General features: G+C 45.3%; 1 long non-coding RNA gene across 1 annotated transcript; it reads right to left on the reverse strand.

Moving 5' to 3' along the window:
• Positions 1-25,542: 25,542 nt before the first annotated feature.
• LOC123137042 (uncharacterized) lies at positions 25,543-38,351 on the reverse strand. Its single transcript, XR_006467665.1, has 4 exons — positions 37,965-38,351; positions 37,792-37,881; positions 37,599-37,703; positions 25,543-26,272 (listed from the first exon to the last, which is right to left on the reverse strand). It is a non-coding gene; the product is annotated as an uncharacterized lncRNA (long non-coding RNA).
• Between the last annotated feature and the right edge of the window lie 33,738 nt (positions 38,352-72,089).

Raw genomic sequence — 72,089 nt, forward strand, 5'->3', positions numbered from 1 at the left:
AGTTCTTCACAGTTGGCCTGGCTGCTGTGACCTGGGCCATTTGGCTGGCTCGTAATAGAGCTACCTTTGAGAAGAAGTTGATTAAATCTCCTTTTGAGATTGTGTTTTCGGCTTGTTCCTTTCTTTTGTATTGGGCAGGGCTTCAAAGCAAGGAAGATGCGGAGGAACTGCGCCAAGGTGCAGAGATGATTCGCTCAAGTATGACCAGGCTGATGGCGATGTGTGAGAAGGCCAGGCATGCGAAAGATGATGATGGAGAGGTGCTGACTTGGTGATGAGCTTGGTGACTCTACTTCACGGCTTGCCTGTTGGTCGTTATTTGGCTTTCTCAGCACTTTTTGCTCTTGTGTTTAGCTGATGGTCTTGGATTTGTAAACTGTATGGTGCTGTCAGGTTTTCGCCCCATAGTGCTCGTCTCGATGGCGGGCGGGCACGGTGGGTTTCCTGTCAGTGCTTTGAACTCGCTACCTCCTTTCCCTTCTCCCTAGCTACCTGGAACTGTTGTATTTCCGTTTAATGCAAATGGAAAGGGGTACGCCCGGTTCAAAAAAAACTTTTAACTTATCTTGTCTAAATTTTCGGCTTTGCCGCTTAAACCGTTCCGCATCCCACGACAATACTTATCTATTCACCCACGATTTTACACAATCGCCACCTCTCAGTACGTGGGTGACACATGTCAAGCGAATGAGAAGGGCCAGGGGCACGTTCGTCCGATTTCTTCGGGCATACAGTTTTTCACTCCCACTATAAATACCCCCTCCTCTTCCTCACTTTGTTTTCACTCTGCTCATTCTCACTCCCGCTCGAGCATCTCAAACCCTAGCACCGCTGCTACTTCATCGTTGCCGGTGAGGAAGAGCTTCACTGCCTCGACCTCATCGCCATCGTACTCGTGCCGGTTGCGGATTTCTTCACTCCGGCGCCGCCATAGTTGTCTTCCTCTACCGAGTTAGGGCGTGGAAGTTCTGAACTGACGAACTCCACATCTACACATCCCAGGTCGTCGTGTTCTTCATCAAGGGTAATTAAAAGTTACTTTTACTGCTCTCTTTGATTCAAATGTTTTCTTGAAAATCTTCAAAGGTGTTTATTCTTCAAATCTTCACACACTGAACACCTCACATGTCATCTGCTCTTGATTCATTTCTCTAAGCAATGATTTTCTTCAAGATTCCTCAATTGTGTGGATTTTCAATCTATACAACTCTGGAACCTAAGACAAAGAACGCTTAGTGAAATTCTTCAAGACTCGTCTGGTCAAATTCCTCAAACTTATTCTTTTTGAAAAACCTTGTGAGAACGCTTATGACCTCTCCAAATTCCTCGCAACTATACTCTGTTCACGGGTACTCATGACCGCTGCTAAATCACTAGGTTCTCATCAACTTAACTCATTTGCAGCGTTCCTCGAAGAAAAGTTGCACACCTCTTCAGAAACTTCAGTTGTTCATATTCCTCAGCTGAAGAAAATGGCTGACGGTAAGAAGCCACAGAAGGGTGGAAAGAGGCCTGAGGTCAACACAACATTTGAGATCCCTGATGATATTTATGCTGGATACTGCACACCCCCTGAGGAAGATAAAAATCAGCGCAAGGTGCGCATTCAAAAGATTGAGAGGAGATGGGCACGGGAATGGAGGGACTACAGATATGTCACTCCCAAGTATATGAAGAAATTCGCACTCAACCCTCCATGCCCAAGACCTCCATTGGCACCTGGCCAATTGGCAGATCCCACCAGCCTCAAGCGCGGTGAGGATTATCCTGATGAATGGGCAAAGCGCCAGGCCAAACTGGCCAAACAAGCAAAGAAAGTGGTGAGGAAATTTAATGAAGACTCTGCTGCTGCTACCGCTGCTAAGGCCTCTGCTAGCAAGCCGAAGAAGGCCATGGCTAAGAAGCCTACTCACAAGCCAAGTGCTTCACCCTCAATGCCCTCACGGCCAAGTTCCTCAGTAATGCCCTCACGGCCAGATTCTTCAAAGCCCTCATGGCCAATTCCTAAATCTGCTCCTCCTTCAAAGTCATCAGCTCCTCCAACAAAGTCCTCAGCTCTTCCCACTAAATCCTCTGCACCTGTGCATCTCGCCACGTGTGAAAGGACTACAGGCATCTCAATTTCCTCAGGAGCTTCTGCGAGTTCCTCAGCTGCACCAAATTCCTCAACTGGCCCCTCTCCGCTGAAGAAAAAGGCCACTGTTGGACGAGGCCTTCAACCAAGTCCTCACAAGAAGCAAGTCACCTTTCAAGTGCCTTCTGATGATGAGGCTGATGATGAAGAACTTGCCGAAATCATCAGAGACAGGCAGGCCAGGGCCTCTAGAGCCAAAGGTAGCAATGTGCCAATGTTACTGGATCCGAAGTTGATCCTAGATTTCATTGATCTATGGCACAAGGCCCAAATACGCCTTTGCCGGAGATGAACCTCACTCTTGGTCAAAGTCATGTGTTGACTGCCTTCATTGAAGAAGAAAAGTGGAAATCTGAAGAAGGAAGAAGACTGAAGAAAGCGCAGTACAAGAAGCAGCGCTACCTAAAGTACAATGTCCTCACTCTTACCCCTGATCAACTCGTTGCCTTGCAAGCTGAGATCAAGCAACTGAGTGATGAATTCAATCGCTACTATGCTGACTGGAAGGGCGCCAAGGTCCAGTTCGTCAAGCTGACGAAGACATTCACTTCAAGTGATGCTGCTCCTGTGCATATTGAAGTCACTCCGGCTGAAGCATCTGCTCAACCTATTGAAGAACATGCCAGCACCGTGATGACAATCAGGCTGCTGAAGAAAATGAAGAAGTCAGGGCAACTGCATCAGTTGTGCCTGAAGAAACTGAACCAAATTCCTCTGCTCCTCCTGTGCCTACACCAACTCCAATTCTTCCATTTGCATCAGATGCAAAGAAGACCAAGGCTGCAGACCATGCAGCTGTGAAGAAAAGGAAGGCATCAACTTCATCAGATTCTTCAGCTCTGAAGAAGATGAAGCCTTTGACAAGCTCAATTAACAACCCAATTGATGTTGTTCCTGTCTCATTCATGCCATCAAAGGACCTTGTTCTTTTTGGTGAAGATTATGTGATTCCAAGCAAATCCGATGAAGAGAATCCTTCTGCTGCTTCATCAGAGCAGTTGGATGAAGAAATTGAAGTGGATGCAATCCCTTCAACACCAGTTGTCTCCTCTCCTATGCCTCAGTTCACTGCTGAAGAGGCCGGCGTTGAAGAAATGGAAGATGAGGATGTGGACATTGGTTGTACCACACGTGTACTGAATGATGACTTTTGGGAAAGTCAGCACCCCAACCCTCCGATGTTCACTCCACTTTAAGCAATTCCTCAGTCCCCTGCTGCTACTGAAGTACAAATGGGATCTGAAGAACCTCATGCAACCCCATCTGTCCATGAAGAAATTCCAGCCACTAGTGCTGATGAAACTATAAATGAAGAATTGAAGACCCAGGTTGCAGCTGAAGAAGAACCTCCAATTCCTCAGCATGTGGATCCTGAGATTGTGATTCCTGAGGTGGTAATGCAATTGACTGATACTCCTCAGCCCAAGCCAAAGGATCCCTTCTCAAAGAAGCAGAAATTCAAGGCTGATGACTTCTTCAGCGAGCATGTTTTCTTCACTGAATTCAACCCTTATGACAATGCTCGTCTTAGAAGGAAGCGCTCCTGGACTGCCAGCCAGGCCAATTTCTATTCTTCACTGCTTTTCAACAAAGACAAAATCTTCGACCATGAGCATATTCCTCACATGGACATGGAATCAATGCCTTGCTTCTCTCAATTCCTCAGTATGCTTCATGATGCAGGACTGCTCAACTTTTGCTCTGACATAGTTGATTGGAATGAAGAGCTTATTCTTCAGTTCTACGCCACACTGCACATCACAGGTGATGCTGATGATATCAACACTTGGGTGTTGGACTGGATGACGGAAAACACTCATTACAAGGCACCGGCCTCTGAATTACTTCATGCCCTGCCAATCAGTCCTCCACCTGAAGGTGCTCGTTGTCTGTACCAAGAGCCTAAACTCACTGCTCATTACATGCAAGTGCTCATGAAGCCTCTGAAGCCTAGTCAAGCCCCAAGGACCAAATTCCTCGTGAAGGAATTGATGTATGTGCCAAGAACCATCTATCGCATTCTGACGAAGACTATGAGTCCTATCAAAGGCCATGACTCATCTGATGAGGAAATTGTTGGCATCATGAAGAATATGCTATTCAACATCATGCAATGGCATCCCTGTCAACTATCATGATTTCTTCATGCGGACTCTCGCAAATGTTGCACTTTCTCCGTTTGAGCTAAAGCCTTATGCTCCTTGGATCATGACATTCCTTAGAACAAGGTCTTCACTCAACTACAAAGCTGACTTTCAGAATCACCTCAGCTACTTGCCACCAATTGAAGTCCTCAAGCGGACATATTCCTCAGCTGATGAGAAGGGCAAGGCACCAGCTGTTGTCGATGAAGGCATTCGTCCATTGGATGGTCAGTTCCGCAAACCTGCATCTTATTCCGCCAATGATGACTCTGCCACTCATGATTCTGCTGCCAATGCATCCAAGCCAAATCCTCAAGCCACTGCTCCTCGTGTGATGAGTGGCCGTGAGCTGCTTCTTAGTCTTCACCAGAAGGTGGATTGAAACCACAAATGGGTTAAGCGTCAGTTTGGCTCTGTTCTTCACAACATGACTGCTACACATAATGCAGTGAAGAAAAACCATTACTACCTCCATGAAGTCTTCGATCGCACCTGGGCTATTCTGTCACATCTCTATGGTGAAGAAGATCTGAAGCAAATGGGTTTCAAGGGAGATTTTGACTAGTCTGCTCCTCCACCGAAGTTATACAAGAAGGTCAAGGTTCCTTCCTTGGTCGCCAGTTCATATTCTTCATCACACGACATGGACGAGTATGAAGACTTGGACGACACTGTGGCAGGCCCTACATCGACTCCAGACCCCAACAACACTGGCGCTCCTCCATCATCATGATATTCTTCAGGGGCGTTAGTACTCATTTTCAACCCTTTTGGTCATTCGATGACAAAGGGGGGGGGATTGGAGTTAGTCTTCAAGCGGGTCTATCTTATATGGGCGTTTGTTTTTTGCTAAGTTACAACTCTCTTCCTTTTGATGACTTTGCTGGATCGAGTTGTAAACTTAAACTCTATGGTGGCCTGATACTTTTGCTGAGTTCTTCTGCATGCTTATTCCTCATTAATGTTAATGCACGCATGCTGAATTACATCAGTCACCATATTTCATCATGCATTTCAAATTATTCATACTATATGTCAAATGCGTGTATGAATTACAAGATATAGGGGGAGATCTCCATGATTATACTCTTCAAGTGTGCATTGCTTCAAAAGCAAATTCCTCACTATACACATCTTTAGGGGGAGTTCTTCTATATCTTGCAATCAAATTCCTCAATATCAGTATTTAAACTTCATATGTTTATCCCCGTTGAAAACTTAACCTATATTGTCATCAATCACCAAAAAGGGGGAGATTGTAAGTGCATCTAGTGCCCCTTAGTGATTTTGGTGTATTGAAGACTTATAGGTTAAGGGACTGATGCATTTGTGAGTGTACACAGGTCTATAAGTCTATGAGGAGTTTGATATTTACAGAGAAAGTCGACCCCTAAAAATGAAGTTCTTCAGCTGAAGACTTTGGATTTCTGACGACTTTCTGAAGACTTTGAAAGTGAAGAAATTAGTGTGACCTTGAAGACTTGGCAATCATTCGAGGAACATGAAGCGTGAAGACTTTTGTTTTCGTAGTTTCATTTTCTCTTTCTTGAGTCATAGGAAACACCGTACTATTAAAGGGGGTCGAGGAAATACTAAGGAAAAAATTCCATGTGATGCTCAACTCAAAATCCTACACCTACCAATCCCTTCGAGTGAAGCCATTGGAAATCTCATATAGTTCAGTCAATTTCTTCAGTGACAGAGACGAAGTTCTTCTGGTTGCTGAGGAATTTGTTCTAACTGAGGAGTTAGGAATTCGCTAGTGCAGATTGCCTACACAGTGAGGAACATGATAGCCCTGAGGAATTTGAGAGTCAAAATTCTGACCGTTGTTGTGCTATGCACCAGCTGTCCCAAAATATCTACCCACCTAACGGTCATATCATTGAAGGGCATTTATGTCTTATCATGTCGAGCTGCTCCCTAGGCTATAAATAGCCGCCCCCTACAACCACTAGATGGATGGCTGCTCCGAGAGAAACTGACACTTGTCATTTGAGAGCATCCCATCCTCTGAGGACTTTGAGCGAAAATCATCAAGTGAGGAAAACCCAAACCCAACACACCTACAACCCAAAGTGATTGAGCATCACTGAAGAGATTGATCCAGCATGGATCCGACGCTTGTTACCTTTGAAGACTGTGCTTCTTCCAGACGGTTAGGCGTCATGGTCTAGAGCATCCAAGAGGAATTGTGGATCGCCGAGTGACCTAGTCTGTGAAGGTTTGGAAGTCACCTGAAGACTTACCAAGAGTTATTGGGCGAGGTCTGTGTGACCTTAGCTCAAGGAGAATACGGTGAGGACTGTGTGTCCTCAGGTTTAAATACCTAGCCGCTCCAACCAAACGTACAACTGAGACAGTAGTTGGAACTAGTCTACCAAATCATTGTCTTCACCAAGCTTACTGGTTCTATTTCCTCAACTCTTTCATTTCCTCATTTATGTTGTTGTTTGCTTGCTCATATCTGTTTGAAGACTTTGACTGAAGCCTTTCTCAATTTCCTCAGTTCAATTTCTTTAGTCTGTCCGTCTTCATCCTGTGTTATCCTGTGTTTATGCTTTTTGTACTCTGTGCTTGTCTTCATTTCATCATGATGACTATGCTAGTGTTCTGTTATGTTTACTTCTGAGTACTTATTCCGCTGCAAGTAGTTCTTCGCTAAGGAATTTCCTCACCAGCAAATTCCTCAGTGAAGAATTCATAAAAATCGCCTATTCACCCCCCCCCCCTCTAGTCGATATAACGCACTTTCATCTCCACCCTTTTGTCAATGCATTATATGAACTTTTTTTGCGGAGGAATGCATTATATGAACTAAACGGACAATCTTCACTGTTCAAACACATTGAATCACCAGCCAATGAACATCAATGCATTGTAATGACAGGTCCAATCGATTCTCAGTGTCGTTGGACCAAGGAGCTGGTTTTGATCTGTCAGGCCGACGCCCGTCGACGCACGTGGTGGTTAAAGTTTTGTCAGTCTCAACCACTCTGATCTACATCACTACCATTGAAGTCAAACCCCACCCCGGCCATCTAGCTATAGGCGTATGAGCCGCATGGAGTTGCCTTCTCAACCCAGCCGAAGGATGATGGCCGTACATGCATGCTCTGTCTGAAAGCCGTCAAGCCCGCACTGTTTGGGCCGACCCAGCCCAGTCGGACGAAACCTCATAATTGCAGTCTAACCCAATGCAGGACAGATGGCAAGAAACGACTAAGCTGGCTCGTCCATCTCAGGTGGAAGCAGCTGCTCATCGACTGAAGCTTGGCAAGTTTTTCTCAAAAAAATCGACTGTCGTCCAGGATCTCGCTGTTACCTAAATTGTTTTCGCCAAAAAATGCATATCGTCACGCATTGAGTTGTGATTGGCTACTCGGTGTTTGAAGCAAGAAACAAGCTGCTATGAAACTGCTAACCTTTCACCCCGTTGAGGGAGTCCTGGATTAAGGGGTCCTCGGACAGCCGGACTATATACTTTGGCCGGACTGTTGGACTATGAAGATACAAGATTGAAGACTTCGTCCCTTGTCCGGATGGGACTCTCCTTTGCAAGGAAGGCAAGCTTGGATATTTGGATATGTAGATTTCCTTCTCTATAACCGACTCTGTGTAACCCTAGCCCCCTCTGGTGTCTATATAAACCGGAGGGTTTAGTCCGTAGGACAACAACAATCATAATCATAGGCTAGCTTCTAGGGTTTAGCCTCTACGATCTCGTGGTAGATCAACCCTTTTAATACTCATATCATCAAGATCAATCAAGCAGGAAGTAGGGTATTACCTCCATCGAGAGGGCCCGAACCTGGGTAAAACATCGTGTCCCCTGCCTCCTGTTACCATAAGCCTTAGACGCACAGTTCAGGACCCCCTACCCGAGATCCGCCGGTTTTGACACCGACATTGGTGCTTTCATTGAGAGTTCCACTGTGTCGTCCCGATAAGGCTTGATGGCTCACCTCATTATCAAGGATAACATTACCTCCGGAGGATCCTTGGTTGTAGGCCAAACTCTCCAGCTGGGCGTTTTCGTCATGGCCACTCGTTCGGCTGTCGCACCGACGATGACATCGCAGGTCATCAAAAACAACCTCCGCGTCAGCCCAGAATTCACCGAGCAGATGGATCCAATGGAGCTCTCCTCCTTGAACGAGCTCTTGGATCACATCGCCACCCTGGGGGTCTTGGCGGATTATGATCGGATCGGGCTTAAACCCGACCTAAGGGAGATTAACTCTCCGCCGGTCACCCATCAGATAGTGGTGGTGGAGGAACAACGGCAATTCTTCCTCTATTTTGAGGATGAACTATGTCCAGATTCCTGGGCTCTCTGAGATGGATACCCGTTTACGGGAGAACGTGGCCCAGGCTCCGAACTTAGAATCGGACTGCGAGCCACAAATATTGGGCAATATCTTGAAGCCTGAGCTGCCAAGCTCAGGAGCTCCTTCGCCCCTGGGTTCCAGATTGGGTCAGGACGTGGACTTAATTTCACCCACCCACCCAGATGCAAATGATCTTTCCCATATCAGACAAGAGCCCCAAGAGACAGTACACCACTTCTGGGCCAGATTCCTCCTTGTAATGAGCAAGGTTAAGGACTGTCACGAGGAAGATGCAATCTCATTCTTTTGCAAAAATTGCACGGGCAAGGGAATTCTCAATGCCATAAGTCGCCGTGACATAGCACACTTTGCCGACCTGGCGGCCATAGTACAGAAGTACTGCGCGATGGAAAGCGCCTGGAAGACCCAAACAAAATTCTGGGATCATCCGGCCCTAACTAAAAACCCCTCGTCCGAACTAAAAGGGTGCGCTTTCGCAAGTCACCCAATAGAGTTGCAAAGAAGCCAAAGCCCTCTAAAGGGCGTGGAACCGTACTGGAGGGATGGCTCAATAGGCCATGCAAAACTCACAGCACACCGGACACCATACCAAGACACAGCCTTAGAGCATGTTGGATACTCCGGCAGGTGGCCAAGAGCGGCGAGGACCTTCTCATCGATAATACCACAGAGCACCATCCCGTAGAAAATAGCAATACAATACTGACCGTCTTCAAGACTTTCGCCTCAAACAACAGGCGCAAGCGAGCACTCCGCAGCCTCACCGAAGTCTGCCACGTCGCAGCAATAAACCCGTGGAACGATACGGCCATAACCTTCAACTCCAGCGACGAACCTTAATTCCGAACAGTTCGAACACCAGCTGCTTTGGTCCTTAGTCCAATAGTGGACGGATTCCGGCTTACTAAAGTGCTGATGGACGGCGGCAGCGAATTAAACCTCATCTATGAGGAAACTCTTAACAAGATGGAAATAGATAAGAGCCGCATTGAGCAAAGTAGCATGACCTTCAGGGGAATCATCCCTAGTCGGGAGGCACGATGCATAGGGAAAATCACATTGGATGTGGTATTTGGCATGTCGGAGAATTATAGGTCTGAAGAAATAACATTCCAAGTGGCCCCATTTAGCAGTGGATACCACGCCCTTTTGGGGCGAGACGCATTCACAAGCTTCCAAGCTATACCCCATTACGGGTACATGAAACTCAAGATGCCGGGGCCCAATGGGATCATCACTCTAGCCAGTGATCCGGACATAGCACTCCGTGCCGAAAATAAAACTACCGCACTAGCCTTGGAGGCACTATCCGAAGCCCTCGCGACCGAAGAGTTAACTGCGCTATGTTCCGTAGTGGACAGAGACGACGTGATACTCGACAAACAACCCAAGTCCACCTATTTCAAACCAGTAGACGAAATAGTCAAATTCCAGGTCCACCCAACGGACCCTTCAAAAACAACAACAATTGGGGCACAACTGAAACCCCACAATAGACGCTGCACTACGAGAGTTCCTGCGCGAGAATTGGGACATTTTCGCCTAGCATTCTTCAGACATGCCAGGTATCCCACGCAGGCTGGCCGAACATAGCCTAAACATACTGAAGGGATACAAGCCGGTCAAACAGACTCTTTGGCGCTTTTCAGACCCCAAGCGACAAACCATGGGAGAGGAGCTAGCCAAGCTACTTGAGGCCGATTTCATTAGAGAAATAAAACATCCGGACTGGCTAGTAAACCTGGTGATGGTACCAAAGAAGGACAAATCCTGGCGCCTATGCGTCGATTTCAAAGACCTTAATAAGGCGTGCTCTAAGGATCCCTTCCCCCTCCCCTGCATCGATCAAATTATCGATGCTACCGCAGGAGACGATTCATTGTGTTTCCTCGACGCATACTCCAGATACCATCAAATCATGATGGCGGAGTCCGATCAAGCCACAACGGCATTTATCACTCCATACGGTCCCTTCTGTTTTAACACCATGCCTTCCGGGCTCAAAAATGCTGGTGCAACCTATCAACACATGATCCAGACATGCCTAGAAACTCAAATCGGCAAAACAGTGGAGCCTTACATAGATGATGTGGTCATTAAAACCAGACACGTCGAATCATTAATAGATGACTGGAGGCTTACATTCTACAATCTCCGAACATACGATATCGAGCTCAACTCGGAGAAATGTGTTTTCGGCATACCAACCAGAAAACTCTTGGGCTTTATTGTCTCTAATAGAGGACTCAAAGAAAATCCGGCTAAAATCCAAGCTCTGTCACAGTTGGCTACCCCAACATACCTCAAGCAAATCCAGAAATTAACTGGATGCGTGGCCGCCCTAAGCCTCTTTATCTCCCGACTAGGAGAAAAGGCGCTACCTCTTTATCGCCTCCTTCGACGCACCGAACACTTCGAGTGGACGGATGCGGCTATGGCAGGGCTAGAGGAAATGAAAGCCCTCTTGGCCACCAATCCAATTCTGGCAGTGCCAAATGTCGGCGAACCCATGTTGCTATACATAGCTGCAACGCACCAGGTTGTAAGCGCAGTGCTCGTTGTCGAACAAGAGACAGATGGACATAAATTCCCATTACAAAAGCCGGTATACTACGTATCCACCGTCCTCACTCCATGTAAGTCACGGTACCCACATTATCAAAAGATAGCATACGCGGTCTTCATGGCATCCCAAAAACTACGACACTACTTCCAAGAGCGTTCAATCATGGTGGCCTCCGAAGTACCACTCAATGACATAATAAATAACCGCGATGCCACGGGCCAGATTGCAAAATGGGCTATCGAGCTCCTCCCGTTCGACATAACATACAAACCACGGCGGGCCTTTAAGTCACAAGTACTGGCTGACTTCGTCGCCGAATGGACAGAAGCCAAACTCCCTAAAGAGTACGGCGCGTACTCCAATTGGATCATGCACTTTGACGGCTCTAAAATGCTAGCTGGTCTAGGGGCTGGTGTCGTCCTGACGTCCCCCACCGGAGATACAGTCCAATATGCACTCCAAATACTTTACACAGATCCCAACAATGCAGCAGAGTATGAGGCTCTATTGCACGGTCTTCGAATGGCAGTCTCCATGGGCATTCAACGCCTTGAAGTACGTAGGGATTCAAATCTTGCAATATCTCAAATAAATGGAGACTTTGACGCCAAGGACCCGGAAATGGCGGTTTACCGTAATGCCGTTCTCAAAATGTTAGCTCGATTCGAGGGGCTCGAATTCCACCATGTGGCTCAAGAAAACAATCAAGCGGCGGATGTCCTTACCCGCATCGGCGCTAAACGTGACCCCGTCCCACCAAATATCTTTTTGGAAAGGCTGTTCAAGCCATCTTTGGTATGGGAAGGGGAGTCTGGCAATACTAATCCAGATCCGCATACAACCCCAGATCCCGAACAATCTGACGTAATCGGAGGCTCCGCCATCGAAATCACACCTTCGGCCCACGTGATCATGGCGGTCATCGCCCCATGGACAGAACCCTTCCTAGCTTACTTAAATAGGCAGGAACTCCTGGAGGACCAAAATGAGGCACGCTGCATTATGCGGCGCTCTAAAGCCTACAAAGTCCACGAGGGAGAGCTTTATAAGAAAAGCACAGCCGGAGTACTCCAAAGGTGCATCTCCGAAGAGGAAGGGCGGCAGCTCTTGGCTAAAATCCATGCCGGACTCGGCGGCCACCACGCCACAGCTCGGCCGCTTGTAAGCAAGGCCTTCCTTACAGGTTTCTACTATCCCACAGCCCGGGCAGATGCACAAGACCTTGTCCAACACTGCGTCGGTTGCCAGCTTTTTGCAAATCAAAGCCATATGCCGCCCACCGCCCTCCAAACAATCCCCATAACTTGGCCCTTTGCAGTCTGGGGGCTCGATATGGTTGGACCCCTTAAAGGAGGAAGCCATAAGAAGAAATACTTGTTGGTCATGGTCGATAAATTCACCAAATGGATAGAAGCCAAACCAGTTAAAACGGCTGAATCCGGACCAGTGATAGACTTTATATCCGGGGTCGTACACTGCTACGGTGTCCCCCATAGCATCATCACCGATAACGGCTCTAACTTTACAGACGATGAGGTGAAAACCTGGTGCAGGAAAATGGGCGTAAAACTTGATTACGCTTCCGTTTATCACCCCCAAACAAACGGTCAAGTCGAACGAGTGAACGATCTTATTATGAGCGGCATCAAACCCAGATTAGTGCGATCCTTGAAGGAATCAGATACGCACTGGGTCGAGGAGCTTGACTCCGTATTATGGGGTCTGCGGACCATGCCGAATCGCACAACCGGATACACTCCATTTTTTATGATGTACGGCCCAGAGGCAGTGTTACCCTGCGATATCATCCATGATTCACCTAGAGTTCGCATGTACGAAGAGAGAGAGGTCGAGCTGGATTGGCAGGACAACTTAGATGCCCTAGAGGAGGAGCGCGACGTCGCGAAAGCTCGTTTCACATTCTATCAACAGCAAGCTCGAAGGTATCAAAGCAGGGAGGTGCGGGCCAAAACTTATAATATTGGCGAACTCGTCCTACGCCTACCAGAGAAGAAAAAGGACAAGCTCAAGCCCAAATGGGAGGGGCCCTTTATCATTGACAAAGTTCTCACTGGAGGCGCGTACCGTCTGCGTGATGCATCAGACAATCGACTCGAGCCGAACCCATGGAACGCGGCCAGACTCCAAAGATTCTATGCCTAGTGCCAAACTCCGTGTTTGTCTCCTTACCTATGTCTTCCCTTCTAAATTATATCCTCTCTCTCTACTTTTGCATTTATAGCCTTTTAGACCTAAGTATGCTTTGACCGCACAATCTGGCCGCGCTTTGCGCACTCATCATACCTGGGGGCTTCTTATATAGAAGCTTATTTGTCTTCTGGGCTTCATGCCCACCACATATGCGTCACTTCCACGTATGTGCCCTTTTTTCACCACTATATGCATCGATATGACTTCAGTTTTGGCCAAGCTGGGTTGCCTGGCTCTTGTGTTTATGCCCTACGTTCCCGTTAATTCGGCTAGGGCATAAGGGGAGCACCTCTGCGATTGTTACTGTCGGTTCAACCGGATGTGTACCTCAGACTGGGTGAATCCGAAAGCTAGCGTTCTTAAGAGAATATTCGGTCGGTGAACAAAAGATGTATTTTTCCTATTACAAAACATGCCCCCATACGCTTATATCATGCGTAAATTTTCGCAGTTCGGACATGTACATCAATGCATGCACACCCAGAGAAAGGAACCCTTAACGGAACTATTCTCCCTGGAAGATGTTTCTTACTACCCATGTAATATAACATAACTAGTTGGGTACTTGTCTGTTCAAGCACTTATGACCCCTACACCTGGTTTCCACGCGTGCCCCGGTTTTTACATAACCGAGCAGGTATTTGGACACACTCCGAACTGTCAGGTCCAGAGGTTGAAGCGAAAAAGTCGGCCAAGACAAATAATTTACAATCCAGCTAGGGAGAAAATATGCCCTTCGAAGTACAATGTCACTTAGACTGACTGAATTATTCTTCTATACCATCCAACAGGGTGTCTAGCCTACAGTCCTGTTGGGAATACTTAGCTGCTAATGCTACTTGGTCATACACCAGATGTACAGGGATCTCCTTCCCATCCGACCCTATAGGTCAGACCTCGGCCATATGGTTCGGGTCAGCCTTGGTGTACCGCGTCTTCACCATCGCCCAGGCCTCCCTCGCGCCTTGTTGGAAGGCTGATATCTTCCATAATCGAAAGCGCTGCCGCGCTCCCTTGAGCAGCTCGATCAGCTCACCCATGCCTCCTAGAAGGGAGGCGGATGGCCACAAGGCTTGGGCAATGTCCCGCATCACCTGCCGAACTTGTTCGTGCAGTTGTGAGAGCTCTGGCAGAAGATCGCCTGCAGATCCAGGCATCTCCTCTTCAGGACGACCTGGCATCTCCTCTTCAGGACGACCTGGCATCATGCCTACATACATAATTCTATTAGCACGCTTCTCCGCCAAACTTTATAGTGGTTCGTCAGCACACTTACTGAATATGCTGCGTCGAAGCTTCTTATTCTCCTTCACGGAGTCAACAAGCTAGGCCCGAACATCCTTCAATTCGACGTCCAGTCGGACGTTCGCGTCCTGGAGAATATTTTTCTCCTTTATAACCTTGGTAAGCACACGCTGGCCAGCCTTCAGCTGTCGCCGAACATGTTGCTCATCCTCCGGTACGATCTCTGGATTGCCTCCAGGATTATCTGCAAGTTCTCTTGTTAGAATCGCATTCTTGTCGAATACTTAACTGATATATACCATGACATTATTCTTGTTTAAATGCAAATATTACCAGATGGGGCCTTCGTAGACTCCTCCATCACGGCGGTTGCGGCCCGTACTTGGGCCTTGCACTCCTCCAGCTCTTTGGATAGTTGGGTATTCTTCTCTGTCAGAACCTATGCACACGAGGATCCTTAAATCATTTGTGCCAATTGTTTCAAATATCGGGGGCTACCGATATATACACTTATCAAATTTACTTACCCGTATATCCTTCACGTACTGGTCCGTGGCCCTGGCTAGGCCACCTTGAGCAGCCCGGATGTACGCATCCCCTGAGTTGAAGGCGTCGAACGCCTCTTCAGAGAAATTAGGGTCGCGTAGTGCAGCCCGTCAGCGCCTATGATTTATGGCGCTCTCCACTTTGGAGTTGGTAGCGGAAAATCTATCCGCATCCTCTGTAGGAGGATCGTCCGTGTTGACCTCCGCCCTCGAGTCTGGCCTCGGAGTTCGGCTGGTGGAAGCGTCACCGGCAGGCTCTCCGGATACAGTCCGGCAAGCGCTCTTTCTATCAGAAGGCAGAGGACGTCATTATATTTTGACAATGATAACTTCGTGGAAGGTTTTTAAACATACCTTTGCAACGGCGTCTCGGTCCTGGCCACCTTTCTTTTAAGCCTACCCGGCTTCGGTGCCCCTTGTTGGCGAGTCACCGCAGGTTCAGCTTGGCACCCCGATGGCCTTCCCTGTAAGACGCGATACATGTGCGGTAGGTGAAGTATAAAGAGGGAATCCTTTTTGGAAGTCGGGACTGTGGCTTTACTTACCTGGGATACAGGGAGTAGGCCAGGATAATCGGCTATGATGGCCACCATCACACCATCGCAGCTCAGCTGGTAAAAGGTCCTGTCAACAAGCTCCACAAACGTATCCGGATCTTCTTCAAGTCCGGGGTCGAGAGCCCGGTTAGGGTCCTCTGGCTGTGGAGACGGGCTGTGAACATCCTTCATAGCCCTTCGCAGTTCCTGCTATGAATTGACGAACTAAACATATGTGCTAAAATGTGGGAAAGATTGGAATAAAAGATAGCGACTCACCCATCTTGGGGGGTTGTACATGGAGAATCCATCCCGTGGCTTGATATGGATGAACTCCTCCTCTTCTCCTTTGAACAAATCGGACAGTATCTTCGCTAGAGCAGCGGGAGAATCTGGTCCTTTACGGCCGCAGCGAGTGGCATCATCTTCTCCATTGAAGTGCCACATGGGTTTTCCCCAATATTGAAGTGGCTGCACTCCCCGCATTATACATATGGACATGACCTCAATAATTGTCAGTCCTAATTTGGCCAATGTATTTATCATGTCCATCGGGAAAAGGATCTCTCTGTTATCTTCCTCTTGGGGCTCCTAGGGCGCCAGCTGTGGTGTTTCTTTAGTGGGGCATTTACGAACTCCGGAAGGCCCTTTCGGACAGGGTCTGGAAGAGGGACGTCCTCCACGTAGAACCATGCCGAGGGCCAATCCTCGGATGTCTTCTTCGGGGTGCCAGATAGATATCCGGTCCTGGCGATGCGCCATATTTCGGCTCCGCCCACTTGATATACTGACCCCTCCTGAGTACGGGGTACAAGGCAGAATATCCTCTTCCATAGCTTGAAATGAGCTTCGCAGCCCAGAAAAAGCTCGCGGAAGGCAACATAGCCTGCGATGTGCAATATGGAGGTCGGGGTAAAGTTGTGCAGCCGGAGGCCGTAGAACTCCAGAAGCCCGCGGAGAAAAGGATGGATTGGAAATCCGAGCCCCCTCAACAAGTAGGGGACGAAGCACACCCGCTCTCCCTTGGATGGGTTTGGAGAGCTCTCTGCTTGCTCCCCGTCGTTATAGGTGGCTAGTCCAGCTCGGACGGGGACCATGTATGCAGGTGGGAGAAACCCCTTGGTCTGCAACTCTACTAATCAGCTGTGGGGAACAGAGCATCTCTCCCATTCGCCTGGCCTAGTGCTACGGGAGCGAGAGGAGGAACCGCGACGACCGGCCATGGTGGTATGGATTTTTTCGAGCACGCTCTGATCAAAACTCGCTGGGAGGGGATGGTGCGATTTGGATCTGAGAATCCTCGCCTCTTTTATAGAAGATTTACTCACATGGTTCGGGTGGCAAATGTAAAAATGCCTCCACCTCTCACATTCGCTCGACACGTGGAAATGGCCATCATTAAAAGCACAGAAGCCGAGGAGCGGCATTGATAAGAAGCCGGACACTGCTCATTACAACAATGCTCTGGGATTTGGAGAAGAACCCGCCTTGCAATGCCGAAGACAATCTGCACGCCGGACTCATCGTCATTGAAGCCTGGTTCAGGGACTACTGAGGGAGTCCTGGATTAAGGGGTCCTCGGACAGCCGGACTATTGGACTATGAAGATACAAGATTGAAGACTTCGTCCCGTGTCCGGATGAGACTCTCCTTTGCATGGAAGGCAAGCTTGGATATTCGGATATGTAGATTTCCTTCTCTGTAACCGACTCTATGTAATCCTAGCCCCCTCCGGTGTCTATATAAACCGGAGGGTTTAGTCCGTAGGACAACAACAATCATAATCATAGGCTAGCTTCTAGGGTTTAGCCTCTACTATCTCGTGGTAGTTCAACTCTTGTAATACTCATATCATCACGATCAATCAAGCAGGAAGTAGGGTATTACCTCCATCGAGAGGGCCCGAACCTGGGTAAAACATCGTGTCCCCTGCCTCCTGTTACCATAAGCCTTAGACGCACAGTTCCGGACCCCCTACCCGAGATCCGTCGGTTTTGACACCGACACCCGTCGTCGCCAATGAACTCCATTAGCTTGCAGAACGAGGGCTGCCCCGTTGTGTGGAGGCGGGGGAAGAAAGTGGTACTATGTTGCAGCCCTGCTGCCGGCGCACATGTTTCAACCACATTTTTCGTAACCTAAAAGCACACATTGTGCAGTCCCGACGACTGCGTCCATGTGCGCACCAGCTGGCCCTTGATCAGTGCCCTCGGGCTAGTAACCTGTGCACGTACAAGTAAAACGCAGGAACATATAATGCCCCCGCCACTCAACTGTTCTGCCATCGATGGACACCCAGAAGACAAAAAATTCAGTAAGTAAAGTAATAGAAACGGGATAGCCATCATAAAAGGGAAATCTCAATCAATACTTTTTTGGAAAGCGAGGTTGAGTTATATGAAATTAAGGCAAGAAAATGAAAAGACGTTCATGTTACCAATTTCGTCTCATCTGATCTTTTATTGGTTTTGTTTTTTCTCTCGTGCCCTTCTGGGCGGTACGGCTCACATTCGAGGAGACAGCACTGTTTCGTTCACGCGTCTTGAACCATGTATATACATATGTGCCGAGCTTGTACAACGTACTGTGGCAGGCACAATTTATAAGACACTTACGTATTTTTTTGAAACTATGATGATTTTTATAGCAAATTCGGAAACTATACATCCTAATGGAGAAAAATCAAAACTATCACCCCGTCGGCCTCCTGTTGGCCGAAAAGGGACTTTTCGGCCTACCGTTGGCCAAAGAGTCCCTCTTCAGCCCTCTACTTTTTAAAAAATTCATATCAAATAGGATTTTTAGTATTTTAATTTAATTCTTTTTGCATTAGATTAGAAATTTTATGAAGTTTCTGTAGATATCAGGTTTGACTAGATTTGAAACTTTGAATTTGAATTTTTATGAATTTTCTCAAATCACTAAATTGCCTATAATTTGAGCTAGGAGTATTCTTTTTAGATGATTCTTTTTGCTACTGGTTCTTTGTGACTTTGTTTATCAGTAGTAATTAATTGGTGAATTTTAGGATTATTTAAAATTAGGTTTTTACGACATTCTCTCCTTCCATTTTCTCCCGCCATTTTATTTCCCGCCATTCTCTCCCTCCATTTTCTTTCCCGCCATTCTCTCCCGCCATCTTCTTTCCCGCCATCTTCTTTCTCGCCATCTTCACTTCTCAACTTATAAAACGAGCCTCATGGTGTCCACGATCGTAGATAACATCGTCTGACACGGTCTGTGTCTCCTGCGTCGGTGCTGCTGGTGGAGTGTGAAGCACTGTCTGAGAGAAGTCATAAGTGTTGGCAGCTTCGTCATCATCATCGGAGAGTGTTTCACACTTATGACTTCTCTCACACAGTGTTTCACACTCCACATGAAGGCATCATCGTCATCCTTCATCGATGCAGCACTCCTTAGTGTGGCGGGAGAGAATGGCGGGAAAGAAAATGGTGGCAAAGAAAATGCAGGGAAAAGGATTATGGGAAAGCATTTTTTTCATGTATAAAACGGCAATGGTCGTACAGGATTTACAAGGCACTTTTAAATATAAACTCCTATGAAGCTCAAAACAAGTTTTCTAGTAGGATAAAAGAAATAAAATACAAAAAAAATACTACAAATAAAATAGCTACTTATAACTAAACAGAAACAAAAAGAATATGTCAAAAAAAACTAAAGAAATTTTTTAAAGCAATTAAAATTAAAAGAAATCGCATAAAACCTATAAAACACTAAAATAGAACTGTTTTCATAAAAACCTAATTTTAAATAATCCTAAAATTAACCAATTAATTACTACTGATAAACAAAGTCACAAAGAACCAGTAGCAAAAAGAATCATCTAAAAATAATACTCCTAGCTCAAATTATAGGCAATTTAGTGATTTGAGAAAATTCATAAAAATTCAAATTCAAAGTTTCAAATCTAGTCAAACCTGATATCTACAGAAACTTCATAAAATTTCTAATCTAATGCAAAAAGAATCAAATTAAAATACTAAAAATCCTATTTGATATGAATTTTTTAAAAAGTAGAGGGCTGAAGAGGGACTCTTTGGCCAACTGTTGGCCGAAAAGTACTTTTTGGCCAACGGTTGGCCGAAAAGGGCCAACAGGAGGCCGACGGGGCGATACTTTTGATTTTTCTCCATTAGGATGTATAGTTTCCGAATTTGCTATAAAAATCATCATAGTTTGAAAAAAAATCCAATTTATTGACCACCCACACTTACGTCAGAATAACGATCTTAGCGCTTCAACGAGCGACAGAGATAACATGCACCAAAGGAGCCGTGTGCAGAAAATCCGCTTCGCGGGCTAGGAGACTTCCTCAGTCCTTCGCTATGAGAGTTGTGGTTTTCATCTGCGTCTTTGTAGTGTTTTTCCAAAGGAAAAAACATCTCTTCCGTCTTTATAGTGTGCTTTTTGCGAAGAAGAAAACTCACTACTGTAGCATTGGAATGGAGCCAGTCTTTTCCTTGCGGATCCATTTATCAGATCTAATTATAATACCGTATTGCTTTTGTTGGTTTGATTCTTCTTGTTAGGAAGATTTGTTGTTCGATAGTCTCCATATTATTCTTGGCCCATGTCCATCCATCAATAAGGGCTACCAATCTATTTGGATGGATGAGTTAAGGGCTTCCAAAATCTTTACTGTTAATAAGTTGAGTGAATAGTGACACTCTCGATGCGCAACACACACATAGATATACATGTACTGTAGCATGTTTTTTTAAAGAAAACATGTACTTTATTAATTGGAAATAATGATTACATCATCTATAAGAAAATGTACAATATTCTTCATAGGCTCCTCAAACCAATCTCTAGTTACAGAAACTTTCGCTAGCAAGATCATGACTAACCTTATTAGCTACCCTATTACAATGTTTAAATCTAGTCAACAGGAAATCACATGTCATGAAGTAGCAATACTTGAAGACTGCTGCCGCAACTCCCATCGATTGTCCTTCATTTTTCATTGTGTCAATGACTTCCATATTATCAGAGTTAATAATAGGACGATTGCATCCCGCCCTTTATGCAAGAATTAAACCAAACATCAGAGTCATCGCTTCTGCTATTAGTACAATCAGCACACCAATCGATCTTCCAATTTCCGCCCACAATGAAGTTTTCTTTGTCATCTCTGAGTACAGCACCTGCCGTGTCCTTGAGCAGATCATGATCAAAAAAAGCATCAACATTTAGTTTAACAAAATCCATAGGAGGTCGACTCCATCCTTCTTTTCTACTAGTCAGTGGGCATTCACATAGTTTGATGTTATAGCACGAACCCCCCATCGAAATCTGGTTCACATCTTGAGACTTCCCATCATGAACCAACATGAGGCTCTCCCACCATAAATACCAAGCGGTTATCGCAATTAATTCACTTGCATTCTGGCAACCTAATATATATAGTTCCTGGTGCAGCATAAGTAAGAATTCAAGAACCGTCTCACCCCCACAATCAATAACACAAGCTTTCTAAATTACCTCTGTACATTCCCAGCTTACCCTAAACCTCCTTTGCCTTCTCACACAAAAACAAGATGTGCTTTGTATCTTCTTGCCCATAAGCATGATGGACAAAAGAACAAAACTTTCATGTCTATTGACAAGTGAACACAATACCGTAGAGTTCCATGCAACGTTCGCCAGATAAATATTTTTACCTTTGCCGGACACAATTATTTCCAAATCTTACCCTAAATAAATGTACTGTAGCATGTTGCTTTTACACCCAGTGCTCATCTTTGAAAATAAGAAAATACATAGACGCACTGCAAGTTACAAACTATTTTATCGTTAAAAAGGTTCCACACACTGCAAATCATCTCATCACAAACGTTAGATCCTTCTGTAAATACTCTTACTTAGCATGTTATAGGTTTATAATATTTTTAACTCCCCAAATGTATTTTGTCAATGTTTTATACCCACGCTGCAACTTACTGGGACTTCCACGAAACCAGTTAAAACAATTTCACAGAGCACAGAATTAGCAAGGGCAACACAAAGGGATCCAGCCGAAGAAGGCTTCTTCACCCGCAAAAAAAAAATTGCTAAGAGTACTGCTGGTTTGCGTTAACCTAGTTTGGACGCTGTGGTTTCTTTATTAAGGCTGTTTGATTGGGCCACCAATTCGCCCTGCGACAAAATCTATTACAGGCGATTGGGCCACCAATTCAACCTTCTACAGAGGCATACAGCCGATTAACTTTTCAGTACCGCCTTTAAACTACAGGCGGTTGAAATGTAGACGAGAGTTCCAAACTGGCAACATGTGGTTGTTTCACGTCAGTTGTTAATTATAAATCCTCTTATTACGAGCAACGTTACTTGATGACGAATAGGGGCAGGCAGTGGATATCCTCTGGGAAAAAAACTCAAAAGCAATAATTCTAAATATACTAAATCTGGCCAGGTTTCTTTTACCTGGTTTTTTTGACTTTTTTCTATCAGTGAAAACCGGATCAATCAGGACGTGCCACCTGCTTTACTGGGGGATCTGGTTGGGTACACATCTGGGTTCAGCTAGCGATGGTGGGTGAGATTTTATTCCAGTTTGCTACTGGTTGCATGTGAGCGCACGCATCGGCAGTTCTCATTGGTGTGCATGCATGATCTGTACCCGAGTCCGATTTCTCTACGTCTTCCTTGGCGACTGGCTTCCGCAATTCTTGTGGACGTTTCTGGATGGGTGTGCATGCGTGCCATGCTGTTTTGTTCTGTTTCGGCCGCGTCGTCCATTCGGTTTTTATTTGGCGTGATGGATTTCTCGGTTGTTTTTTCATACGAGCTTAACCGGTAGTTTCTGCTTAGTCGGTTGCCGCCTGTCGAGTAGTTTATGAAGCGATGATAGATTGATTGGTCGAGCAGTTTCTGGACGAGGATAGGTCGGCCGCCGCTTATGGGTGTATAAATCCTCATCGTCTCGAGCACACTCCCACATCCCCTCCTCCCTCTAGCTTTGTCGTTGTTTCTGTCTAGACTGTCAGCCTGACATTATTGTTCGTCTCATGCTCGGCTGGTGCCGTCGATGTCATCTCCTCACTACCTCGGCTCCCGCGGAAAGACTGCTTCATCAAAGGAGAAACTGGGGATCCCCCGGCTGCGTTCTGCCGAGAGCCGTGTATGTGGAGTTGAGGACGCACGTGGACGGATGGCGGAGAGAGGCACACGCAGATAATGGAGGCGGGGGCAACGATATTCTGCAAGGTGAGCTCGGCGGCTTCTGCTCTTATGGTCTCAAGGTAGAGCGTGCTCCTACATGGATTCCGTGCAGTTGGCGATATAGCGTCGGCACTCTTTCACGGCGACGGCTGCCGACGACACACAGCTGCTGGACGACTTCAAGGCGGCGCTGCTCAACCAGGCGTCGCTAGACAGCTGGACCGCGCGCGACGGCGCTTGCAGGTTCCCGGCGCGGTGTGCAGGGCCGGGCGCCTGACGTACGTCGCTCTCGCTCTCGCTCTCCGACGTCCTGCTCAATACCGACTTCCGTGCTGTCGCGTCCACCCTGCTGCAGCTCTGCGGCGTTGAGAGGCTCAGCCTCCGCAGGGCCAACGTCAGCGATGTGCTCCGGCGGCAGGTGCGGCAGCAAGGTCGAGTTGCTCGACCTCTCTGTAAATTCCGTGCTGCGCGGCTCCTTTGCCGACGTGACCGTGCTGGCCGGCTCCTGCGGGGGGCTCAAGACGTTGAATCTGTCCGGTGATGCGGTATGTGTTGCCAAGGACGCTGACGGTGGCGGGCAGGGATTTTGCGGCCCTGGACGCTCTCGACTTGTCCCGCAACAAGATCACCAGAGATGACGACCTCCGCTGGATGGTGGGTGCCAGCCTTTGTCTTTCCGGTGGCTGGACCTCGCATGGAACAAGACCTCCGGCAGCCTCTCGGACTTCACCAACTGCTACGGGATGCAGTACCTTGACCTGTTCGGCAACCTCACTGCCTGAGATGTCGCCGCCGGGGCGCTCTACGGATGCCGCAGTCTTAGAGCGCTCAACCTCTCCAGCAACCATCTCGCTGGCACATTCCCGCCCGAACATCGCTGGCGCCGTGTGTAATCTTCGCCCCTGCTGGCTTCTCTGCACCCCATGTCTTGTACCTCTGGTCTTCGGAGCCACATCGCGTGGGCATCCAATGGACAATGGACAGGTTGCAAGGTTATGTCATGCTTGATACATACATATGGAGCTTGGATGCATGTGTGTGATTGTGAGTTGTTGCTACTTCTGTTTATCCCGGGAATGAAATTGACTAGCATCTGTTTTATCTAAATTTCAGACTTTAGTTCTTGGTAACTTGCTACCGTTTGAGCAGCAAATTATCCTGATGGCGTGTGCAGTGTGGGCTGCTGAAGGACGGCGTCACGAGGCGGCGGAGATCCATCCTACCATGCGGACAGTGCCACACAGCAGTACCCTAGCCAGTCGCGCGACGACACCGGCTACGCCTCCTTCAAGGCCCAGTTGCAGTCCGTCATAGACGCCACCACTGAGCTTGCTTGGTCGGCTGCATGGTGCTCTCCGTGAACAAGAACACGAACAGGGGCACACTCACCGCGACAGCGCTGTTCAACATTCAAGGCCAGCTCCTGCAGGAATTCTCCAGCAAACTGGTCGTGCACGCGAGGTTTACTTCAATCTGAAGGACATGTCAGGTCATGGTCCTGTGGCTGTGGGTTTCTTGCGGCGATGGCTTGAGTTATCGGCGGAGGCGCGCAGGGTGTTGTTTGCCTTCCGTGTGGTGTCGTGTGGGCTAGATGTGAGATACGGAGAGAGATTTTTTTATATTCTTTTAGAATAATACGGGGAGAGATTGAAAGGGTATTGTGATGAATTTAATGGATATATTCGTTTTTAGCTAGGTAGAAATTGCTCTCTCTCTCTCTCTCTCTCTCTCTAATATGCTTCTTTGGTCTGTGTTTGTGCTTCCAGATGACGTGCTACTCTGTTTCGAGTTCTTTCTGAAGTGGGAGAAATCAAATTCCTGCTCATTAGTTTCCGATTTTGTCGTTCAGCAGTATCTGTCTATACTTCCATACAAGCAAGTGCGCCACTGCAGAGAGAACTAATTACTCAACAACATGCAGAGCTCAATCCAATGAATGAGAAATTGAGCATTGAGGCAGGAAAAGCAAACTCATTGGAGTGAGGCGATCAACTGCGCTCTCAGGTGGCATTATTCAAGAAAAAGGTACGAACTAATTAAGATTAGTGTTAAAAAACTAATTAATATCAATGTTGGATAGCCAGTGGCCAATCTAGCTTCTCTCTTTAACAGGCCTAAGCTACTGGCTAACTACAAATCTAGCTTCTCTCTTTATAGCAGGCCTGAGGTAATGTCAGTCTGAATCTGATATCACTCACGTACTGCTTGTTTCAGTGCAAAATGTGTATCAGTCAGTGTTCAGATAATACTTCCTTTAGCGTTTAAGGTTTTTGCAAGTTGATCTTTTATGGTTTCGTGAAGTTTCACTATTTGGATGATGTGGTCACCACAGGGGGTGCTATCATATTATTAATTTCGTATTTTACCTACAGCAGCAGAATTATTTTTAAGAACAGAAAACAGATATGCAAAGAATGTTTCTGCATATATTTTTAGGAAGATGATCCATGCCTATCCTCATGTGATGAACATGTGATTGATTTAGGTGTAGATAAATTAGGGTTAGTTCACTGGGCTGCTTGCTTAATGGCAAAAGAGTGCACTAATTATATGATTTAGGTGACAATGCATTATGCATGATTGTAATAAATCTACTTCTTTACCATCTTCAACTTTTACGTATATTGTTGTCCTTCTCTTTAATTGATAGAGAAAGATACACATAAAATTATCGTACATACTTCTTAATTTATAACTATTCATTGTTCTACTGTTTAGACCATAACATACATAGTCGCGACTTACCGATTGGCGCGGCGTGTCGCCGCGCGGGCTAAGCTAGTCATATACTATGAGATCTGAGATCATAAAGCATGGGATGCATAACACGGAAGAAAATGGCACAGAAAAGCCAAACTGGAGAGCCATCTAGATCGGCCGGCCAGCATTATATCCTGCGCACTTGCTCTCAGGAAAGAGCTCCAAGGCTGCAGCGTTCCCCCCGTGACCAACCGAATGAATCTGGATCACGCGGAGAAGCTTCTTTCCAGGTGGGGAATCATCATCAGATCAAACCAAAAGCAATATCAGAGAGAGACAGCAGGAAAAGAAGAAGAAAACCATCAAACTGAAGGCATGATCCGCAAAAACAATCATCAAAAAGATAGACGGCGGCAGTATTGCTGCGGCGGCGACATCAGATGCGGCGGCGGCGGCGACATCAGATGCGGCGGCGGATGGGAGGAGGAGAGTTCTGCTGCGCCGAATAGGGGGGCTGCACCCTGTTATATAGAGAGCTTGCTAGGGTATGGCGCCGCGTGGCAGTAACTGGGCCACGATGTGTAGTGCCGCCTCTTGGGCCTGAAAGACCCAGCGAGGAGGCCTGAAGTCATTTCCGCCAGAAGCCTCTTGGGCCTGAAAGACAAAAGGTCTGAAGGTAACAAGAAAGAAAAGAAGAACCCATAAAAAAAAGAATGCATACGAAAAAAAAATCAGAGAAGCATCTCTTTTAAAAGCTTGATTAGGAAAATGGAGATGATTTTTTTTTCAAAAAGGAGGACATTGGAGATGATTCTACATTCCTACATACTATAAATGTGACGTCAAACTTCTGGAGGTCCTATCCAACGCATTGGTCGCCATCAAATCGATTGCAGATATTGAAGCACAGAAGCTCACCACATCACGTTCCCCCTTTGTTCACTTAAAAAATGCGCCCGCGGGAACGCGCATAGTCGTCGAACACCTTATCCCCCCCCCCCCCACGCACACGCCTGAAGAGGAAATAATGTAGATTTCGCAACTGCACCAAGGAATGATAAAAAAGCCTCCACAGCCCTTGCTCCCCCCCCCCCCCCCCCCGCATCCTCACCGAGAGAGAGACAGACGAGATGCTCATCACGCACTTTTCTCCACCGCCGCATAGAGTTAGTCAAGATGTTGGTTCACCTTGTGCCACTTAATTGGATTATAAACTTACTTTTTGTGCTAGGCAACAAAATTCGGAGTCTCCTGGGTGGCAACTACGTAGCCGGTACATGTAGTTGCATACATGTTCAATTTCAGAGCTTTTTTTTATAGATGTTTTCAGTGTTGTATACATGCAGGTGCCATGCGTATTCATATGCACTGCCCAGTACCTTGTGGCAATAGAAATATTTTTGTCCTTACAAAAGAAAAGCTGCCGACAAATTTAAGGTGAAATTGCCATGTACAATACCTAGAGCCTGCCCTCTAGAAAACAAACAAGAAGAAAAGGTAAAAAAAAAGTACAAGTTGCCTTGCTTTTTTGGAAAACAATTTCCTAAATATTATTTCTATCACCACATATTTTGGGCATACCATGGCAAAATTATTGTGCATACCATAGCGAATCCTTTTTTAAATGTCATAACAAATTTTGGGTAGGGGAGAGGTGGAGGGTGAAACACATGGATTTTTTTCACTGTTCGTAGCTTGTACTAGCTTTGGCAAGTAGGTTTGTCCCATCGGTGCCATGTGACCAGAACAAACATTTCTTCTAAGTTTGTCATGTGACCAGTACAAACCTATTTCCCAAATTTTCCATGTGACAATTATTTTTCCCACCAAATGTTACCATTATTTTGAGAATAAAACACCTAAATTTGCCATGTGACCCTCAGAAATTTGTGTACGAGTTACCATTATTCAGAAAAACATTTTGTTTTCGTAATTTGCCATGAGATATGTACAAACTTTACTATGAAAATTACCCATTTTATCATGGCAAGTTTGTGTGTTTTTCATTTTTCTTTAAGGTGTTTGTTTTGCCAAATTGGTACAAAATTATTCTACAACTGGCACAATATATGTAGTGTCTTTAAAAAAATTGTCAAGCGGCCTTGCGAGCCTTTTTCAAAATTAGTGTAGTTTATGCCACTACAGCATGGTAGAGATTCAGAGGCATTGAAAAATGCCTTTAAAAGCTCAAAAGGCGTCCTCAAAGACATAAGAAGGCACTTTAGAAAAATGCTAGAGATGGTCTTGAAGGGAAAGGTTTTTGCAGGCGCTTCGGTAGAATGCCTCCGATGCTCATATAATTGAAGGCGTTTTAGAAGAATGCCTCAATATATCCTTGAGGGCGTTTTGAAGTACGCCTGTGAAACTGCACCCGGTAAAGTAAAAGAGGCAAGGTCACACACACACGTACACACACACATGTACGCACCCCGTATGTCTGTCAGTATATTGAATCCCATTCCTGTACGCACACGCACACACACATGTACAGGTCATACCCATACCCATACGCCATACTGAATCACACTGCACAGCGTCATTTTTCCTATTACATGTTAGAATCTTTAAGAGACGATATGTGGCTCCCCTTTTAAACAGGTGAAATCTTAGATCAGTAGGCGGTATGGGACTAAATAAATTGCTAAGTTCTTTGTGAGCGAAGAGTGACTCGCGTAAAAAAAATAGAGAAGGCATATGATCGTATTGAGTGGAGTTATCTTCAGGGCTGCTTGTGTCGGCTTGGTTTTGCTCTGGCCTGGATTGAGTCAGTCATGAGATGTGTTACCAATGTCCGGTATGCAATCAGGGTTAATGGTGAACTCACTGAACCTGTGGTTCCTTCGCGTGGTATTCGTCAGGGGGACCCAATCAGCCCCTACCTGTTTCTTTTGTGCACAGGAGGCTTGTCGAGTCTGTTATTACAGAAGGAGAATTGTGGTGACCTACATGGCATCCGCAACGGCCGCTCTGGCCCACCTATCTCACATCTCCTGTTTGCCGACGACAGCATTTTCTTCGCCAGAAGTGACATTCGTAGTGTGGCCTCTTTGGATTCCACCCTGAAACTATTCTGTGAAGGATCGGGGCAGCTTATCAATAAGGACAAGTCCTCTATAATTTTTGGCAATAGGTGTCCTGACAGTGTGAAGCACCGTGTCAAGGCAAGGTTGGGAATCACAAACGAAGCTTTCCATGGGTCCTACCTTGGCATGCCTACTGAAGTTGGACATTCTCCTACGAGTACTTTTAAATTTCTCCCTGACAGGGCATGGCAGCGTATACATGGTTGGTCTGATAGGCCTTTGTCCCGAGCAGGGTTGGAAGCTTTGCTAAAATCAATTATCCGGGCAATTCCGACTTTCATTATGAGTTGTTTTCAGCTTCCGGTGACTACGTGTGAGAAATTCCGTCAAATTATTTCAGACCATTGGTGGGGCAGGGAAAATGGTAAGAAGAAGCTGCACTGGCGATCCTGGGAGTGGCTCACTACGCCAAAATCCCTAGGGGGAATGGGCTTCCGTGATATGGCGCTTTTTAATCAAGCTATGCTTGGAAAGCAAGGATGGCGCTTACTCACAGAACCAGATTCGTTATGTGCCCGGGTTCTCAAAGGCAGATACTTCCCTCAAGGAGACTTTTGGAATGCTATAGCTCCTCGGTCCGCATCAGTCACGTGGCGTAGTATCCTTTATGGCCGGGATCTTTTGAAGCAAGGGATTTGTTGGGGGATTGGTGATGGTAAAAGCACTCGTATATTGTCTGATCATTGGATCCCATCCTTTCCTCCTGGCTTGATTAGGACAACCTCGCCAATCCCGGAGTCAGCCACAATTCATTGTTTGTTGGGCGAAGATACTGGTTGTTGGAATGATGAGACTGTGTGTGCTTTCTTCGCATCGGACATTGCGGCAGCGATCCTACAGGTTCCTATCAGTAGGCACGGAGGTTCAGATTTTGCATACTGGCCTGTTACCAGGTTGGGGGATTATTCTGTTCGTTCGACATACAACATGGCTCGGACGAAACGATTCCTGGAAAGAAATAGTAATAGCGGTCGTGGCCAATCCTCTAACAGAGCAGCGGAGGAGAAGGAGTGGAAATCTATATGGTCTGTTATTGCACCTAACAAGATGAAGATCGTCTTATGGCGTTTTGCACATAACTGTTTGCCTTGTGGGGAACAACTCTGTAGACGCAAGGTTCCTGCTCCTGCTGCATGTGCTTTCTGCGGCCGGCTGGAGACTATCGAGCATGCCTTGCTCTTCTGCCATTTTGCAAGAAATGTGTGGGATGAAGTGAAGAATTTCTTTCATGTCCAGCTGCGCCGTGGTGAATTCAGGTCTCCAAAACAGTGGCTTTTTTATTTCTTATCTCGATGCTCCGCTCGTGAGGCAACTGTGATGGATGTAACCATTTGGCACATTTGGGATGCTCGAAACTCGGCTCGAAACACTCCTGAAGTTCCTATTCCAAGAAGTAGTGCAGGCAAAATTCGTAGTTATGTTCAGATGATTTTCAAACATGCTTACAAACCTGTTCCTGTGAATAGATGTGAGACTATTGCTTCCAGCTCAAATTGGTCTCCACCGCCTCCAGGTACAGTTATGCTATTTTTTGATGCAGCTTTATTTCATAACTCCAACAAGTCTGGTGCTGGTGTAGTAGCTCTGAACCATATGGGTCATTGTATCAAGGCGTGTACTGATGTGTTGCCTGGTGCACTCACCCCCGAGATGGCTGAAGCTTTGGCTCTTCGCATAGCAGTTGACATGGCACGTCAAGAACACTTTTCCCATGTGATCTTTGCCACTGATTGCCTTTCTTTGATGCAAAGGCTGAAATCCAAAGCCCAAGATCGTTCTGTGGTTGGTTCCATCGTGGCTGATATCAAGCTGGCAACTCTGGGCTTCTCCTCATTCTCTTTTGTGCATGTTCGTCGGCCATGTAATGTGTTGGCTCATGTTTTAGCTAGGTCTTGTTATAATTCTACTGGTCTTTGTGTTTTCAACTATGCTTCGGAGTGTATCTGGGAGACTTTGTATGACTTTGTTGTTTAGTCAATGAAGTGCCGACTTTCAAAAAAAAACATTTGCTTGTTTAATCTAGGAAGCGCCAGGATTTTATAATGTATCTACTGGCCAGGTGGGTCGCTGGAGTGGAAGGTCGTGCAGGTAGATACTTGAAACAATAGGTGCTAAATCGAAAAATATAACCGAGCTTTCGAGGCGTTTTCGTCTGTAATGCCTTCAAAGTGCGTGCTCGCACTTTTCAAAACGCCCCCTATACTCTGATATATTAAGTCATTTTCTGGAAACGCCTCTCAATCTGTAGTAGCATTTTGCAATATGCCCTGTAAACTATTACATATTACAGCAGTTTTTCAGAATGCCACTAATTCAGCATGTTTTGAGGCATTTTTCCAGAATGCCAGCTAACAATGGGCCTTTGAAGGCGTTTTGCCAAAATGCCTTTAAAGAGAGGTAATCTGAGGCGCTTTTTTAATGCCTTTTAGAAAAGGGACAAGTATATTTTTCGTCCTTCAACTCTTTCGAAAGTATAGCAATGGTCCCTCGACTCCGAAACCAGCAAAACTTAGTCCCCCAACTTTCAAAACCGGATAAATTGATTCTAGCCACCGGCAGGCAGGTATACGTGAACGTACGTATTGATTCGGCCCGCTGGAGATGCAAGCGAAACACATCGAACACGCTGATCCGATCTCGCCCAGAATACACACGCACACGATGTGTTGCTCCCCGGACTGCACCTTACACGCCGCTGCATACGATCAGATGCATGGCCAACGCCGTCAATGGAGGTGCCAGCGGACGGCTTGTCCGAGCTCGCCGCCTCGAGCTCCTCCTCCTGCTCAGGCCTCCTGTCCAGAAGGTCAGCGGCGTCGTGCCGGGCGCAGGCTGCAGCTCGACGACCCGTGCAACAGGGAGGCCAAGTCACTCGTCTGCCAACGCCACGCCCTGGGTCATCGAGCTCCTCTGGCCGCTCAAGCGCTTCATTTCCGCCGCATGACCGTCATGGACGACGCTGTCCAGCTTCTCATCCGAACTCGCCGCGCCTGGGAGTTCTGGGGACCCTTGATGACATGCACTGTGTTTTAAAAAAAATGACATGGACTATGACGTGGCGGTCAAACCTAGGTGACGTGTCAAGTTTTTTGGTCAAAACCGTGTCCACATCAGATGAAAACCACTCGAAGCGGTATGAGGAACTAAATTAATCCGGTTTAAAAAATTAAGGGACTAAGTTTTGCCGGTTTTTGAATTCAAGGACTATTTCTATACTTTCAAAAGAGTTTAGGGACAAAAAGTATACTTGTCCCTTTAGAAAATGCCTCTGTTTCTCAACCGTGTTGTAGTGTGCCATGATGTTTTTATATATTTGCCGTGGGGGTATATGGAAATTTACAAAAAGAAACTATAATCATGGCAAAGTTTAGATAAGAACAAGGGGCCGGTCGGATCGCCAATAGCTACCACGCCAAAATCTTGGTGTTGACTAGTTGCATGGGTAGGCGTTTGGATTAAAGCCAGGAATCTGTTTCCACGTCAATATTTTGGTCGTCTAGTTCAGATATTGCGCCCGCACGCGGGCAGTACGTGGGCGGCCGATTCCTCTGCCAATTTTTTGGCTTCCCTGATTTGGTGTGGCAATCCCGCCTGAATTCCAAATGGCCCCTAAATATCCAAAGTTGCCATGTGGCCCCTTTTATAAATTTCATATAATTTGCCATGTGACATTTTTTTTACATTTACCATGCCATAACGCATTTTTCTTAAAGTTGTCAAGTCAATGTACTATGTTTTTTTTAAAAGAAAACCGTAGGAATCTCTCCGAGGGTAGTAGGTCGGGGGAGCACCTTCCCTTTGCCTTATGGGACCCTCGATCATACTCTTTTCTGATAGCCAGAAAGGAATGACCTAACTTACCACTGAGTAGGCGCCCTTTTTCTTTTCCTTCTAAACTAGCTGCTCTCGCTCTACCAGTTCGTACTGAACTTTCACTTTCATTTATTTCATTTATAGGCGGGCTTGATTTTTCGATTTGCATTATCCGTTGGATCCAAATCCATATCATTATCCTGATATTTACTAAGTCCAATTTGAGAATTTCTGATATTTGCCATCAACTATAGAACAAATTTCAAAATTTCCAATGACATATTTTTTTCCTACCGTTGCCATAAATTAGGGATTTTTTTCATAACCATGGCAAATTTTTAGATCGTTCGTTTGCCATGCGAATGTACTATGTGCATACAATTTTTTTAAAATTTTACCATGCCATTGTACTATGTTCTTTTTGAATTTGCCATGACATAATTTTTCTACATTCACCATTTATCAGTGATCATTTTAATTTCTTACACCATGGCAAATTGCACTGCTAGACCATGATAACTTTACTTACAAATACATGACAATTTATTTTCATAGCCATGTCAAATTAATTTTTCGATAGACCGAGGTAAATTTATTTTTCAGTTCCATGACAAAATAACTTCCAGAGCCACGACAATTTAGTTTGTCTCTGGTCCATGTTAAAATTTATTTCCTAGACCATGTCAAATTTATTTTCAAAGACATGCAACTTTATTTTCATAGCATGTCAATTTTATTTCCAGAATCCTGGCAATTTTGTTTTCCCTGGAGCCATATGTTACTATGGAAATTTTATTTTCATAGTATAGAAAGTTTATTATTTCTATCAAGACAAGTTTTGATACATTACAACAATTTTATCATTTCTGCCCCCCCCCCCCCCCCCCCCCCCCCAATGTCGTCCTTCCCCAGGGCGACTCGGGCGGCGCCAACTCCTCCCGGCTCAACCCCCTCCCCCTCAGGCTTCCCCTCCCTCGCCGCCGCTTAAGGCATCCCCCGGGCAAAGCCCTTTCGGATCTGGCGGCACCGGGCAACAACTCTCAGCGCGACGCCATCCTTGAGCAGGGGGCTCGGGTGGTGGCCGACGGCGCGGTGCTCCCCCGGCGCGCGGCGACGAGCACTGAAGTGGTGGTGGATGGTGGTGGTTGTGGGCGTGAACCGTTGCCTCGGTGCTCCTGTTGGTCCGCACGTGGGTGGTGGCCGCGCCGACGAAACGGGGTGTGGCGGCGATGACATCGGCGGGCCGAGGGGTTGCAGATGCGGCGGCGTTGCTACTCGTTGGAGCTTGGGCGTGCTGCTGCGGATGCTCAGGCAAGCTGCGTCCTGGATCCGTGGGAATCTTCCCCTGGATCTGGAGATCGGCTTCGGACCCGATGGCTGCTTTTGGCCTTCGACCGAGGCTGGCTGGATTCATGCGGCCCCCAGGTCTGCCTCTGCGCGGCCGTTGCTGGCCTTGTTGCTAGCCGACTAGGTGGGTCAGGGCTCCAGGCGCAGCACCGGATCTGGCGTCTCGGGCCACCGAGATGGCTGCTGCTCAGCATTGAGGTGGTGGCTCGTTGCTGGGAGCTAGGTTGTGCGCAGCAGACGGAGGTTGGTGGAGGATGGCCGGGGTGGTGCTCGTGACAGACCGGCTGCTCTGGTCAGAGGCGTAGGAGACTACCAGGAGAAAGTCTGTCTCTGGCTTTGGCCGGAGCCGGGAGCGGCAGCGTCCGTGGGCGTTGCTACCTTCTTGAGGGCGCTGTTGTGGTGATGTCACTGTTCAAAAAATCTTTCGATTCAGCGATTAATCTTTCAATTTATCACTAACCACTAACCGATACGATTATGACTTATCTTCATCGTTTATCTTTTGGACTGATTTATCGCTCTGACAAACGATTTATTGGGAATCTATTAATAAATCAGACCTATTCATAGCACTATGTTTGTAAAAACTATGTTTATTTATGTTTTGTGGCCTTGTTACGCAATATGTATTGTTGTTCTATTTTGTTTTTTATTATACAAGGGTTCAAAGGCTAGGAATCAAAGTAACACTTCTGTCCAATATAGTTTTGGTGTGGAATATAGCGTATTTTAGTGTTGGTAACCTGATATTTGCAAAATATATGCGATTAATAGTTGACCAATAAAATCAATTAATCGGCCGATTTCTGACTAATCTCTAATCCCTAACTGACCGAGACGATAACGATAAGCGATATCCCATTGGGTGATGTGCTCCTCTGCCTTGTCGTTCCCTGCTCCGAGGGAAACCTCAGGTCTGTGCTCTTTTGGATCGGATAATGGCGGCAGCTTGCATTGTTCCCTTTTTGTGGGCATCATTTCTGGAGTAGGGGTCAGTTGGGGGACCGGTGTTGATTTGACGATGGTGGTGGTGCGGCCAGTTTGGGTTCGACGGTGGTTGTTTGGTGGTGTTCTTTGGGGTTTGGCGACGGTGCCTTTGGCATCGTGGGACAACCATTTGTTTTTCCCCCTAGTGAAGGTGTCTCACCCATGTTGTTAGCTTGCTCAAGACCCTCCCATGGCTGCCGATGTGTTGCGGTGAGCTCCGTGCACTTGGTGATGTCTCGGTTCTTCTTTGATCATTGATGGTGCAAGATGCCTGCCCAACTTGCTAATCGTCATGTTACCGTGGTGGAGCTCCCAGTCAAGGTTCATGTTTAGTTGCACTCATTGATTGTGGATGCTTCTGGGTTGTGTCGTGGTCTCGGTATGCATGTCAGTTCAGTGCGTTAGGCTGCTTGCAAAGTTCGAGTATTGTGATCCCTCGATGACACCCCACATCTACGAGTGTCTTTCATGGCGATGGTTCTTCTGTCTACTAGCTTGGTGTGCCATGTCTGGGTGTTGCTTGTACGGTTTTTGGCCTGGTTTCCCTCATAAACGGGTCACTTTGTATAGGTTTTCGATCTGGTTTCCGTTATAAACTGGACCAGCCAATGCTTAAGGGGAAACTATTGGCTTGGCAGTTTCTTGAGCAATATATTCAGGTGGGGATTCCCTCCCACCCGGGGACCGTTCATTTTTTTTAATTTCTACCATATGTTATGAGAAATAAAATATAGAGCATGGCATTTCTATTATAATATCATGCCAAAAATCCATTATGTCATTTTTGCTATTTTGTAGGCAAATTTGCCATGTACTTGGAAATTTAGATGTCATGACAAATTAATGCTTTAAGAGTTCTGCTCATTACTTTTCCTGATCATGTTTGCAATGTTTTATCTCAACCGCAAGGCAAGACGGTGATTATGGAATTTTATTATTTATACCATGGCCTTTTCTTTCATTGCATGTGTTTCAAATGTTATGACAAAACAAAATATAGAGCGTGGCATTTTTTATTATATGATGATGGCAAAATTCTTGTACGTCTTTTTATTATTTAGTATGCAATTTTTTCATGTAGCTGGAAATTTAAATGTCATGGCAAATTAAGTTCAATAGGATTGACATGCGTTGCATAGGGCTCTGCCTCCTCCTCCAAGAAAGAAAGTTAGGGTTCGTGCCTCTCGCCGGCGCCGGCGCAGGTTCGCCTCGTCTCCGATGGCCCTAGGGCCATGGAGGCGCGGTGGATCCTGGCAAGGACCGGCTGGAGGGCTCCGTTTTTAGTCATTTTTTTAATCTTGTTAGGGTTTGTGTCCTACTCAGAAAGGCGAGACGGCGGCGGCTCCCTGAAGATGGAATAAAGGTCTCCCCGCCTAGCCCCCGTTCCGGCGGTGCGTCTAGCATCCTTGATGGGCGTGTGGAGGTGTGTCTCCGGCAGATCTATCTTTGGTGGATTTGCTCGGATCTCGTTGTTGTTTGTCTACGTTCGTGTGCCTTCGGTTTGGATCCTTCCGATCTATGTTATTTTTCATCGGCGGCGGTTGCTGTTCTGGGGTCCTGGTCCTATGGGGCCTTAGCACGACGACTTTCCGACTGTCTACTACAACAAGTTGTGCCCGGCTCCGGCGATGGAGGGACGATGACGGTGGCGCGCCTTCGGCTCGCTTCGGTGCTTGTAGTCGTCGCTAGGTGGTCTACGATTCTGGATGTAATTTTTATTTCTGGTATTCGTTATACTGCCATGATTGAAGATGAATAGATTGGAAGTTTTTCTGGAAAAAAAATCAATAGCTACGATTTTTTTCGTGGACATTATTTCTAACTGGTGGCCATGCGATAGTTTCATTATAAAAGGTTGGCTAATTTGTACTCCCTCTCTGTAAACTTATACGTATTAGTTTACAGAGGTGGTATGTTTGTAGTCAATCAATTCGGATGAAAGGCTGTTTTTCGTTGTGCTGAAGCTGGGTCTTTTTTGGCCCAATTTTTCCTTACCACGTGTTGTTTTTAGCAACCCTTTTAAGGGCCAGTTCTCCACAGCTTTTCCCAGAATCGTCACTCTATATTTTTTTACAATCCTAGCTAATTAGACTTTAACTAAATAGGATTGTAAAAAAAAATTGGAGTGGCGATTCTGTGAAAAGCTGGGGAGGGGGGCGATTCTGGGAGAATCACCCAAAAGAACTGGGCCTAAGAGCGCCCATATTTTTTGACGTGAAGGCCAGGAGTGGTTCGTGCTGGTGGTCGATATCCCATCAAAGGAAATGTTTATTTGTTTTCCCCTTCTAGGGCAACGATTCATTCGATCTGGTTTCGATCCAGAATCCAGATCAGGCGTTCGCTCAAATTGGGATCCATGTGCCATTTGTGATTGTCGACTAGCTAAGTGCCCGTGCGTTGCAACCGGGATACATATTCTAGTGGTTCATACATCAATCATGTTGGACATACAAATTTCCGTGGTTCAACATCAACCGTGTCAAACATATAGTTATGATCCTCATGCATATTATATGACTAACCCCCCCCCCTTCTCCCCCACTTTCTAGTAATTGTGCACCTGTTAATACCACTTGATTACAAATACTGGAAGCAAAAGAATTTGTAACATAAAATGTTTTCTCATACCAATTGCAGCTATTCCATGTTGGAAATTTAATTTTCTACGAGAAGGATTCAGCTTGAGCAATTATAGCTTGTCTTATAAAACATATTGCCACTGTAATTTGAAGAGTCGCGCTATTGCATACCTGTCAATCAAGCAAACAGTGTATTTCCCCAATACAAAATTGCAGGGTTGGTGTCCATGAGAAGGCGCATCAACTTGGAAGAATATCATCATCGCTCAGGTTCAGCTGCATTATGACATGATGCTTATGTGATTCTTGGAAGGTTAAACACTACCGCCAGAAAAGGCGTCCCCAAAGACGACGATATGCTTACGTGATTCTTGAAAGGTTAAACACTACCGCCAGAATCTCATCATCATCCATGGAATCCAAGTTATATTCAGCACACGTCAGCAATAGTAACCTGCAGAACAAAAACAGGGGAATATGAGGTGGGAGGGAGCACGAACTGAAACAATGGCCGGTGACTGGATCGGCGACACGTACGAGCCCAGCGGCGGCGGACCCGGGAAGGCCAGGAGCTCAGGCCCACGCCATCCTCAACGTCGAGGGCGAAGTAGCTCTGGGCGGCTGCTTCGAATCCTTTGGTCGCCGGCTTCGGCGGCCTCGGTCCGTCGCAAGTGGCAGGTTTCGGACGGGAACCGGGCGGCATCGGTGGTGGCGGACTGCAACTCACAAGATTGGAAGAGGAAGTGGGCGACGCCGGATTTGGTGGTGAGATTGTGGTGTCGACCAGATTGGGATGGTTAGAGCCAGGGGAGCCGATTGGTGTGGGTTCGTTCGGGAGCGAGATCGCGTTGACTCACTTACAATTTTTTTTCACGCGGAAAACCAACATGGGAGAGAACGCGGGGTGAAGGGACCGACGATTCGGGCGACGTAAGGGGGGAGACGGATCCTTACGCTTTTTTTAAAGTAATATATATAGTAGAGATAGCATCTAGCCCGCGTTTCGACGGTAGCAGCTTGACGGTGATGCACGTTGGTAGCTTGACCGCGCTTCGACAATCATGCTTTGTTCTTGGCGCGAGAAGGCCAGACAACACAAGTGATTTGCCACCTGATTTTTTGTTTTATCTCTCGCTAATTGCAGTCAAGCAAGGTACCTGTTGAATGGGCTAGGTAGGGAAAGATCGACATATCAGACTGCCTTGAGGCAAAGCCAAAGGAGCCCGCTCCAAAGCAGGTTGACATGGCAAATCACTAGTACAAATACCCGTGCGTTGCAACGGGTAAGAAAATCACAAAACTTGCTTCATGTACATTACGTGTCATTTTTTATACTCAATTCAGATAAACATCGGTGATAAGGTTACCCTAACATCCTTCATCCGATGGAAGACTAGGGGTGCATGGACATGGAATAGTCTATGAATCACTTTTATATTCTGCTTTTGAGAAAACACAAATATTTCTTTATTGTTTTTATCAAATTGAACATTTTTTGAAGTTTTAATTTTTTTATTAGAATTAGAACATGTTTTAAAGCCGAATTGTTTTTGAAGCCATGTTTTTTAATCAAAAAAAGTGTGATTTTTTCTAATTTTGTGAATAATTTTAAATGTAATTTGGGACACTTTTGTTTGGAAATTTGGGGCAATTTTAAAAAGCATGAACATATTTAAAAATGTGAATATTCTTTGAAAGTAAGAACAATTTGAAACACCCTTTATCTTTAAAAAAACACACCCGCTCAGTGTCCGCAGTTAAAAAAGGATTGTTGGTACCTGGACTATGAAGTATTGAGTTGAGAAAGTCGTATGATGTGCTCCCATGGCTCCTACTTAAGCTTAGCACTAACACCGGGTGCAAAAGGAGTAGTGTATGTGCATTTAGTGGGATATACAAACGACGGAATTGTTGTATACTATTCGAAAGTTTAATAACTAATACATTTTTCTAAAAAATTCAAAACATTTGAATGCAAACATATTTTTACTATGTTGGATTTTTTAGAGATAGTTGGTTGTTTGGTTTGAAGAGTTTTTTTTTAGCAAATATGCACTTGTATTGCAACGAAAGAGAAAATTGATGTATCCATCAAACACCCATCAGTGCAGAAGCAAGCATTTCACATAGATGATCTCTTTCTCTAAAAAACACATGCACTTTGAAGAGACGCCCGCACACCTCTCTTCCGTTCTCTATCACAATAAAAAACAATTTCCTCTCCGTTTCGGGCTACAACCCAGATGTTCGTATATACTCCCTCCATTCTAAAATAGATGACTCAATTTTGTACTAGAGGGAGTATATATTTGTGGAACTTCAGCCCGCACCACGAGCAGACCTGCATAAACCAGGAAATAAGGCAGGAGCGAGTGTGGTGGTCCGATTAATTGTTGGTTTTGGCCCGACCTCTCCTTCCTGGTGTTGTCCGCCGCCGCTTCCTCTTTTCTTCCTCTGCTTGCTGCTCCATGGGTGTCCTGGTTCTCAGATTTGTTTCTCTTCTTTTTGCCTAAATTCCCCTGCTATATGTTGGATCTACCCACCGGTCACATCTTCTACGGTGGTTTCTCTACTATGCACATCTTTGGTTGTTTCTCTACTAGAGGCAATAATAAAATTGTTATTTTATATTTCCTTATTCATGATAAAGGTTTATTATTCATGCTAGAATTGTGTTGATCGAAAACTTAAATACATGTATGAATATATAAACAAACAATGTGTCCCTAGTGAGCCTCTACTAGACTAACTCGTTGATCAAAGATGGTTAAAGTTTCCTAACCGTGGACATGAGTTGTCATTTGATAACGGGATCACATCATTAGGAGAATGATATGATGGACATGACCCATCCGTTAGCTTAGCATTATGATCGTTACAATTTCTTAGCATAATGATCGTTCAGTTTTATTGCTATTGCTTCCTTCATGTCAAATACATATTTCTTCGAGTATGAGATTATGCAACTCCCGGATACCGGAGGAATGCCGTGTGTGCTATCAAACGTCACAACATAACTGGTGAAGGAAATATGCCCTAGATGCAATAATAAAGTTATTATTTATTTCCGTATTTCATGATAAATGTTTATTATTCATGCTAGAATTGTATTAACCGGAAAATTAATACATGTGTGAATACATAGACAAAACATAGTGTCCCTAGTATGCCTCTACTTGACTAGCTCGTTAATCAAAGATGATTAAGTTTCCTAACAATAAACATGTGTGTCATTTGATAAACGGGATCACATCATTAGGAGAATGATGTGATGGACATGATCCATCCGTTAGCTTAGCATTATGATCGTTACAATTTCATTGCTACTCCTTTCTTCATGACTTATACATGTTCTTAGACTATGAGATTATGCAACTCCCGAATACCAGAGGAATACCTTGTGTGTTATCAAACGTCACAATGTAAATGGGTGATTATAAAGATGCTCTACAGGTGTGTCCGAAGGTGTTTGTTCGGTTGGCATAGATCGAGATTAGGATTTGTCACTCCGAGTATCAGAGAGGTATCTCTGGGCCCTCTCGGTAATGCACATTATAATAAACCTTGCAAGAAACGTGGCTAATGAGTTAGTTACGGGATGATGTATTACGGAACGAGTAAAGAGACTTGCCTGTAACGAGATTGAACTAGGTATGAAGGTACCGATGATCGAATCTCAGGAAAGTAACATACCGATGACAAAGGAAATAATGTATGTTGTCATAACGGTTCGACCGATAAAGATCTTCGTAGAATATGTAGGAGCCAATATGGGCATCTAGGTTCCTCTATTGGTTATCGACCAGAGAGGTATCTCGGTCATGTCTACATAGTTCTCGAACCCGTAGGGTCCGCATGCTTAACGTTCGTTGACGATATAGTATTATATGGGTTATGTATGTTGGTGATCGAATGTTGTTCGGATTCTCGGATGTGATCACGGACATGACGAGGAACTCTGGAATGGTCTGAAGATAAAGATTGATATATGGGATAATAGTGTTTGGTCTCCGAAAGGGTTCCAGAATTCACCGGAAGGGGTTCCGGATGTTTCCCGAAATGTTTGGGGTACGAGAACACTTTATTTGGGCCAAAAGGGAAAGCCCACAAGGTTTTTGGAAAGCAAAAAAGAATGTTTTGCGGAGTCCAGGGGCTAGACGCCAGGGACCCTGGCGTCTGGGTCCAGACGCCCGGAACCCTGGCGTCTGGCCCTGGAGTCCGAGAAGGACTCTTGCCTTTCAGGTGAAACCGACTTTGTGGAGGCTTTTACTCCAAGTTTCGACCCCAAGGCTCAACATATAAATAAAGGGGCAGGGCTAGCACCCAAGACACATCAAGAAACACCAAGCCGTGTGCCGGCAACCCCCTCCCCTCTAGTTTATCTTTCGTCATAGTTTTCATAGTGCTTAGGCGAAGCCCTACGGAGATTGTTCTTCACCAACAACGTCACCACGCCGTTGTGCTGCCGGAACTCATCTACTACTTCGCCCGTCTTGCTGGATCAAGAAGGCAAGGTCGTCATTGAGCTAAACATGTGCTGAACATGGAGGTGCGTACGTTCGGTACTTGATCGGGACGGATCATGAAGGTGTACGACTACATCAACCGCGTTGACAAACGCTTCTGCTTTGCGATCTTCAAGGGTATGAAGATACACTCCCCCTCTCGGTGCTATGCATCTCCTAGATAGATCTTGCGTGATCATATGATTTTTTTTGAAATTGCATGTTACGTTCCCCAACAACTGGGTGATTATAAAGATGCTCTACAAGTATCTCCAAAGGTGTTTGTTGAGTTGGCATAAATCAAGATTAGGATTTGTCACTCCAAGTATCGAGAGGTATCTCTGGGCCCTCTCGGTAATACACATCATAAGCTTGCAAGCGAACGACTAAGGAGTTAGTCACAAGGTGTTGTATTACGGAACGAGTAAAGAGACTTTCCGGTAACAAGATTGAACTAGGTATGAAGATACTGATGATCGAATCTCAGGCAAGTAACATACCGATGGACAGAGGGAATTACGTATGTTGTCATAACGGTTCGACCGATAAAGATCTTCGTAGAATATGTAGGAGGCAATATGGGCATCCAAGTTCCTCTATAGGTTATTGACTGGAGAGGTGTCTCAGTCATGTCTACATAGTTCTCGAATCCGTAGGGTCAGCACACTTAACGTTCGATGACAATATAGTATTATATGAGTTGTGTGATTTGGTGACCGAATGTTGTTCGGAGTCCCAGATGAGATCATGGTCAAGACGGCGAGTCTCAAAATGGTCGAGAGGCAAAGATTGATATATAGGACGATGGTATTCGGACACCGAAAGTGTTTTGGGGGTTACCGGGTACTTATTGGGTCACCGGAAGGGGTTCCGGGCACCCCCGACAAAAGATATGGCCCCATATGGGTCGGCCTAAGTAGTAGAAGGAAAGGGGAGAAGGGAAAGGTAATTCTGGATTAGGATTCCCACTTCCTTCCCTCCCCCCCTCTTTCCTTCCCCCTTGGGGAAACATGGCAGGGGGCGCAGGGCAAGGCAGGCCCCTAGGGGACCGACGACCAGCCCTAGGGGACCGGCGGCCAGCCCTAGGGCGTGCCCTTGCTTCTCCCCTCCCCCTCCCACCTATATATATGTGGGAGGGGGCGCCTAGCACACACGAGATCAATTGTTAGTCGTGTGCGGCGCCCCCTCCACCGTTTACACCCCCGGTCATATTTTCGCAGTGCTTAAAGCCTTGCGGAGATCACTTCAACATCGTCGTCACCATGCTGTTGTGCTGACGGAACTCATCTACTACCTCGACGTCTTGTTGGATCAAGAAGGCGAGGGACATCACTGAGCTGAACATGTGCAGAACGCGGAGGTGCCATGCGTTCGGTACTTGAAGCACGAAGAAGTTCGACTACATCAACCGCGTTGTGAAATGATACATCCATTTTGCATCATGCTTTTATATTGATATTTATTGCATTATGGGCCGTTATTACATGATATATCACAATACTTATGCCTATTCTCTCTTATTTTACAAGGTTTACACGAAGAGCAAGAATGCCGACAACTGGGATTCTGGGCTGGAAAAGGAGCAAATATTAGAGACCTATTCTTCACAGCTCCGAAAGTCCTGAAACTCCACGAAAGTCAATTTTGAAATTAATAAAAAATACTGGCGAAAGAATCAGCATCAGGGGTCCACCCCCTGTCCACGAGGGTGCCCCCCCAAGGGCGCGCCCCCTGCCTCATGGGCCCCGTGGCAGCCCTCCGGTGCCCATCTTCTGCTATATGAAGTCTTTTACCCTGAAAAAATCATAAGCAAGCTTACAGGACGAGACTCCGCCGCCACGAGGCGGAACCTTGGCGGAACCAATCTAGGGCTCCGGCAGAGCTGTTCTGTCGGGGAAACTTCCCTCCAGGAGGGGGAAATAATCACCATCGTCATCACCAACAATCCTCTCATCGGGAGGAGGTCAATCTCCATCAACATCTTCACCAGCACCATCTCCTCTTAAACCCTAGTTCATCTCTTGTATCCAATCTTTGTACAAAAACCTCAGATTGGTACCTGTGGGTTGCTAGTAGTGTTGATTACTCCTTGTAGTTGATGCTAGTTGGTTTATTTGGTGGAAGATCATATGTTCAGATCCTTAATGCATATTAATACCCCTCTGATTATGAACATGAATATGATTTGTGAGTAGTTACATTTTTTCCTGAGGACATGGGAGAAGTCTTGCTATAAGTAGTCATGTGAATTTAGTATTCGTTCGATATTTTGATGAGATGTATGTTGTCTCTCCTCTAGTGGTGTTATATGAACGTCGACTACATGGCACTTCACCATTATTTGGGCCTAGAGGAAGGCATTGGTAAGTAATAAGTAGATGATGGGTTGCTAGAGTGAGAGAAGTTTAAACGCTAGTTTATGCGTTGCTTCGTAAGGGGCTGATTTGGATCCACATGTTTCATGCTATGGTTAGGTTTACCTTAATACTTCTTTTGTAGTTGCGGATGCTTGCAATAGGGGTTAATCATAAGTGGGATGCTTGTCCAAGAAAGGGCAGTAGCCAAGCACCGGTCCACCCACATACCAAATTATCAAAGTAGCGAATGCGAATCATATGAGCGTGATGAAAACTAGCTTGATGATAATTCCCATGTGCCCTCGGGAGCGCTTTTTTCATATAAGAACTTGTCCAAGCTTGTAATTTGCTACAAAAAGGATTGGACCATCTTTCTACACCTTATTTACTTTCATTGCTTGTCACCCGTTACAAATTATCTTATCACAAAACTATCTGTTACCTATAATTTCAGTGCTTGCAGAGAAAACCTTACTGAAAACCGCTTGTCATTTCCTTCTGCTCCTCATTGGGTTCGACACTCTTACTTATCGAAAGGACTACGATAGATCCCCTACACTTGTGGGTCATCAAGACTCTTTTCTGGCGCCGTTGCCGGGGAGTGAAGCGCCTTTGGTAAGTTGAACTTGGTAAGGAAACATTTATATAGTGTGCTGAAATTTACTATCACTTGTTACTATGGGAACTAATCCTTTGAGGGGCTTGTTCGGGGTATCTTCACCCCAACCAGTAGAGCAAAGAGTTGCTCCTCAACCTACTGAACCTACTGAAAATGTTTACTTTGAAATTCCTTCGGGTATGGTAGAGAAACTGTTAGCTAATCCTTTTACAGGAGATGGAACATTACATCCCAACTTGCACCTAATCTATGTGGATGAAGTTTGTGGATTATTTAAGCTCGCAGGTATGCCTGAGGATGTTATTAAGAAGAAGGTTTTCCCTTTATCTTTGAAGGGAGATGCATTGACATGGTATAGGCTATGTGATAATATGGGATCCTGGGACTATAAACGATTGAAATTGGAATTTCATGAGAAGTTTTATCCTATGCATCTTGTTCATCGTGATCGTAATTATATATATAATTTTTGGCCTCACGAAGGAGAAAGCATCGCTCAAGCTTGGGGGAGGCTTAAGTCAATGTTATATTCATGCCCCAATCACGAGCTCTCAAGACAAATGATTATTCAAAAAATTTATGCTCGGCTTTCTCTCAACAATCGCACCATGCTCGATACTTCTTGTGTTGGGTATTTTATGATGAAGACTATTGAATTCAAGTGGGATTTATTAGAAAGAATTAAACGCAACTCTGAAGATTGGGATCTCAACGAAGGTAAGGAGTCAGGTATGACACCTAAGTTTGATTGTGTTAAATCTTTTATGGACACCAATGTCTTCCGTGAATTTAGCACTAAATATGGACTTGACTCTGAGATAGTAGCTTCTTTCTGTGAATCATTTGCTACTCATGTTGATCTCCCTAAGGAGAAGTGGTTTAAATATAATCCTCCCACTGAAGTAAAAGTAATTTCACCTATTACAGTTGAAGAAAAGACTATCACTTATAATGATCCTATTGTTCCTCCCACTTATATTGAGAAACCACATTTCCCTGTTAGGATAAAGGATCATGCTAAAGATTCAACTGTGATTCGTAAGAGTAATACTATAACATATACACCACCTGAGCAAATTAAAGTTGAACCTAGTATTGCTATGGTTAAAGTTCTCTTGGCTGATAATATTGATGGTCATGTTATCTATTTCTATGATGACGCTGCTAGAATTGCTAGACCCGATGCTAAGAAACATAGACCTGTAGTAGGCATGCCTGTTATTTCTGGTTAAATGGGAGATCATTGTTATCATGGCTTACGTGATATGGGTGCTAGTGCTAGTGTAATGCCTTATTCCTTATATGAAGAAATTATGCATGATATTGCACCTGCCGAGGTAGAAGAAATTGATGTTACAATTAAGCTTGCCAATAGAGATACTATTTCACCAATTGGGATTGTTAGAGATGTTGAAGTCTTGTGTGGGAAAGTTAAATATCCTACTGATTTTCTTTTTCTTGGTTCCCCACAAGATGACTTTTGTCCCATTATATTTGGTAGACCCTTCTTGAATACTGTTAATGCTAAGATTGATTGCGAAAAGGATGTTGTTACTATTGGTTTAGGGGATATGTCTCATGAGTTTAATTTGCTAAGTTTCATAGACAACCCCATGATAAAGAACTGCATAGTAAGGATGAAATTATTGGTCTTGCTTCTATTGCCGTGCCTCCTACTGATCCTTTAGAACAATATTTGCTAGACCATGAAAATGATATGTTTATGAATGAAAGAAGGGAGATAGATGAAGTATTTTTTAAACAGGGTCCTATTTTGAAACACAACTTACCTGTTGAAATCCTAGGGGATCCTCCACCACCCAAGGGTGATTCCATGTTTGAGCTTAAACCATTACCTATACTCTTAAATATGCTTATCTTGATGAAAAGAAGATATATCCTGTTATTATTAGTGCTAACCTTTCATAGCAGGAAGAGCAAAGATTATTGAAAACTCTGAAGAAGCACCGTGCTGCTATTGGATATACTCTTGATGATCTTAAGGGCATTAGTCCCACTCTATGCCAACACAAAATAAAATTGGAAGAATACGCCAAACCAGTTATTGATCACCAACGACGGTTAAATCCTAAGATGAAGGAAGTGGTAAGAAAGGAAATACTAAAGCTCCTCGAGGTAGGTATAATTTATCCCGTTGCTGATAGTCAGTGGGTAAGTCCTATCCATTGTGTCCCTAAGAAGGGAGGTATTACTGTTGTTCCTAATGATAAAGATGAATTGATCCCGCAAAGAATTATTACAAGTTATAGGATGGTAATTGATTTCTGCAAATTAAATAAAGCTACTAAAAAGGATCATTAGCCTTTACCTTTTATTGATCAAATGCTAGAAAGATTATCCAAACATACACATTTTTGATTTCTAGATGGTTACTCTGGTTTCTCTCAAATACCTGTGTCAGTGGAGGATCAAGAAAAGACCACTTTTACTTGCCCTTTCGGTACTTTTGCTTATATACATATGCCTTTTGGTTTATGTAATGCACCTGCTACTTTTCAAAGATGCACGATGGCTATATTCTCTGACTTTTGTGAAAATATTTGTGAGGTGTTCATGGATGATTTCTCAGGTTATGGATCCTCTTTTGATGATTGCTTGAGCAACCTTGAACGAGTTTTGCAGAGATGCAAAGATACTAGTCTTGTTTTGAATTGGAAGAAGTGCCACTTTATGGTTAATGAAGGCATTATCTTGGGGCATAAAATTTCTGAAAGAGGTATTGAAGTTGATAAAGCTAAAGTTGATGCAATTGAAAAGATGTCGTGTCCCAAGGACATCAAAAGTATAAGAAGTTTCCTTGGTCATGCCGGTTTTTATAGGAGGTTCATTAAGGACTTTTCTAAAATTTCTAGGCCTTTGACTAATCTATTACAAAAATATATTACTTTTGTCTTTGATGATGATTGTGTAGAAGCATTTGAAATACTTAAGAAAGCTTTGATTTTTGCACCTATTGTTCAGCCACCTGATTGGAATCTACCCTTTGAAATTATGTGTGGTGCTAGTGATTATGCTGTAGGTGCTGTTCTAGGACAAAGAGTTGATAAGAAACTAAATGTTATTAAATATGCTAGTAAAACTCTAGACACTGCCCAGAGAAATTATGCTACTACTGAAAAAGAATTTTTAGCAGTTGTATTTGCTTATGATAAGTTCAAACCTTATATAGTTGATTCTAAAGAAACTATTCACACTGATCATGCTGCTATTAAATATCTTATGGAAAAGAAAGATGCTAAACCTAGACTTATTAGATGGGTTCTCTTGCTACAAGAATTTGATTTACATATTATTGATAGAAAGGGAGCTGTGAACCCCGTTGCAGACAACTTGTCTAGATTAGAGAATGTTCTTGATGACCCACTACCTATTGATAATAGCTTTCCTGATGAACAATTAGTTGTCATAAATGCTTCTCTAACTGCTCCTTGGTATGCTGATTGTGCTAATTACATTGTCGCTAAATTCATACCACCTAGTTTTACATACCAGCAAAAGAAAAAGTTTTTCTATGATTTAAGACATTACTTCTAGGATGACCCACACCTTTATAAAGAAGGAGTAGATGGTGTTATTAGACGTTGTGTACCTGAGCATGAACATGAACAGATCCTACGCAAGTGTCACTCCAAGGCATATGGAGGACACCACGCTGGAGATAGAACTGCGCATAAGGTATTGCAATCCAGTTTTTATTGGCCCACTCTCTTCAAAGATGCCCGTAAGTTTGTCTTGTCTTGTGATGAATGTCAAAGAATTGGTAATATTAGTAGACGCCAATAAATGCCTATGAACTATTCTCTTGTTATTGAGCCATTTGATGTTTGGGGCTTTGATTATATGGGACGTTTTCCTGCCTCTAATGGGTATACACATATTTTAGTTGCTGTTGATTATGTTACTAAGTGGGTAGAAGCTATTCCAACTAGTAGTGCTGATCACAACACCTCTATTAAGATGCTTAAAGAAGTTATTTTTCCGAGGTTTGGAGTCCCTAGATACTTAATGACTGATGGTGGTTCACATTTTATTCATGGTGCTTTTCGTAAAATGCTTGCTAAGTATGATGTTAATCATAGAATTGCATCTCCTTATCACCCACAGTCTAGTGGCCAAGTAGAGCTGAGTAACAGAGAGCTTAAATTAATTTTGCAAAAGACTGTTAATAGATCTAGAAAGAATTGGTCCAAGAAACTTGATGATGCATTATCGGCTTACAGAACTGCATATAAAAATCCTATGGGTATGTCCCCATATAAAATGGTACACAGAAAATCATGGCATTTACCTCTTGAACTAGAACATAAGGCATATTGGGCTATTAAAGAGCTCAATTATGATTTCAAACTTGCCGGTGAGAAGAGGTTATTTGACATTAGCTCACTTGATGAATGGAGAACCCAAGCTTATGAAAATGCCAAACTATTTAAGGAAAAGGTTAAAAGATGGCATGACAAAAGGATACAAAAGCGTGAGTTTAATGTAGGACTATGTGTTGCTTTTCAACTCTCCTTTAAGATTTTTTGAAGGAAAACTTCTCTCTAAATGGGAAGGCCCTTACGTTATCGAGGAAGTCTATCATTCCGGTGCCATAAAAATCAACAACTTTGAAGGCACAAATCCGAAGGTGGTGAACGGTCAAAGAATCAAACATTATATCTCAGGTAACCCGATAAATGTTGAAACTAATGTTATTGAAACTGTAACCCCAGAGGAATACATAAGGGACACTTTCCAGAATGTTCCAAACTCCAAAAAGGAATAGGTACGTGGTACGGTAAGTAAACCAACTCCAAAATAGTTCTCATAGCAATTTTTCTCTGTTTTAGAATATTTAAGAAAATAGGAAAATAATAAGTAGTCCGGGAAGGACACGAGGCATCCATGAGGGTGGAGGGCGCGCCCTACCCCCCTGGGCGCGCTCCCCTGCCTCGTGGTCACCTCGTGTGCTCTCCGGACTCCGTTTTCTTGCACGATACTTCTTTCGGTCGGTAAAAATTCATTATATAATCTCCCGAAGGTTTTGACCACCGTATCACGCAAATATCCTCTGTCTTTGTTTTGAGCTGTTTTCTGTCAGACTTGTCAAGGCCAGGCATCATGTCACCCTCCTCCAACAATGAAGGCAACGATGCTTGGCTGATGAAGATGGAGCTGAAGAGAGAAGAACCCGGTGAGATCAACAAGGAGGATAGGATCAAGAAGGTTACGGAGGATCAAGCTCCATCGGGACAAGAAGACATCCAACCTCTTCCTGACCTCTTTACCCCAACTGAGATTTAAGTTTTCAAGATGATTGAGTTAGCTCGCATACAGAACAAGTATCTCACACGTGAAAATATTTTGTTGAAGGATCATATCATCGCACTCAAGGGCATTATCCGCAAGTTGGAAGAGCTCCTACACTCGATGTGCGACTATCCATCACCACCCTCTTCACCAGCAAAGAATACATAATCACATGGGTATGGTCACTCCCCTTGGCAACTGCCAAGCTTGGGGGAGGTGCCCCAGTATCGTATCACCATCACACTCCTACCTTTACCGTTTTACTTAGTTCGATCCTTTTAGTAATATCTCGATCTAGTAGAATAAAGTTTTGGTATGATTTAGTTTTGAGTTTTGCCTTATGATCCCTCTATGTAATCGAGTCCGTGAGCTATATATAATTAATATTAGTGTTGAGTCAAGGGCTTTGCTATTTTGACATGATCTTGAGGGATAAAAATAAAAAAGAATAATAAAAAGAAATAAAGAGATCGTATTGATCTTATGGAGAGTAATGACTTCACACATAAAGAGTATGATGAATAAAAGTTGTTGAGAGTTGGAAAACATAGTTTTGGTTATCGTTGCAATTAATAGGAAGTAATAAAGAAATAGAGGTTCTCACATACAAATATACTTTCTTGGACATCTTTTATGATTGTGAGCACTCATTAAAATATGACATGCTAAAGAGTTGATGTTGGACAAGGAAGACAACGTAATGGGTTATGTTTTCTTATATCTGAAATGAAGTATATTGTCATGGATCATCCAACATGTTGAGCTTGCCTTTCCCTCTCATGCTATCCAAATTCCTTGCACCAAGTAGAAATTACTTGTGCTTCCGAAATACCCTTAAACCAGTTTTGCCATGAGAGTCCACCATATCTACCTATGGATTGAGTAAGATCCTCCAAGTAAGTTGTCATGTTGTATGCAATAAAAATTGCTCTCTAAATATGTATGACTTATTAGTGTGGAGAAAATAAGATTTATACGATCTTGTGATATGGAAGTAATAAAAGCGAGAGACTGCATAATAAAGGCCTTAATCACAAGTGGCAATATAAAGTGACATTATTTTGCATTAAGATTTCATGCATCCAACCATAAAAGCACATGACAACCTCTGCTTCCCTTTGCGAAGGGCCTATCTTTTATTTTTGTCTTATACATTATGCAAGAGTCATGGTGATCTTCACCTCCCCTTTTTATATTTTATCCTTTGGCAAGCACCTTGTGTTGGAAAGATCCTGATATATATATATATATATATATATATATATATATATATCCAATTGAATGTAAGTTAGCATGAACTATTATTGTTGACATTGCCCTTGAGGTAAAAGGTTGGGAGGCAACACTATAAGCCCCTATCTTTCTCTGTGTCCGATTAAAACTCCATACCCATAAGTATTGCGTGAGTGTTAGCAATTGTGAAAGACTAAATGATGGTTGAGTATGTGGACTTGTTGAAAAGCACTTCCATTGACTCTTTCTGATGTTACAATAAATTGCAATTGCTTCAATGACCAAGATTATAGTTGTTAGTTTTCAATGAAGTTTCTGAGTCATACTTGACATTGTGAATAGATTGTTACTTTAACATAAGTAATCATATGACAAATATATGTTGCTGTTGTAAGAATGATCATGATGCCTTCATGTCTGTATTTTATTTTATCGACACCTCTATCTCTAAACACGTGGACATATTTTCTGATATCGACTTCCAATTGAGGACAAGCGAGGTCTAAGCTCGGGGGAGTTGATACGTCCATTTTGCAACATGCTTTTACATTGATATTTATTGCATTATGGGATGTTATTACATGATATATCACAATACTTATGCCTATTCTCTTATTTTACAAGGTTTACACGAAGAGGGAGAATGCCGGCAGCTGGGATTCTGGGCTAGAAAAGGAGCAAATATTAGAGACCTATTCTCCACAACTCCAAAAGTCCTGAAACTCCATGAAAGTCATTTTTTGAATTAATAAAAAATACTGGTGAAAGAATCAGCGTCAGGGGGCCCACACCCTGTCCACGAGGGTGGGGGGTACGACCCCCCTAGGGCGTGCCCACCTGCCTTGTGGGCCCCATGACAGCCCTCCGGTGCCCATCTTTTGCTATATGAAGTCTTTTACCCTGAAAAAAATCATAAGCAAGCTTACGGGACGAGACTCCGTCGCCACGAGGCGGAACCTTGGCGGAACCAATCTAGGGCTCCGGCGGAGCTGTTCTGCCGGGGAAACTTCCCTCCGGGAGGGGGAAATCATCACCATCGTCATCACCAACGATCCTCTCATCGGGAGGGGGTCAATCTCCATCAACATCTTCACCAGCACCATCTCCTCTCAAACCCTAGTTCATCTCTTGTATCCAATCTTTGTACCAAAACCTCAGATTGGTACCTGTGGGTTGCTAGTAGTGTTGATTACTCCTTGTAGTTGATGCTAGTTGGTTTATTTGGTGGAAGATCATATGTTCAGATCCTTAATGCATATTAATACCCCTCTGATTATGAACATGAATATGATTTGTGAGTAGTTACGTTTGTTCCTGAGGACATGGGAGAAGTCTTGCTATAAGTAGTCATGTGAATTTGGTATTCGTTCGATATTTTGATGAGATGTATGTTGTCTCTCCTCTAGTGGTGTTATGTGAACGTCGACTACATGACACTTCACCATTATTTGGGCCTAGAGGAAGGCATTGGGAAGTAATAAGTAGATGATGGGTTGCTAGAGTGACAGAAGCTTAAACCCTAGTTTATGCGTTGCTTCGTAAGGGGCTGATTTGGATCCACATGTTTCATGCTATGGTTAGGTTTACCTTAATACTTCTTTTGTAGTTGCCGATGCTTGCAATAGGGGTTAATCATATGTGGGATTCTTGTCCAAGAAAGGGAAGTACCCAAGCACCGGTCCACCCACATACCAAATTATCAAAGTAGCGAATGCGAATCATATGAGCGTGATGAAAACTAGCTTGACGATAATTCCCATGTGTCCTCGGGAGCGCTTTTCTCATATAAGAACTTCTCCAGGCTTGTCCTTTGCTACAAAAAGGATGGGGCCATCTTGCTGCACCTTATTTACTTTCATTGCTTGTCACCCGTTACAAATTATCTTATCACAAAACTATCTGTTACCTATAATTTCAGTGCTTGCAGAGAAAACCTTACTAAAAACCGCTTGTCATTTCCTTCTGCTCCTCGTTGGGTTCGACACTCTTACTTATCGAAAGGACTACGATAGGTCCCCTACATTTGTGGGTCATCATGAAACGCTTCCGCTTATGGTCTATGAGGGTACGCAGACACACTCTCCCCTTGTTTCTATGCATCTCCATGGATAAATCATTGCGTGTGCATATTTTTTTTTGTTTTCCATGCAACGATTCCCAACAGTGGCATCATGAGCCAGGTCTATGTGTAGATGATATGCATGAGTAGAACACAAAGAGTTGTGGGAGGTGATAGTCATACTGCTTACCAACAATGTCTTATTTTGATTCAGTGGTGTTGTGGGATGAAGCGGCCCGGACCTGTTAGGGAACGTAGCATGCAATTTCAAAAAAATTCCTATGCTCACGCAAGATCTATCTAGTAGATGCATAGCAACGAGAGGGGGAGAGTGTGTCCACGTACTCTCGTAGACCGAAAGCGGAAGAGTTTGCTTAACGTGGTTGATGTATTCGAACGTCTTCTCGTTTCGACCAATCAAGTACCGAACGTATGGCACCTCCGAGTTCTGCACCCGTTTAGCGCGATGACGTCCCTGGAGATCTTGATCCAGCAGAGTATCGAGAAAGTAGGTAAGTTCCATTAGCACGACGGCGTGGTGACGATGATGGTGATGTGATTCGTGCAGGGCTTCGCCTAAGCACTGCGAAAATATGACCGGGGGCGTACACTGTGGAGGGGGGGGTGTCGCACACGACTAGAAACAATTGATGTGTGTTCTAGGCACCCCTCCCCACGTATATAAAGGAGGGAGGGGGAGGGAGCCAGCCCTAGGCGCGCCCAAATAGGAGGAATCCTACTTGGGCTCCTAGATGGATTTGCCGCCCCTTTCCTTTTACCGGAGGGGGAAACAGGGGAAGAGAGAGGGGGAGAAGGAAAGAGGGGTCGCCGCCCCTCCTCCTAGTTCTATTCGGCCTCCTTCCCTGGGGGGGGGGGGTGCCACCCCTTGTGGGCTGGTTTGCCTCCCTCCTATGGCCCATATGGCCCATATCTTCCCTCGTGGGGTTCCGGTAACCCCCCCCCCCCGATACTCCGATATGTACCCGGTACATTCCGGAACACTTCCAGTGTCTGAATACTATCATCCAATATATCAATCTTTACCTCTCGAACATTTCGAGACTCCTCGTCATGTCCGTGATATCATCCAGGACACCGAACAACATTCGGTCACCAAATCTCATAATTCATATAATACAAATCGTCATCGAACGTTAAGCGTGCGGACCCTATGGGTTCGAGAACTATGTAGACATGACCGAGACACCTCTCTGGTCAATAACAATAGTGGAACCTGGATGCTTATATTGGCTCCCACATATTCTACAAAGATCTTTATTGGTCAAACCGTTATGAGAACATACATTATTCCCTTTGTCATCGGTATGTTACTTGCCCGAGATTCGATCGTTGGTTTGTTCATACCTAGTTCAATCTCATTACCGGCAAGTCTCTTTACTTGTTCCATAATGCATCATCTTGCAACTAACTCATTAGTCACATTGTTTGCAAGGCTTCTTATGATGTCCATTACCGAGAGGGCACAGAGATACCTCTCTGATACTCGGAGTGACAAATCCTAATCTCGATCTATGCCAACCCAACAAACACCTTCGGAGATACCTGTAGAGCATCTTTATAATAGCCCAGTTACGTTGCGACGTTTGATAGCACAAAAGGCATTCCTCTAGTATCCGGGAGTTGCATAATCTCATAGTCGGAGGAATATGTACTTGACATGAAGAAAGTAGTAGCAATAAAACTGAATGATCATTTTGCTAATCTAACGCATGGATCTATCGTAGTCCTTTCGATAAGTAAGAGTGTTGAACCCAACGAGGAGCAGAAGGAAATGGCAAGCGGTTTTCAGTAAGGTATTTTCTTCAAGCACTGAAATTATCGGAAACAGATAATTTTGTGATAAGGTAATTCGTAACGGGTAACAAGTAACAAAAGTAAACAAGGTGCAGCAAGGTGGCCAAATCCTTTTTGTAGAAAAGGACAAGCCTAGAAGAACTCTTATATAAAGCAAAGCGCTCCCGAGGACACATGGGAATTATTGTCAAGCTAGTTTCATCATGCTCATATGATTCGCGTTCGTTACTTTGATAATTTGATATATGGGTGGACTGGTGCTTGGGTGTTTCCTTACTTGGACAAGCCTCCCACTTATGATTAACTCCTCTCGCAAGCATCCACAACCACGAAAGAAGAATTAAGGTAAACCTAAACATAGCATGAAACATTTGGATCCAAATTAGCCCCTTACAAAGCAACGCATAAACTAGGGTTTAAGCTTCTGTCACTCTAGCAATCCATCATCTACTTATCACTTCCCAATGCCTTCCCCTAGACCCAAATCATGGTGAAGTGTCATGTAGTCAACGTTCACATAACACCACTAGAGGAGAGACAACATACATCTCATCAAAATATTGAAGGAATACCGAATTCACATGATTACTTATAACAATACTTCTCCCATGTCCTCAAGAACAAACATAACTACTCGCAAAGCATATTCATGTTCATAATCAGAGGAGTATTGAATAGCATTAAGGATCTGAACATATGATCTTCCACCAAATAAACCAACTAGCATCAACTACAAGGATTAATCAACACTACTAGCAACCCACGGGTACCAATATGAGGTTTTGAGACAAAGATCAGATACAAGAGACGAACTAGGGTTTGAGAGGAGATGGTGCTGGTGAAGATGTTGATGGAGATTGACCCACTCTCAATGAGAGGATCAATGGTGATGACGAAGCAGTGATTTCCCCCTCCTGGAGAGATGTTTCCCCGACAGAACAGCTTTGCCGGAGCCCTAGATTGGTCCTGCCCAAGTTCTGCCTCGAGATGGCGGCGCTTCGTCCCGAAAGTTTCTCTATGATTTTTGTAGGGCAAAAGACACATATAGCAGAAGATGGGATTGAGTCGGGGGCCTACCAGGGGGCCCACGAGGTAGGGGGCGCACCCTCCACCCTCGTGGCTGACTGGTGGGCCCCCTCTGGTGCTTTCTTCGCCCAATATTTTTAATATATTCCAAAACTGATCTCCGTGAAGTTTCAGGACTTTTGGAGTTGTGCAGAATAGGTCTCTAATATTTTCTCCTTTTCCAGTCCAGAATCCCAGTTGCTGGCATTCTCCTTCTTCATGTAAACCTTATAAAGTAAGAGAGAAAAGGCATAAGTATTGTGATATAACGTGTAATAACAGCCCATAATGCAATAAATTTATATAAAAGCATGATGCAAAGTGGACGTATCAACTCCCCCAAGCTTAGACCTCGCTTGTCCTCAAGCGAAAGCCGATATCGAAAAATATGTCCACATGTTTAGAGATAGAGGTGTTGATAAAGTAAGATACGGGCATGAGGGCATCATGATCATCTTTAGAACAACAACATATATTGTCATATGATTTCTTATGCCAAAGTAACAATCTATTCACATGGTAAAGTATGAATCAAAAACTTCATTGAAAACTAACAAACTATGATCTCAGTCATTAAAGCAATTGCAATTTATCATAACATCGGAAATAGTCAATATAAGAGCTTTTCAGCAAGTCCACATACTCAACTATCATTTTGTCTTTTCACAATTGCTAACACTCATGCGATACTTATGGGCACAAAGTTTCAATCGAACACAGAGAAAGATAGGGGCTTATAGTTTCGCCTTCCAACCTTTTACCTCAAGGGTAGTGTCAACAATAATACTTTATGAAAACCTACATCCGAGTCGATACATATGAATACCTATTGGATCTCTCCAACACATAGTGCTTACCAAAGGATAAAGTGAAAAAAGGAAAGGTGATGATCACCATGACTCTTGTATAAAGGTAGAAGGTAAAAATAAAAGATAGGCCCTTTGTAGAGGGAAGCAGAGGTTGTCATGCGCTTTTATGGTTGGATGCACAAAATCTTAATGCAAAAGAACGTCACTTTATATTGCCACTTGTGATAAGGACGTTTATTATGCAGTCCGTCGCCTTTATTTCTTCCATATCACAAGCTTGTATAAAGCTTATTTTATTCACACTAATAGAGCATACATATTTAGAGAGCAATTTTTATTGCTTGCACAGATGACAACTTATTTGAAGGATCTTACTCAATCCATAGGTAGGTATGGTGGACTCTCATGGAAAAACTGGGTTTAGGGATATTTGGAAGCACAAGTAGTATCTCTATTTGGTGCAAAGAATTTTGGCTAGCATGAGGGGGAAAGGCAAGCTCAACATATTGGATGATCCATGACAATATAACTTATTTGGATATAAGAAAACATAACCCATTACGTTGTCTTCCTTGTCCAACATCAACTTTTTAGCATGTCATATTTTAATGAGTGCTCACAATAACAAAAGATGTCCAAGATAGTATATTTATGTGTGAAAACCTCTCTTTCTTTATTACTTCCTATTAATTGCAATGATGACCAAAACTATGTTTGTCGCCTCTCAACAACTTTTATTCATCATACTCTTTATATGTGAAGTCATTACTCTCCATAAGATCAAAATATGATCCTTTTATTTCTTTTTGTTCTTTCTTTAATTCCCTCAAGATCATAACAAGATAGCAAAGCCCTAAACTCAAAACTACTCTTTATTATATATAACTCACGAACTCGATTACATAGATAGAGATCAAAACAAAACTCAAAGCTAGATCATGCTCAAACTTTATTCTATTAGATGAAGATATAACCAAAAGGATTGAACTAAGAAGAAATGATAAAGGTAGAAGAGTGATGGTGATACGATACCGGGGCACCTCCCCAAGCTTGGCAGTTGCCAAGGGGAGTGCCCATACCCATGTATTTATGTCTCTTTCTTTGGAGGTGGTGATGATGGAGTTGTTGATGATGTAGGCTTGTCGTCCATCTTCCAAGGCATATGCTCACCATCATAGAAGGATGAACGAGTCTCCGGGATCCTGAAATGTGCATCCAAACTCATCCTCTTGAATCTATATTCATACTCATAGTTTTGGTTTTGCAGTTCATAGATCTGGGCTTGGAGGTGCTCGATTTTTTTGTGAAGCTTGAAGATGGCCTCCCTGATGTTCTTGACATCCAGCTTGTGATTGTTGGTGAACTCCGTGATCATCATGTGATTGGCGTTGAATCCATGTTCCACCATCCCTTGGCACTTGAAAGCTTGTTGCTCCACTGCTTCGAGTCTTGTCTCCATGCTTCCGATCTTCTTTGGTCCCTCAACATTGCGGGTGTGCATCACCCCCTCATGCATCTCAATGGTTTGAGGGTGTTGCAGCACCTCCGCGAGGTAAGGGTTGATGACCTTCTCGAAAAACATGTCCTTAGGGGCGCTTGGAGACGTCATGGTGATCTAGAACTGTAAGAAAAATAGCTCGAAACAAAAACAGAGGATTTTGTCGTGCTATGGTGGTTGATAACCCACAAGTATAGGGGATCGCAACAGTTTATGAGGGTAGAGTATTCAACCCAAATTTATTGATTCGACGCAAGGGGAGCCAAAGAATATTCTCAAGTATTAGTAGTTGAGTTGTCAATTCAACCACACCTGAAAGACTTAATATCTGCAGCAAAGTATTTAGTAGCAAAGTAGTATGGAAGTAATGGTAACGGTGGCAAAAGTAACAGTAGCAGTTTTGTAGCAATCGTAATAGTGGCAGCGGGGAAGTAACTTAGCAAAGATCAATATGAAACGAGCTCGTAGGCAATGGATCAATGATGTATAATTATGTCAGATAGCATTCATCATGCAACAATTATAACATAGGGTGACATAGAACTAGCTCCAGTTCATCAATATAATGTAGGCATGTATTCCGAATATAGTCATACATGCTTATGGAAAAGAACTTGCATGGCATCTTTAGTCTACCCTCCCGTGGCAGCGGGTCCTAATGGAAACTAAGGGATATTAAGGCCTCCTTTTAATAGAGAACCGGACCAAAGCATTAGCACTTAGTGAACACATGAACTCCTCAAACTACGGTCATCACTGGGAGTGGTCCCGATTATTGTCATTTCAGGGTTGCCGGATCATAACACGTAGTAGGTGACTATAACTTGCAAGATAGGATCAAGAACACTCGTATATTCATTAAAACATAATAGGTTCAGATCTAGAATCATGGCACTCTGGCCCTAGTGACAAGCATTAAGCATGGCAAAGTCATACACTACAAAAAAAGACACATCCGTGACATAAAAGGGCTGAACGATTTTTTTCCTGTCATACTTATGACACTTCTATGACGACAATTGTGACAAAACCCGGTATCATCATAGATGTGGTGGGCTCCTACTTCTATGACAAAAAATCATGACAGAAAATGGGCTTTTCGTCCTAGGCGGGCTGGAGACGTAGCTGCATGACATTCTTTGGGCCGTCCATGACGGAAAAAACCATGGTAGAAGCGAGGGCGAGGAAAATTTCGGCGAGTTCCCGGTTACAGTGGGTGGTCGGGGGCCGAGCGATGCGCGTTTCTCTCATAGACGTATGCGTGTGTGTGCGAGGCGTTGGCTCTAACTGAACCCGAGTGAGGCGTTGGGCTCTAACTGAACCCGAGCGATTGCACTGCAGGCTACACGTTACTGAACCCGAGCGATCGATTGATGGCTATTAACTGAACCCGATCGAGCGATTCCTTCGCTACTGCTGCTAACTGAAGCCGATCGATGCTGCCTCTAGATGAACAGTGAGCGTTGCGGGGGGTTTGGATGAACAGTGAGCGGTGGGGGTGGATGAACAGGACCCCGTGGCGTTGCCTCTGGATGAACAGGACCCCGATCGATCGAGCCGGTTGGGGCTGGATTAACAGGACCCCATGGAGGGCTGGATGAGCACGACGACCCCGTGGAGGGCTGGATGAACAATAGATGGTGGAGGGGTGGATGAATAGTAGCCCGTGGAGGGGTGGTTGAATAGGAGCCCGTGGAGAGGGGTGGTTGAACAGTAGCCGGTGGAGTAGCGCAGGGTGGAGGCTGGATGAACAGGAGCTCGTGGATGAACAGTCGCAGGTGGGGGCTGGAGGAGGTCGACGGTGGATGAACAGTAGCCCGTGGAGGCTGGAGGAGGTCAACGGTGGAGATGAACAGTATCCCGTGGAGTCCCGTTTTGCGGTACGCCACACCCCTACCGATGAACAGGACCCTCGTTTCGACCGTAGCGCTCCAACACAAGTCCGTTTTGTCCGTTTTGCGGTATGCCACACCCCTACCGATCAACAGGACCCCCGTTTCAACCTTAGGAGGTCCATTTCCTCCGTTTTGTGGTACGCCAGACCCCTCCCGATGAACAAGATCCCGTTTCGAATGTGGCCGGTCGAACACAAGGCCGTTTCCTCCGTTCTGTGGTACGCGAGGCCTTGTTTCCATCGCCTGTTCCGTCCAAGCCCTCCCGATGAACATGACGACGCATTCTGTTCCGACCCAGCCGGTCGGCTCCCCATGAACACGACGATGATGCTGTTTCTCCGTTCTGACCCAGCCATGTACAGGAGCCCTGGCCGTACGTATGCGCGAGTAGGCGTTCGAGACCCCGCCCGTATGTACGTACGTGGCTGTATTTTCTTTCTTGCACCCTGGCCGTTGTACGTACGTGTACGTGCTACGTGCGTGCCTCTACTACGACACGTGCACGCCTCTACATCGACCGGTATATATATACATACACATTCGCGACCAGAATGACAATGCTACGTACGCTTCGACCAGGTGGGTCCCGACTGTCAGGCACTTCCTTGCGTGCGAAGATGTAGCTGGTGGGTCCCAGCAGTCAGGGGCGCGAATCGTTTTTTTGCCCAAACGCACTTCCTTGCATGCAAAGATGTAGCTGGTGGGTCCCAGCAGTCAGGGGGAAACATTTTTTTCGCGAAATATGGTGGCCCGTCCGATGGGTCCCCGCTGTCAGGTGGAGGAATAATTATTTTGTGTGTAATAAGGAGGCACTTCCTTGCGGCTGCCGTGGACCCAACTGTCAGCCTCTCCACGTACAGTACTCTTCCGATGGAAGTCAGTCATTGACCACATTGACCACGCCGTGCCGAGAGCACCACGGCGGTGGACGACAGCGAGGCCTAGGAAGGGGACGATGTGGAGCCGGGGAAGACGTGGCAGTGGATGCCCATGCAGAGAGGAGTATGAGGGTTCACTGGTCCGGTTGTGCTGCCGTCACCGTAGAATAACAGGGGGTGTGGGTGAGTGGAGTGGAGGGATGGCCTGGCCAGCGGTGGGAGTAGTATGGGGGCGGTAAGGCCTCCGCAGCAGCATAGCCGGCCACAGGAGGCAGGAGCAGGCGGCACGACCAGCGCTGCTTTGGGCGGCTGGAGCAAGAAGATCAGAGGTTTAAGAAGCACTACGACCATTGGATGGACATCGTACGGTCACTCGAGCTAGAATCGTGCATATTGACTAAGTTGACAAAGCCCTCCGTCCCCGTCAACTTAGTAGTCCCACTATATTGGGTCCCAGCTAGCAGGGGGAGTATTAATTTTTTTGTGCGTAATAAGGAGGCACTTCCTTGCGTGCGAAGATATAGCTGGTGGATCCGAGCTGTCAACGGCGGTAATGTTTTTTTTGCGAAATACAGAGGCCCTTTCGGTGGGTCCCAGATGTCAGGTGGAGGAATCATTATTTTGCACGTAATAAGGAGGCATTTCCTTGCGTGCGGCCGTGGACCCAGCTGTCATCCTCTCCATGTACAGTCCACTTCAAATGCATGTCAGTCGTTGACCACATTGAGCACGCCACGCCGAGAGCACCAGGGCGGTGGACGACGGCGAGGCCTAGGAAGGGAACGACACGGAGCCAGGAAAGACTCGGCAGTTGTTTCCCACGCGGAGGGGAGTACGACTGTACGTGGGTTTACTGGTTTGTCTGTCGTCGTCAGAGAATAACAGCAGGTGTGGGTTAGTAGAGGGATGGCTAGGCCAGCGATGGGAGTACGGTGGGCCGATGAGGCCCGCACGGCAGCACAGCCGGCCGTGGGGAGGAGGGAGCAGGCAGTCCCGTCGGCGCTTGTTTGAGCGGTTGGAGCAGGAAGAGCAGAGATTGAAGAAGCACGACAACCGTTGGATGGACATCCAACAGTCACTTCTTGTGCGTCAACCTTTTTCTTAGGAAAGCCTCAAATCTGTGGAAAACAGCATACATGCCATCTGCCATTATTTCTAATAATTTACAACCCATTTGCTAATTCTTACGGTTTTTTGGAGCCCATATTCTTTTGTTAGCATTACAGCCCATATTGTGGCCACGTTAAACAATTATACAAAATTTTGCATATGTCGGTGCGGTCTGAACTGTTTTTAATCCCTAAATTTCGAGTCGCATTCAGAATGATTTTAAAAATAAATGTATATCAATATAAAATCCAATAAATTATCCATGCATAAAAATCAATGCAATTTAAAATCTCGAAATGAAAAAAAGATATTTGAAACTAATTGCCGGTTTGATGTGTTTTAAAAATGTACAACCCATTTCTATTACTAATAGGCCATTTTCTCGGCCAGCCAAATGAAGCTCTCCTCGTCTTGAAAGATTTGCAGCCCAACAGGCCAGACAAAGCGACTTACTTGACAAATCACAAAAAAACTGGGCTAGCCATTTTCAGAAAAAAAACTACTGGCTAGTCTGTGGTAAACATAAAAGAAAAGGCTGTGTAGACAGGCCAGAGTGTCCCGCACAGCCCAGTTGACACCCTGCTCCCGTCTCAAAAACAAATTAGATAAATGCCACTCCAAATATGGCGATTTATAAAAATGCCACAGCAATTTCCAAACTTTGAAAAATGCCACTACAATTTTTGCAAACTTTGAGAAACGCAACTGCAGTTTGCAAACTTTGAAAAATGCCACTGCAGACTTCGAAAAATGCCACTAGAAATGGCATGGAATGGCATTTTTCAAAGTTTGGAAATTGCAGTGGCATTTCTTGGAAACACCAGATTTGGAGTGGCATTTATCAAATTAACCCAAAACAAAAATAATTGGGCGAGCTGCTGGGTCCCTGGTGTCAGCCGCTCGTTGTGCAATTCTCTCATTTATTGACTACGTTGACAATGGCATGGGACCCAGATGTCAGAAATCCATTAGGAGGAGCCATTTTTTATTGGCTTGAAATAAGGAGGCACTTGCTTGCGTACTGCCATGACCTTGGCGGGTCCCTGCTGTCATCCTCTCCACGTACAATCATCTCGTGATTGTGTATGCGTCAACTTGGTAGGCCCACAAGTCAGCCTCTAAACCCGTGGAGGACAAATACAACCCATTTAAAAAAAATAACAGCCCATTCCATACATTCAAATGGAAATTTCAACATTCAGAGCAAAGTAACAGGTCTGATCCACGTATAGAGTACTGAACTTTGACGTTGAAAACCATCATAGCCAAGTTAACTATCTACTCCCACTAATAATCTAGTTGTTGGAAATATGCCCTAGAGGCAATAATAAAATGGTTATTATTATATTTCTTTGTTCATGATAATTGTCTGTTATTCATGCTATAATTGTGTTATCCGGAAATCGTAATACATGCGTGAATACATAGACCACAACATGTCCCTAGTGAGCCTCTAGTTGACTAGCTCGTTGATCAACAGATAGTCATGGTTTCCTGACTATGGGCATTGGATGTCATTGATAACGGGATCACATCATTAGGAGAATGATGTGATGGACAAGACCCAATCCTAAGCATAGCTCAAAGATCATGTAGTTCATTTAGCTAGAGCTTTTCCAAATGTCAAGTATCATTTCCTTAGACCATGAGATTGTGCAACTCCCGGATACCGTAGGAGTGCTTTGGGTGTGCCAAACGTCACAACGTAACTGGGTGACTATAAAGGTGCACTACGGGTATCTCCAAAAGTGTCTGTTGGGTTGGCACGAATCGAGACTGGGATTTGTTACTCCGTATGACGGAGAGGTATCTCTGGGTCCACTCGGTATTGCATCATCATAATGAGCTCAATGTGACCAAGTGTCTGGTCACGGGATCATGCATTACGGTACGAGTAAAGTGACTTGCCGGTAATGAGATTAAACGAGGTATTGGGATACCGACGATCGAATCTCGGGCATGTAACATACCGATTGACAAAGGGAATTGTATACGGGATTGATTGAATCCTCGACATCGTGGTTCATCCGATGAGATCATCGAGGAGCATGTGGGAGCCAACATGGGTATCCAGATCCCGCTGTTGGTTATTGACCGGAGAGGCGTCTTGGTCATGTCTGTGTGTCTCCCGAACCCGTAGGGTCTACACACTTAAGGTTCGGTGACGCTAGGGTTGTAGAGATATGAGTATGCAGTAAACCGAAAGTTGTTTGGAGTCCCGGATGAGATCCCGGACATCACGAGGAGTTCCAAAATGGTCCGGAGGTAAAGAATTATATATAGGAAGTCAGGTTTCGGCCATCGGGAAAGTTTCGGGGGTCACCGGTATTGTACCGGGACCACCAGAAGGGTCCCAGGGGGTCCACCGGGTGGGGCCACCTATCCCGGGGGGCCCCATGGGCTGAAGTGGGAGGGGAACCAGCCCCTGGTGGGCTGGTGCGCCCCCTTGGGCCCCCCTGCGCCTAGGGTTGGGAAACCCTAGGGGTGGGGCGCTTCCACCTGGCTTGGGGGGCAAGTTTCCCCCCTGGCCACCGCCCCCCCTTGGAGATCCCATCTCCTAGGGCCGCCTCCCCTAGGGGGCCTATATAAAGAGGGGGGAGGGAGGGCAGCCGCACCCATGCTCTTGGCGCCTCCCTCTCCCCTTGCTACACCTCTCCCTCTCGCAGAAGCTTGGCGAAGCCCTGCTGAGATCACTGCTGCATCCACCACCACGCCGTCGTGCTGCTGGATCTTCATCAACCTCTCCTTCCCCCTTGCTGGATCAAGAAGGAGGATACGTCTTCCTCAACCTTACGTGTGTTGAACGCGGAGGTGCCGTCCATTCGGCGCTAGGATCTCCGGTGATTTGGATCACACGAGTACGACTCCCTCAACCCCGTTCTCTTGAACGCTTACTCTCGCGATCTACAAGAGTATGTAGATGCACTCCTCTCTCTCATTGCTAGATGAACTCATAGATTGATCTTGGTGAAAGCGTAGAATTTTTTTATTTTCTGCAACGTTCTCCAACAGTGGTATCAGAGCTAGGTCTATGCATAGTTCTCTTCGCACGAGTAGAACACAATTTGTTGTGGGCATAGATGTTGTCAACTTTCTTGCCACTACTAGTCTTATTTTGCTTCTGCGGTATCGTGGGATGAAGCGGCCCAGACCGAGCTTACACGTACGCTTAGGTGAGACAGGTACCACCGACTGACATGCACTAGTTGCATAAGGTGGCTAGCGGGTGTCTGTCTCTCCCACTTCAGTTGGAGCGGATTCGATGAAAAGGGTCCTTATGAAGGGTAAATAGAAGTTGGCAAATCACGTTGTGGCTTTTACGTAGGTAAGAAAACGTTCTTGCTAGAACCCTATTACAGCCACGTAAAACATGCAACAACAATTAGAGGACGTCTAACTTGTTTTTGCAGCATGTGATTGTGATGTGATATGGCCAAAAGTTGTGATGAATGATGAATGATATATATGTGATGTATGAGATCATGTTCTTGTAATAGGAATCACGACTTGCATGTCGATGAGTATGACAACCGGCAGGAGCCATAGGAGTTGTCTTAATTATTGTATGACCTACGTGTCATTGATTCAACGCCATGTAATTACTTTACTTTATTGCTAAACTGTTAGCCATAGTAGTAGAAGTAATAGTTGGCGAGCAACCCCATGGAGACACGATGATGGAGATCATGATGATGGAGATCATGGTGTCATGCCGGTGACGAAGATGATCATGGAGCCCCGAAGATGGAGATCAAAGGAGCTATATGATATTGGCCATATCATGTCACTACTATTTGATTGCATGTGATGTTTATCAGTTTTTTGCATCTTGTTTACTTAGAACGACGGTAGTAAATAAGATGATCCCTCATAATAATTTCAAGAAAGTGTTCCCCCTAACTGTGCGCCGTTGGGGCAAGCTTGTGAATTCCAGTGATGGCTCCCACCCCCCACCCCCCACCCCGTGGCGACTCCCATGGAGATCCTAGGGTTTACCCTACGTTCTCCCTCCAGCGACCCCAATGGATGGCCTACTCCATTGGGACTTCTCCCCCGGCCTTAAGGTCGAGGCACGGGTACGTGCACGGTTTGGATCTATGGTTCAGTACGTCCCCAACTCTGGCCACAAGGAGTTCTTTCTTGAGGTCTCTTTCTCTTCGGCTTCCTTTCCCTTCTCGGTGGAGTCTGTTGGATTGGCCCTTCAATCTTGTATTGGAGGGATCAGTGCTGGTTTCAATGTTGTTCGTCTGGGTGATCGTCATTTTTGGTTCTCGGTGGCTTCAAATCGCGTGGGTCATTTCATATTTGGCCTCCGAGACCGTATCTGGCCGGACTTCATCTGCCATTTTCATCTGCACCGTGGAATGCTTTCTCAGCCTCGGGTGGTATCTTGGCATGCGGATACTGAGCTCAATGGTTTGGCTTCTTCACCAGGTCCGGCCATTAAATCTAAGTGGTTATCTGCACATCAAAATGTGCCTCCGGATCCTGCTTCGTTATCAGTCTTTCAGAAATTGGGTCTGATCTCGACGCCGACGGACTTACATTCCGGCGAGCCTCCGGCGATGATCTCTTTTGGCAGTTTTTCGGCTCCGGATTCTCAGGATAAAATTCAGTTTGGTACCATATCCTTACCTATCTCCTCCGATATTCCGGCCACGTTACCATCTTTTCGAGGAGATTTGTTCACTAAAGGTTTGTGGGATTCCATCCCTGATAATTCCTTATTTTGCATTCTCGATGGTTGGCAAGCTGGTTATGATAATGAAAGTATCAAACTGATGGTGCAATCACGTCGGTCCCAACCAAGGAATATATCTATAAAAGGCTCAAACATTGTTCCGTTTGCGATAGGTTTGGACATGTTATTGAAGGTTGTACTGGAATATTTTGTCAAATTTGCGGGGATACTTCTGGGAAGTGTCCATGTCGTCCCTCACGTACAATCTCTCCCAAGCATGTGCCATGCATGGTGGGCCCAGCTCGTACGGTTTCTCTATGCACTGCTTGCTCTGCGATTGATCACACAGTTAAATTCTGCCCTGGGCTTCGTCGATGTTCGCTTTGTCATCGCCTGGGTCATGTGGCCCGTAAGCCCAGCTACTGCAAAGCTGCACCGCATTGGGCCTGGTTGCAAAAATCACCGCAAATAACACAATCTAAGAAGATCTTTGCTGGGGCTAAACCAGATATGTCTGTAGTTGGTAACTCTGTGGTTGTTGGTATGGCCCGCGCTATTAGGGATACGCGAGCTCGCTGGGTTTGGCAAAAGAAACAGAAGATCCCACGCTCTGCGGACGTGGCCAACCCCCATTGCTTGACGATATGCCTCCCTGGTCAGAGTGCAGTCAATTCCGCCTGCCAAAAACCCCAATAGGGTGAGCAGACGTCTTCCTCGAGCCTGCCACCTCCACTTCCATCGCCATCTCCGCAATCGCGCAGATTATCGCCCTGCCTTCCACCGGCGCCCTCCACCCCAGCGGCCGCTAGCTCTCCGGCATCTCCAGCTATGGCGAACTTTCCTGTGCGCCCATTCGCCTTCGCCCCGGAGGGTTCGACCTTTGATCGAGGCCCGGCTCATCGCGTCCAGCATCATGTCATGGTGGTGGATGACCTCCCCCTCAATTATGATAGGTACGCCATTGTCTCCGTCGACCCTCCAGTCCCTGATCATCAAAAGGAGTTCTGGCTTGCCGAGGTCTGCCGCATTATTACTGTGGATTTAGAGTATGATTTGGTTGATGATTTCATCTACCCGCTGGGCATTGGCTGTGTCGTCTTTGCGAACATGGAGAGTAGAGATGCTGCGATTAGAGAGGGGCCTCACGCCCTTACTGACGACTCCAATTTCTCCTTGGTCCCCCATGATGAAAGTTTAAATATGCGCATGCCTGCTTTTGAATATGAAGTTTGGGTCATGTTTCTTGCCTTCCCAATGGATTATCAGACGGAGCATTACATTCATAAAGCTGTGTCTAATTTTGGGAAACTGCTTGTCTGGCCGCGCCCGGGTCACAACAAAGCCAGAGTTCTGGTTAAGTGTCATATTAAGGACGTGGCTGAGGTGCCCCATAGTCTCTTGGTCACAAGAGTTGGATTACTGCCAGGTCTTGCTCGTTCGTGGTCAGTCCCTGTGTATGTGCTCAATGGCAGGAACACAATACCCAATATCATTGGTAATGAAGATGCTCCTCCCCTCCTGAATGCCTCACCACACCCTTATGAGCTTCCATACTACACACTCATGCAGCAGGCGAGAATTGATGAAATGAATGCGCAAGATGCTCTGAATGCAGCGGCCTGGAATGCTCCAGAACCTGAACATGAACAACTTCAGGAGAATGGGTGGCGCATGTGGCCTGTGGTTCCTCCACCGTACACTGGTTTCACTTTCAGAAACTTCTTCCAATACGATGGGCCATCGCTGATGGATGGTGTTGACCCAGAGAACAATGTTCATGATAACCTGTCAGATATTTGGTCTTCTGATTCTGAATTTCAGGCGGTGGAAGCATTGGCAGATGGTTTCATTCTTGGGAACCCTGCTGCTCGTCTTGCTTTCGTCAGAGCAGGTGGCGATTCTGTTAACTTCTTTGTGGCTGTCGATCATGAGTTACTGCTTTGGATTGGGGGGATGCTTAAACGGATTTACACTCCTGCAATCACTTTTGGGCAATCGTCTTCTGTTATGCTGCCTCTGAATCCTTTTAAGGTCATCCAGCATCAATTGAATATGCTAGCTGCGGCTCGTCTTGGCTGTGTGGCTCCAGAGCCTGATGTGCTATCAGATATCTTCTGTTTGACATTTCAGTTGGGTGCTGCAGTTGTCCCTAGAGTTTGGCTGCAGGAATCCTATGCTGGCAGATGCGTTTCGCTTGATGTTGATTGGGAGATGGATGCCCGCTCTCTTGGCCTTAAAGCCATCCCTCAAGTGGTCTCTGGAGAGGCTGAATTACAGACAACCTCGTTGCTAGCTCACAGCACTGCTCCTCAGGTGATTGCCTCCTCCTCTTAATACGCTGCACCGCAGTCCCGCAACGCCCTGGTGCCCCTTGACACCACGGCTGTCAGGAGGAGCACAAGATCAAACACATATGATGGCTTTAAGATCAATCAGGTCACTGACAGCAAGCGCTCCAAGTCTAGGGTGAAACCTCGTGGAACTCCATTTATATCTGTAGTTTCTTTAGCTGCTGCTCCTGTGCAGGTTGCCGTTGATGCATGCCCACCACCTACTTCGGTTGAAGAACTCCAGCAGATGGGCAGCCGCTGTGGGATTGCGCAGGATGCTCTATCTCCCGAGAAGCTGCTGGATCGCCAGCGCTCACCCTCTGAAGCCAACGACTAGTCCCTCCACTACTGGAAATGAATAAATCATGGAATATCCTGTCGTGGAATACCAGAGGCATCAACTCTGATAAAAAACTTTTGGCTCTTAGGAATGCGATTGATACTAGCGGCTGTTCTGTGATATGTATCCAGGAAACTAAGCGTGAAGCTTTTGATCTAGCATTTCTTAAAACTTTCTGTCCTAAGCGCTTTGACAAATTTGTGTTTACGCCTTCAGTTGGTGCATCCGGCGGGATTATTACTATCTGGAATAGTTCGGTGTTTGTGGGCACGCCTTGGTTTGTTGATTCTTATGCGGTCGGTGTTTCTTTTGTTGCCACCCAATCCAGTGAATCATGGAAACTAATCAATGTCTATGGGCCATGCACGGGTCAACGCAGGGTGGACTTCACCAATTGGTTGTTTGATCTAAATATCCCTAATGATGAAAACTGGCTGATCCTGGGGGACTTTAACTTCATTCGTTCTACCAGTAATCGAAATAAACCTGGTGGTGATGCAGCGGATATGTTGCTTTTAATGAAATCATTCGGGCACAGTCCTTAATGGAACTCCCGGTCAAGGGAAGAACCTACACTTGGAGCAATATGCAGGATGATCCCCTTCTCAAACAGTTAAACTGGTTCTTCTCCTCCACTTGTTGGACTACCTCCTTTCCGCACACGATGATCCTACCGTTGGGGAAACCTGTTTCTGATCATATCCCATGTGTGGTAGCAATTGAATCCAAAATCCCCAAATCGAAGCTTTTTCGTTTTGAGAACTTCTGGATTAACCATGGGGGTTTCTCTAATGTGGTTGCTACTTCCTGGTCCAAACCTTGTCACGCTCAAAACTCTGCTGCTAGGACATGCAAAAAACTTAAAACCTTGAGATATGATCTCAAGAAATGGAGCAGAGGTATTTCGAAGCTGAAAATTATGATCCAGAACAGCAATGAAGCGCTAACCAGGATGGACACCCTTGAGGACAAACGACCTTTATTTGTTCAGGAGTCAAACTTCAGGCATATTTTAAAGTCACATTTGCAGAGGCTGCTCAAGTACCAGAATGAGTATTGGAGGAAAAGATGCACTGTCAGGTTCTTTAGGTTTGCAGATGAGAACACCAAGCTCTTTCAGTCTCTAGCCACCGAGAGATACAGGCATAATTCTATTGCTTCGCTTCGCCAGGATAATATGGAATTTACAGACCATGCTGGCAAAGAGGGCGTGCTATATAACACATACAAGGAACGGTTGGGTTCTTCTAAACCCACTAATATGCGCTTTGACCTTTCCAGGATCATCCGGAGGATTGAGGGACTGGACCAATTATCTGCACCTTTCACTAACGATGAGATTGACGCTGTCGTTAAGGAAATGCCTGGTGACAGGGCCCCTGGCCCCGATGGATTTAATGGATGCTTTCTTAAGAGTTGCTGGCAGATCATCAAAGAGGACTTCTACAAAATGTGCCATGATTTCCATGCGGGAACTCTTGACATCACCAGCATCAGTGAGGGATACATTACTCTGATCCCCAAGATCTCCTCCCCTGAAACTGCGAATGACTACCGACCAATCACTTTGCTTAACTGTTGCCTGAAAATCATCACGAAAATCCTGGCTAATCGGCTGCAGAAAGTCATCCTTAAGATCATCCACAGGAACCAGTACGGTTTCATTAAGGGGAGGACGATCCAGGATTGTTTGGCGTGGAGTTTTGAATATATCCACCAATGTCAGGCCTCCGGAAGGGAGATAATCCTCCTCAAGCTTGACTTTGCCAAGGCCTTTGATACGATTGAACATGCTCCCATGCTCGAGATTATGAAGCATATGGGCTTCGATGACAAATGGCTACGTTGGATGGAATCGATCTTTGGGTCTGGGGTCTCGTCTGTTCTCCTTAATGGAGTTCCCGGTCGGAAATTTCAATGCAAATGTGGCGTACGACAGGGTGACCCCCTCTCACCGCTCATTTTCGTTCTTGCCGCTGACCTCCTTCAAGCTGCAATCAATGATGCGTTCGCTCGTGGGCTGATTGAGCTTCCCCTCCCCCGGGACAATGTTGATTTCCCGGTTGTGCAATATGCCGACGACACGATTTTGGTGATGCGAGCGTGTACTGACCAAGCGACCCGTATGAAAGGCATTCTGGAGGATTATGCTGCATCC

Source organism: Triticum aestivum, chromosome 1B, assembly GCF_018294505.1.
Source record: "Triticum aestivum cultivar Chinese Spring chromosome 1B, IWGSC CS RefSeq v2.1, whole genome shotgun sequence".
NCBI classification, from domain to species: domain Eukaryota; kingdom Viridiplantae; phylum Streptophyta; class Magnoliopsida; order Poales; family Poaceae; genus Triticum; species Triticum aestivum.